This window comes from Henckelia pumila, chromosome 1 (genome assembly GCF_033568475.1).
Source record: "Henckelia pumila isolate YLH828 chromosome 1, ASM3356847v2, whole genome shotgun sequence".
NCBI lineage: Eukaryota > Viridiplantae > Streptophyta > Magnoliopsida > Lamiales > Gesneriaceae > Henckelia > Henckelia pumila.
Window position 1 is genome coordinate 82,026,094 of NC_133120.1, and position 72,089 is coordinate 82,098,182.

The 72,089-nt window shown below is 35.1% G+C and overlaps 4 protein-coding genes across 5 annotated transcripts; 3 read left to right on the top strand and 1 right to left on the bottom strand.

The window, feature by feature from the left end:
* The first annotated feature begins 14,912 nt into the window (after positions 1-14,912).
* LOC140875567 (probable alkaline/neutral invertase D) lies at positions 14,913-18,350 on the top strand. Its single transcript, XM_073279284.1, has 5 exons — positions 14,913-15,056; positions 16,014-16,450; positions 16,572-17,003; positions 17,106-17,664; positions 17,779-18,350. Exons 2-5 carry the CDS (start codon positions 16,025-16,027, stop codon positions 18,072-18,074), a joined length of 1,713 nt encoding a protein of 570 aa, XP_073135385.1. The 5' UTR covers positions 14,913-15,056; positions 16,014-16,024; the 3' UTR covers positions 18,075-18,350.
* A 1,335-nt stretch (positions 18,351-19,685) lies between these two features.
* Positions 19,686-21,499, top strand: LOC140875568 (transcription factor TCP23-like). Its single transcript, XM_073279285.1, has one exon. It carries the CDS (start codon positions 20,156-20,158, stop codon positions 21,377-21,379), a length of 1,224 nt encoding a protein of 407 aa, XP_073135386.1. The 5' UTR covers positions 19,686-20,155; the 3' UTR covers positions 21,380-21,499.
* A 3,531-nt stretch (positions 21,500-25,030) lies between these two features.
* Positions 25,031-35,867, top strand: LOC140885352 (DEAD-box ATP-dependent RNA helicase FANCM). 2 transcript variants are annotated; one of them, XM_073292321.1, is made up of 24 exons: positions 25,031-25,160; positions 25,281-25,668; positions 26,667-26,810; positions 27,381-27,463; positions 27,570-27,684; positions 28,336-28,427; positions 28,849-28,903; positions 28,992-29,113; positions 29,271-29,384; positions 29,704-29,897; positions 30,311-30,441; positions 30,744-30,804; positions 30,901-30,971; positions 31,605-31,654; positions 31,716-31,881; positions 32,030-32,157; positions 32,260-32,595; positions 32,673-32,739; positions 33,266-33,598; positions 33,685-33,855; positions 33,944-34,357; positions 34,573-34,624; positions 34,816-34,965; positions 35,142-35,867. In XM_073292321.1, exons 1-24 carry the CDS (start codon positions 25,116-25,118, stop codon positions 35,665-35,667), a joined length of 4,008 nt encoding a protein of 1,335 aa, XP_073148422.1. In that variant the 5' UTR covers positions 25,031-25,115; the 3' UTR covers positions 35,668-35,867. The 2 variants fall into 2 exon arrangements, with proteins under 2 accessions (XP_073148422.1, XP_073148428.1); XM_073292327.1 differs by lacking the exons at positions 25,031-25,160; positions 25,281-25,668 and adding an exon at positions 25,763-25,884.
* A 21,571-nt stretch (positions 35,868-57,438) lies between these two features.
* LOC140866340 (uncharacterized) lies at positions 57,439-61,463 on the bottom strand. Its single transcript, XM_073271318.1, has 5 exons — positions 61,144-61,463; positions 59,902-60,895; positions 59,331-59,812; positions 57,703-57,855; positions 57,439-57,517 (listed from the first exon to the last, which is right to left on the bottom strand). The coding sequence occupies exons 1-5, from the start codon at positions 61,461-61,463 to the stop codon at positions 57,439-57,441; spliced, it is 2,028 nt and encodes a 675-aa protein (XP_073127419.1).
* Positions 61,464-72,089: the final 10,626 nt, after the last annotated feature.

Here is a 72,089-nt window from a genome sequence, read left to right on the forward strand (position 1 = left end):
AGAAAAAAATCTCACATCCATGATGGCTACTTGAACTCTTGGATTTTGAAATGTCATGGCAACATCAGGAGTTGCCATTATTTTAGTAACGACTTCCTCCGGAGTAAGGCCTATCTGATCTGCAACAGTTAAAGAAGATGAGGAGTAAGGCCTATCTGATCTGCAACAGTTAAAGAAGATGAGGAACCATACAAGCATAAAATTTTAAAAATTTATGATTTAAGACAAACATTAGATTTTGATTTTGGTGCAAACACACTGAGAGCCGCGGTTGAGAAATAGGGAACAAAACAATCTATATGATACTCACCAAACTGCTGCTTGATCTCAGGACTGTTGAGGTCGAAATTTTTTACATGCGATTGTCCCATTTAGGGCTTCCCTCCATATTGTTTCAGGGGATTTTAAAGCACCATAAGTCATAAACAAAATGTCAGTTTCTATTTCAATGCAAAAAATTTAGAAGTGTCAACAAATGGAAATTATACAACAGAAGTGACACTCAAACCAGTGAGCTCGAGAGTTTTAATTCCAATAGTAGCTTCTAATAAACATAACTTGCTGTAGGAATAATCAACTTGCTAACACTATAAAGAAAATGAAGATAATACTCCTGATAGAAAACTAAAATGAGTGACGGCTAGTACACTTTACACAATTATTGATACAAGTAGTTGAATTCACATAAAGTATAACCGCCCAAAGGTGCAGCTAAAGGATGGCAATTCAAGTACCAAGTCCATCTAAATCTCAAACACAAACTCACAAGAAAAATTGAGGTTACAATTTTAAAATAAATAATGTCATAGAAGGCATAATAGAACACAAAGATAACTTGTGAAGTACTTAGTCCATCTAATTCTCAAATACAAGCTAGCAAGAAAAATTGATGATTGCGATTTTCAAATAAATGATTCCACAACAAGCATAATAGAGCCGACAGAGAACTTGTGAGAAAACTACGAAGAGAAGTTCGAAAATGTGCGCTTACAGCATATCTTGAAGTTGTTGGCGGTATTGTGGATTTTGTAGCATCCCTATGGCACATGAAATAGCCTTTATATATTTATATGGTGAGATGCATAATAAGGGTGTTGACATTACTTACTATAAAGCCTCGAAAGGTAAACAACTTGCGCATGATATCTTGAGAGGTGCTCTGGTAAAACGTTTTGCTCTTTTGCCATCTTATCTAAAGATGGTTGAAAAAATGAATCCAGGTAGCACAAAAAATTTCGTAGTAGATGAGCACAATAGCTTCAAGAACATGTTCTTAGCATATGGTGCATGTGTAAGGGGATATAGATGCATGAGAAAAGTCGTAACTGCCGATGGTACCTGGTTGAAAGGAGAGTATGATAGCACTTTACTCATTGCTTCGGCACAAGATTAAGATTTTCACCAATGTTCGTTGGCTTAGGGCGTTGTTGATGTAGAATCAATGGCTTCATGGAGTTGGTTTTGAAGAAGTTAGTGGAACAGACATCCGGGGGGGTTGAAGAAATAGGGAGTCCTTTGTATTCTAATTCGAAAAAAGGGAGTGATGATCATTTTACTATTATTCCCCAAAATACAAATGTAAGATTATACCAAACTCCCTGTTTAATCTATTGTTGACTAAAATTATAATTTTAAAAAATATTAACCATTTACTTGAATTTATTCTTTTCCATTTCCCACCATCGAACGGACACAAACAACCAAACCAAACCCCGAATTTTCTTCTTCTTTGACAGAAACTCCGGCCAGGCTCTAGGGACTTCAAGACGACAGTTCACCATCGTTGTCATTCTCAGAGCTCCACCACCAAATTCAATTTCCGGTCCGACCTCCATTATGGTGAAAAGAAAATTTATAAATCTTGATTTGCAAGAGGAGAAATTGAGAGAAAACCATGTACCGATAAGACCTCAAACTTTTAAACTTTTAAATTCTTTGTTATTGTTATCGTAGAATGCGTTAAAATTTCAATCTTAGTTAACCCAACCAGAGTTTTGAGAACTCGCCCCACACTTCCTGTTGTTTTGCTTACTTCTTAGTGTTTAATTTTGGGTTGAGTTATATAGGGTTGGGATGAGTATTGCAAAAACTCGACCAAGCACAATACAACTTGATCCATAACAAATTGATCGAAAACTATTATTGCACCAACAAACATAACATTGATGATTTGATTATCTTTGGATCGAGTTTATGTTGCTCTGGGTTGATTTTTAGAAGCTCAACCTATTCGTGTCCAATACAACTCGGCCCAAAACAGATTGATTGAAACACATTCTCGCACCTACGTTTTAATGGAATTTGTTTATGGTTTGATTATATTTAGGTCAAGTTTATGTTGCTTTGGGTCGATATTTAAAAGCTCGACCAAATCATGTCCAACCTTAACTCAACCAAAATTAGAAAAATTCACATTTATTCAGCCACATAATAATGTATTTTTTTCCCTTAGTTTTACTAAATATTTATTTGATTAATGATATGATATGAGAATATGTATTTTATAAATTCATTTTCCCACCCAACTTCAAAGAGATGATATATTTGATTGCAAACTGACATTGGGGTGCCACTACACGGACACGTATAAGAAAATACTTTCAGTTTTGAATGAAAATGAAGTGGAGCGGTTGTACAAAAAACACAATTTGGTGATTTGACTAGATACGCCAAAGATTACAACAATTCGAATCAGTTGATGTGATTTTTGATGAGTTGACAGGTGTATTATTGAGGTAGTAACGAATTTTGGATTGTGATTCGCACGAGGTCATTATGTATTTTTTTGTTGGATAATTGTTTGTTCACTGGTCTCAACTGCTCGAGAACATATCCCACCATACTTGAGTATGATGAATTTTGATTTAGATATTTGAGTGGGAGAAATATGATATGTTTGAGCTATTTGGAATCTAAGATTGATGAGCATGGAGATGGGGTAAGTGAAGAAGTTGATATTGAAAAATTAAAGCTGGCTAAACTTTATTTTGTTGTGGCAGTATTTGGTTCCCGACGTGAAGACAAATATGTTGAAGTGCACCAAGATTGAATCGGATTAGTTGATGACTTTGAGAGTTTTAATAAAAACCCATAGGGTAAAATAACCTTCGAGGAAGTAATTTTTTGTTTACGAAAAAACATTAATGACAAGTTTCAAGAATATAAAAAATTGATCGGATGACAAAAACATGATCCGAAATTCCAGAGGTGTAGTAGCCTTCTTGTTGTGGTTTCATTCATCTTTTGCAGATAAATAAATATAACATATTTTTAAAATATTTTTTTTCTAATTTTATTTTATACTAATATGTTGGTTTAATGTGTTTTTGCTAGATTCTTGCATATGAATGTTTTTCAGGCCTTGGTGACGTATTTGCTACTCGTAGAGAGGTTTCAGAGAGATTTTTCTGATTTGAAAACTGATGTAGTGTCAGTTCGTGTCGTGGAGTTGATGAGTCAGCGTGTCAATTAAAGTTGTGTGTAGCCAGCAACAACTCACCCTTTCAGCATCTACGTCAAACCTTCCGCAGCCATTTTCTACCCCACATGAGGCTGCACCGTCCGCAGGCAACTCCCCTATCTCACTCGGACCTTCGATCTCCATCGCCACTACTGATCCACCGTCAATTTAATCCAGATACTTATAGTTTTCGTATGACATGGTTGGAAGAAGAACTTAGCTTACTGCAAAGGGATGAGGTATAGATTTTCACATGTCCTGGATGTGTTGATGCAAATGCATACAAATCATGAAACATATATGTTGAGTGCTTAAAGCATATGATTGAATAGAGTTGAGAATGCCTTTTTTGGTAATTTTTACAAATATTTTTTTTATAATATATAATTTTGTAAAAATATCGTTTTTCAGGTGACAGGGAGACAGTAGTGCGAAAGCCCGGAGTGAATAATGTAGGTGTTCGAAAGATGGTGGTGATAAATACTGATGGTGCTAGCGAGAGAAATACACGATCGGAGAGTATTGTTAATCGTGTATTTCTATCAATAAGTGGTTTTGTATATTTATTTAACGATATTGTATATATTTCATAATATATAATTTTTGAAAAAATTGATGCAAACCCTCTGAAACCTCTCTACGAGTAGCAAATAGATCATCAAAGGCTATAAAACATTCATATGCTCTAGGGAAAAACACATTAAACCAACATATTATTATAAAATAAAATTAGAAAATTTTATTTTTTAAAAAAATTATATTATTTATTCACCTTCAAAGGAAGTATGAAACACTAAAAAAAAAAGCTACTACACCTCTGAAATTTCGGATCATGCTTACGTCATTTGACCAATTTTTTATATACTTGAAACTTGTCATTGAGGTCATTTCGTAAACCAAAAATTATTTCCTCTAAGGTTATTCTAGCTCATGGGTATTTATTAAAACTCTCAAAGTCATCATCTAATCTGATCCAATCTTGGTGCACTTCAACATTCTTGTCTTAATGTCGGGGACCCAATACCGCTACAACAAAATAAAGGCGCTCAACTTTAATTTTTTCAATATCAACTTCTTCACTCACCACATCTTTGTACTCATCAATCTTAACCTCCAAATTGCATGTCTTGGCCGAAATTCATTATCCTCGGGTATGGCGGATATGTTCTCGAGCAATTGAGGCCGGTGAGCAAGCAATACTCCAAAAAAGAGAAACGTACTCGCCTCTTGCAAAACACAATCCAAAATTCATCACTCCCACAATCATACACATGTCGACTCATCAAAAATCACAACAACTAGTTCGAATTGTTGTAATCTTCGGCACCGCTCCACCTCATTTTCATTCAAAAATAAAAAAAATTCTCAAACGTGCCCGTGTAGTGATACCCAATGTCATTTTGCAATCAAATATTTTTTTTATAAGTTGGGTGGGGATCTAAATATGTACAATACATATTATCGTATCATATCACTAATCAAATAAATATTTAGTAAAACTAAGGTAAAAAAAAAAGACATTATTCTGTGGCTGAAAAAATTATGAATTTTTCTACTTCTGGGTTGAGTTAAGGTTGGGCACGAATGGGTTATGGGTCGAGCCTTTAAATATAGACCCAATGAAACATAAACTCGCTCCAAATATAATCAAACCATCATCAACAAATTCGGTTAAAAACGTGAGTGCGGGAATGTGTTTCGATTAATTTGTTTTCGGTCGAGTTGTATTGCACATGAACGGGTCGAGCTTCTAAAATTCAACTCAAAGCAACATAAACTCGACCCGAAGATAGTCAAGCCATGAAGTTATGTTGAAAACATGGGTGCGATAATAGATCAATTTGTTTTGAGTCGAGTTGTATTGGGTTTGGTCGAGTTTTTGCAATATTCGACCCAACCCAATATAACTCGACCTAAACACTGACAAGTAAGCAAAACAACAGTAGCCTGGGGCGAGTTCTCAAAACTCTGAATCAGGTTAACTAAGATTGAAATTCTCAGACATTCTACGATAACAATAACAAAGAATTTAATTGTTTGAGATCTTACCGGTACATTTGCAAATCAATTTTTACAAATTTCATTTTCTAGCACAATGGGGGGTCGGGTCGGAAATTGGATTTGGTGGTGGATCTCTGATAATGGCAGTGGTTGTGAACTGTCGTCTTGAAGTCCCTAGAGCGTGGCCGGAGTTTCTGTTCTTTGGAGACGTAAGAAAGTTCGGATTTTGGTTTGGTTGTTGTGTCCATTTGTTCTGTGATGGGAAAGAATAAATTCAAGTGACTTGTCAATATTTTTTTACGTAAAATTTTTAGTCAATAGATTAAACGGGGAGTTTAATATAATCTTATATTCTTATCAGTGTTGTAATTTGTAAATGAAGGTAGACGGTGGTGGGCCAGTCAGTGATAGACTACCGCAGAGGATCGTGTGGACGGTTGAATTTTTATACTAGTTTTTATATATATTTATGTGTAGTTATACAATGTATGCATAAATTAAACTTTTATCACTTAGTGTTAGTGGATATTTATGTTGTTGAGCTGTCATACATACAACCGATGTATATATTAGACATGTAAAAATTCGTTTTCATCCTTCCGCTCTAACCTTCAATAATCTATCTCAAGAATGTAAAGCAAATATCTTTCATCCTCAACATAAATAAATCACCAACTACACAACTACAACAAAAAATGAGTACTAATAAACACAGATCGAATAACTGAGGGAGCTTAGAAGGGGTTACCTATAATTTTGGTGGCTTTGGTCCCCTCAAATAAAGAGACAACTGAAAATGAAGAACGGGATTTCGCTTGTCCGCCATTTTTTTCCAGTTTTCTGGGATGGGTTTGCAAGACCCTCTATGGATTTGTCAAAGAATATTGGTTTTCTTGGATTTGAGAGATCCCGAGTACAATTTTGGGGTATTAAACAAGGCTAAAAGTACCATTTTAAATGATAACTTGAATTGCTTTTGATGAAGTAAAAATTTGGGTTTATCAGAGCTCGAAAATGGAAGTGAGAGCTGCCGGTTGACTACTGTGGAACTCAAAGGTCAAATATCTTGAATGAAATGGACCTGGGCTTGTTAATTGTCGTTTATCTATGATTTTGGGCTAATTCTTGGGCCGTATAGTCATATATCATATGAGCTGTGATAATGGCCCACGAATTGGGAATTACATTCACAGCTAACAATGTATATGATCTTTTGAAATGTATTGTATTATCGTGTCGTATTGATTTTTTGTTCTGACCAATATTAGATATTCGGGCCAAGAGTATTAATAGCCCACTACATTGAAAAATGAAATTCAAAAGCTTTAGTAGGCTAGAAAAACTGGGCCTAATACTCATTAAAATTGGAGGGTCCGATTCAACGTCCGAGTTCAAACTAAGCCTTAAGCTTCAAGTTCGGAGTGAATCTGAAACCAATCAAAGAGTTTTAGAGGGAGTCGAGACTCAAGAGGGTGTCTCGGCATATCCTTTCCGACGCTCAAGTCAGATTCAGCAAATAAATAAGTGGATATGAGAGTTTGGGCGTCTCCTCAAAATGAAAGTAATAAGTTGTAAATGAAGTTAGCAAACCCGGTATTTATAGGCGAGAAGGTAGGCAACCACGCATATTCCGTATGAGACCACATGAGTGAGATTCACGCGCTTGTTCATCTGAGTCGAGGGGCGGTTCAAAGTGTTTACCTCTCCCTCGAGGCGAGGCTGAAGTTAAGGGGTCTCGCCCTTGAGAAGAAGCTTAGGCTAAGGGCTCACTCACCTCAGGTATTCTTTACCTTAGCTAATCCCTCCTCCAGCGTCATCCTCAAGACCTCAACTAAGCTTATCTTTGGCTTCCAAACTCTCAAAACATCCCTAACTCCTTATTCACTTTTTAGCTCACATTCACCCTTGTCACCTCACTTGGTTATGGCTCCAACTCCAACTCTAACATGTTTCGCCTCCAGCACTTATCCTTATGGGCTAATCTTACCATTTAGATCTGGACCCGAGCCTTATTTCTTGGCTATAGACTCTAATCGAGTCTAAATAGTGATGGACTCATTTGGAAGGTATCAAGGCCCAATCCACTTTATAGGTGGTTAACTACAATTTGGACTATGATGAAGAACCACGGAAAAGACAAATCACCCAACTAAATTTAGCTTTTTAACTAATCTTGTTTTTTATCTTTCGATTTTCATTGTTAAGAAAAGTTTTATTCATGTTGTCGGTAGTTTTTTGTTCAGTATCCTTATTACTTCTTACATAACACAGTTACCACCAACTTAAGAATTCATATCAATCATACATTTTTTTCCATGCATAAATTTGTTGATTACTAATTACTATCATCTTCCGCCATCATCTTCGGGACAAAAACAAATATATAAACGTTTCGAGGTAGAGACTTAGACATGAACCAAAAGCATAGATGGGGAGAATCATGCTTTTGAGATACGTGAACCCCACAAGTGGGACAACACGCTCGGTGCACGACACTCAAATCGACACGAGACTTTAAAAAAAAGTCTTGGTCCGAATTAAATTTGATTTGGCAATGGTGCCCACAAATTGTGACTCCTACTATTAAATGAAAAGTCTTGGGTCAATTTTCAATATTTTCCCCCTTCTATAGTCTTCCTCGAAGTCAAAACCTATATTCCCCCATTCTATGGTCTTCTTTCTATATGGATAAGATCTCCACATCATCTTTTCGTCGTGTAGAGAAAGTGTTAGAAATTAAATTTGAACCTAATTCATCACACCCTTCTTACTCCTAGGAATGAAATGACTGAAGCGTGAATATATTAATTGGTGGCCAACAATGGGATGGATGAGGCCAACTATGGGCCGTCCAGCACATAACGGGAACCCGGGCTTTGATACCATGTTAAAAATATGACTTGAACCTAACTCATCTCAAAAGCTAGCTCAAGAGGTGAGGTTTGCCCTTGTTCATATAAAGAGGTCCAGGTTATTTAGCCAACCTATGTGGGACATAAATCAATACACCAACATGAAGACACCAAAACAAAGTCTCACAATTCAAAGATTGCATTGCCATTATAGATTTTTCGTGATATAGTATCACAAACGTGTATTCATAAAATACATCGATTTAATTAATATTTACAATAAAAATCAATATTTTTGTCATAAAATTAAATATTAGGTTGAGTCGAAATGAGAAATATAGAATCGCCAAATATAAAATGTATTGCCAAAATCGAAAGGAAAGGTTGAAAACGACGCGAGCTTTACATGTTTTGTTATAGATGAGATATCATTCATTTATTTTGCCTTTGGGCCACTTGAAGAAGATGCCATGTAATCTCCAATATTATTAAATATCATGGTGATTGAGAACATGTGATGTATGAACACTGCTCGTGAAGCATGATGTCATATTCGTGGTCCATCTGGAATTAATAATACGGTGGGAACCAAGCATGGTCTAACTTTCAAGGACATTGTTATGGATATATTACAATGTGAAACCATAAATCGAGTGGTTTGATAATTAAGTACATTTATTGATTCTAGAAGCTTTTTTTAAAAAAAATTAAAAGAGAAAATCTGCAAATTTGATCATATTTGTATGTTTTTATGTAATTTTAATCCTCTATATTGTAAATTTAATTATTTATTCGATATTATGCTGATGTGTTTAGTGCAATAAATTAAATCATAAAAAAACAAACATATAGACTAAAACTACAAATTTTTTTGGTCATGAATATATGGTTAACATGATCAACATGTATAAAAAAAATCATAAAAAATTCTTCCTAAATGATGGTTGGGGCCTATCATAGCCAATCAAATTGATTTAGCCTCCCCAACGACATTGTTCGGGTAATACGTCGACTTCCATCGGAGAATCAAATTTCTTGAATTCGGAGTAATGCCTTTACATTTCTCAATCCCAAGGAAACTTAGGTAATTTCCGCCAGATGTAGGATGATGTTTGAGATAGTTTTTATAAATTACTTTTTTTTTTTTTTTCGTAAAATTTTGAAATTTGTAAATTTTATAAAAGAAAAGTTGTAACTACTTTCTAGAAATTCTGTCATATGCAAAAGAGTCAAGTTCATTGAACCCAGACAACTAAATCAAGAACATAATATTTGCATCGTCAATAATTTATTGTAAGATCAATATTTATATGGACATTTAAAATTACCGCATTCGTGAACCATTATTTTGTTTTTATTTCAAATTAAAATTCCAATTGTAGTATGCATTTTGTCGCAGCGCACAGACCAAAGCCGGCACGGTACAAAAAAATAAAAAAATATACATTCAAATGGATATCACGGAATTCTATTCCCGCAGCTGCACCCTTTTATAAAACATGGTTTACAACAAATCAACAATAAACAAATCACAACTCTAAAAAAAATTAAAAAAATAAACAATAAACAAATCACGATAGAGACTCACTGGATGAGTTATATTTTTAGTGACGTCTATTATATTTAATATATGTTTAACGAGTTTTTTTTCCTCTCATTATCAAATACCTACGTAAAATATTGAAAATATTACGTTATCTTGTAAAAATTTAATAAACATATTCACCCTTAACCTTTAATAAACCCTTTATAAAATTTGCATGTTTTTACCCTTCTAATTGATTTGGTTGACACACGTCTTCCCTCTAATTGGGTATGCATTTTCGATATACATTTTCTTTACAATATAAAACATTTGATACAAAATTGCTCTTATATGGTTATAATAATTTTTGGATTTGTTAAAATACAACACTTCTATCCTAATACAACCATTTTTCCTCACAAAAATGACAAAATATTTATTAAAAAAATTCACTTTATTCTTATTTTTAATTTTTCATATTATTAATTTATTTTGATATCATTTTTTTATTTCAAAGAGGCAAAAAATATCTAAAATAAATTATTTATCAGATGGATATAGAAAATATTTCAAATAAATATCTAAAAAAAATTAATTTCCAGTTGATGATAATCCTTTTGTTTTATTTTTCTATGATATTTAAAATTTACATAAAACTCAATATTAAATTTAAGAGCATAAAATAAATATACTCATCAAACATAATAATATTTTTATCATCATTTTAAATCTAAACAAGGTTAATTTAGTGAGTTGACAACTAATTTGATCATCGTTTGTTTTTGGGGTAATTAAGTGTGCAAAATTTATAAATGTTAAGGACGTGTATGTTTATTAAATTTTTATAAAGAAGAAATGTTTATTTTTAATATTTTTATCGGAGTGTTTGGTGCAAAAAAATACTAAATGTCTAAAAATTACTTTTGATTGTTGTGACGACCCGGTTTCTAATATCTCAAATCATAATATTAATTTCATGATTCATGAATATGGGAGCGGTGGCAGCAACAATTGGAGGAAAAAATTTTTGAAAGCTCGAGGGAAAAAGTTCAAGAAAGCAGGGAGTAGTTTCCCCAGTTCTAGTGGAAGATAGATGAGTTCCAATTATACCGGTGTGTATTGTAATCGATGCGGAGGAAGACATCAGACTGAGCAATGCCAAGGAGTCTCTGGTAGTTGCAACATATGTTCTGTAGTTGTAATCTCTTTACCTTTGGGGGAAGGTCTTATTTCTGTCAGATTTGTCAGGAAGTGTATACTACAGTTTGAAGGTAATGTGAGAGAGATAGACTGTATTGTGTTTGGTTTGTCAGATTTTGACTAAATTATCGGTTTAGATATGTTAACCAAGTACATGGATGTCGTGGATTGATTCAGAAAATTATGAGATTCAGAACTGAATTGATGGAAGGATGGGAATTCTACGGTAAGAGTTTGAAATTTCGAATTCCTTTGATATCTATTCTATCTATGATTCGATTATTGCAGAAAAGAGCGGGGGAATTCTTTATTATGCAACAGATATGATGAAAGCTAGTCCAAAATTGACTGATCTGTCAATTGTTAGGGAATTACTGATATTTTCCAGATGAAATTTCGGGATTACTTTCAGTCTGTGAGATGGATTTCATATTGAAATGATGCCAGGTATATTATTGATTTTTAAAGTACCGTATAGAATGACACCAACAGAATTGAAAGAATTGAAAGAAATACAGATCAGTGAGATTTTGTGCTAATTTTCAGAAATTGAATAAGGCCACAATGATGAATTGTTATATTTTTGCCTTGACTAGATGATGGATTTGAGCAGTTATAGAATTTGTCGATTCTAACAGATGAGATATGAATGCAGATCAGATAGAATTCTTTGTTCTACAGTCTAAACTGTCAATGAATTAGACTGAACGATATCAATTGAATGATTTATGAACAGTTTAGTAGTTTCGAATCGAAAGAAGATCAAATTCCGTTGAATTTTATTCTGAAACTATCTATATCGACATGAGATTGCAATATAAATTTTGATGGTTCTTATAGATGGAATAATATGTTGTATTGGAAGTTATACAATATGATGAAATAGCTAGTAGCTGTACGAGAAATGTTATTCCTTGTTATGAAAGATCACCAAAGGAGTTTGATTCTGGAATTGATATGACTCGATGATATGGTAGAGAGGTTGTGATTTATTATGTCAGAGTACTATTTTGAGTTTTATTGTACTGTTGTGATCCTGATCGTTATGAGTTTACGATTTGCTTGAAGTAGATTTTACCAAATGCAAGAATATGTTGTATTGGTTATGCTATAGATAGGACAAGATATCTGTAAAAGAAGTTAATGACATGATGAGATGACAGGAATTACTAAAATCTATTGTCGAGTTTAAGACTTTAGATTTATTTGATAGATTGTGGCATCGATTGTCAGATATTTTTGAGTAATTGGTTGTATGTGATTCCATTCTACCATTCTCTTATCGATGGATTGTCTGAATTGACTATCCAAAAGTTGAGAAGATGCTCAGAATTCTAATACCTGATTCGGTATTAGATGACTCATATTGCCACTTGAATATTGTAAGTTCTGTTACAGCTATCTGACGAACATAGTGCTACTGTTCTGAATTGTGAAATGATAAGAAAATCAGAAATTCTCTGAATTGAGATAGTATTTCAGAAGTATCAGATATTAGATCGTATATGCTTTTAAATGATGACAGAGAAAGAGAAGCTTATTCAGAAGAGAATGAAGATAGTTGATGATCGAGAAGCAAAACATACACAGATCAGACACCGACCTTTGTGTTGTGAACAGGGAGACCGAGTATGTTTGCAGATTCTTTTATTTCAGAAGCATTGTTTGATTTGGCAAGCGAAGAAATTACCTCCGCGAATAGTTGAATTTTATGAAACTTCTGAAGAATAGGCAACCTTGCCTAGTGAATTGTATTGTCTCCATTTCTTTCTGATATTCACAACGTATTAGAATGAGACTTCTGTACTTCAGTCAGATGAGATTAAGTTTGATGAGACATTGATCTATGTCGAACAACTGACACAGATATTTGATGAGGAGAAAAGATGATATGATACGAATATTTGATGAGGAAGAAAAGCAACTCAGAATTGAATCAGTGGAGTCGTCGTAGAACTGAAGAAGTTATTGAGAAGATGAATCTGATATGAGACAGTGTTATTCTGAGTTATTCTACTGATATGAGTTCTTATTCAGTATTTCTCTTATTCCTTATCTTATGTGCGTATCGATTGCAAGAGATTTCGAGGACGAAATCCGATCTTAGAGGGGGAGAATTGTAAGGCCCGGGATTATTTGATCTAATCCGAAATTAATTAATTTTAATCCGAGTATATTTAATTTGGAAATATTTAGAGTTTTGATTTAAATTCTAATATTCTTAAATTATTTAGGATTGAAATTAATTAATTTTGAATTAGATCAAATAATCTCGGGCCTTACAATTGTCGTTTAAAAAAAAGTAAATACGACAATTACGCAACAAGATTCTTTTTTCTTTTTTTTACTCTAAAAGAAACTAGATTGTTTTTATTGAGATCCTTATATGTTTATGAATATCATAAATTCAAATCAATTTTGGGCTTTCAAATTTAACATTAGGACATTACCATAATGATAACATGAACAACAAACAAATCGCGATTGAGACAAACTGGATGAGTTATTTTTTTTCGTTAACTTCTTTTGTATATAGATAGTATATTTTTTGTATGGAAACATAAATAATATTTTTAAACACTTAAATGAGTGTTTGCAATAAATTGTGCTTTTGTAAAAGTGATTACTTTATAAATTATAAAAAAGTTAAAAAAAATCAAAAGTTGTTAGTGTTTGGAAACAAATGTGAAAATCTAAAAATCAAATTTTGGTAGTGTTTGATAAATAAGTGATTTTAGTGATTTTAACAATGACTTTCTTATTGTATTTCGAAAAAAAACAATAACTTTCTTATTAAAATCACTTTTGGAGAATCATAATCACCACATGACTAGCTTTTGGATTTCAATTATGTTAAGCATAAGCTAACACATAATCTAGGTTTAAAAACACACAAAAATGATTTTTTTAAGCCAAAAGCTTACAATCATTTTTTTTAGTGATTGCAAATACTCCTTTAGTAAATTATGTTTGACTATTTGAGATCAATATATATTTTATGAACATCAAATATCCAAATCAATTTTAGATTTTTGGATACAACCATAAAATGCTTAGGATTTTTTGCTTCCATCATGTGATAAAACATCCTCATGGCGACAGTGATATAATTCTTTTCTTGCACTGTAAGAGAAAAATATTCTTATCTGATTCTCAGATTTTCATTTATATACATTTCATACACAAAGAAAGCGCCAAACAAACAACCAAAGCATATTATTATTATTATTATTATTATTATTATTATTATTATTATTATCCAGTTGGCAAGTTGAAAAGTCCCAACAAAAAAAAAATTAAAGGCCTGAAACGACATCGTTAGGCCCACACGGTTGTCGTTTAGTCCACGGCAATTTCCTCGTGCCTGTAATACTCAACAACCCACACCGCACCCTCCCCTTTGGTCCTTTCTCAACTATTAATTTTTCTTCGCTTCACGTTTCTTTTTTCCTCCGTCCAAATATATAACATAAATATTAATATATTTATATAATATGTATACGAAAATAGTTTTATTAGAAAAAATATAAAATAACGAGAATCTTATTTTTGTCACGCATTGATTGATAAAATTGATTTTATATAGTCTCTTTGGTTAATTGTTCTTGATTGACCGAGGTAGGTGAGGCAACCGGCTAATACACACAAAGTCTACTGTAATAATGAATATAGGCTGGTTAATACAAAAGTTGTCTTCAAAATTTTATGCACAAAAGTCTATTGTAATAATGAAATATGAGTGGGACAATTAAGGCAGTTTAATACAAAAGTTGTCTTTGAAATTAGTGTTATTAATTAAATATTTAATTGGATAATGACGGGTCCCTGCTTCTTCAGGCCTCGTTTATCACACGCTCTTTCTCACACACTATTTCATTCTTCCTTGGTGGTTGGTTGGTTGATTGGTCTATATATACAAGCTTCCGCCAACATGATCCTTTTTCCTCTCTTCTCCATTTTGACTCCCCTGAATCTCTTGTTTTCTCCTCCGTTAATCCCGCCGGCCGCCAGCCCCCAGGTATATCTCCTTCCACATTGTGTTTCTTACATTCTAATTTCTTGAAGCTTCTCTCTCCGTGTTTGTGTTTGTGTTTTCTTCATTTCTGGGGGAATTAGAAGGACAGATTTAGATCTGATGTATCTCCGGAAGTTTGGATGTTTTTATAGGACACCCTTTAGATTCTTAAATCTCTTTACACCCGCAGTATTTGCTTCTACCATTGCTCGAGATATACGGGTTCTGCTTTTTTTTTCCCACCCTTTCCCTGATGTTTTTTGGTGGATATTTTAAGGTTTAACATGTTTCTTCTTTGCCCTCTGGCTTTATGTGGTGAAGGATATGATCATGTAGACTATACCTGCTTGTAAAGATTCAGTCTTTGTGTACATTTTTTTATTTTGTTGGAGCTTTATTAGGAATTCCAGCTCTCTTTTATGATTATGCAGCATTATTGGAGGGGTGATTGAAGTTCCAATCTTTCGTACAGTGCTAGTTTTTTGAAAAGAGTTTGGAAGGTCGGTGGGATTTAAGTTTTATCCGTTTTAGGTGGACTATGGCTTGTGCATGTATGCTTCTTGTAAAACAGTTAACTTTGGAGCTAGATTAATATAACGGGGGAACAGCTATGTTTCTTTTTGTGTGCCACATGAATTAGTTTCTTTTTTAATAATAATTTTGTGCGAGATCTTTTAAATATGGTGGTATATTTGTTACCTTCCCTTTCTTGCCAATTACCTCTTCATTTCCATTTTGACTTGATACTTTTTAGGTATCATGAATCAAAATCCTAACTATCATATTTTATGTATGTACATTTTAACTTTCCTTTGTTGTTCCGTATTCCATGGTATTCTTGATCAAGAAAGGTTTCTTGTGTGAGGTGTTAGACGTTTTCCCCCCATCATTTTAGCTTGTGAGTGCCATTATGTGTTCTTCATCTTTATCTAACCGCAAATTCCTCTTTGTGATTGAAAGAGTAACGGAAGATGGATAGTCTTAAGGTTATTGTGGATGGTATGAGGAGTGGTATGGATGGGGCAAAAGAGACTACTGGCCTTAAGAATGTGAGTTCGTATTGCTCGATCCCTGATTTGACCGACTATGATCTCTCCAAGCTGCTTGATAAGCCTAGATTGAACATTGAGAGACAGAGATCTTTTGATGAGAGGTCTCTAAGTGAGTTATCCATAGGCTTGTCCAGAGCTATTGAGAATTATGAGAGTGCATATTCTCCGGGACGATCCGCATTGGACACCCCTACTTCATCTGCTCGGAATTCTTTCGAGCCACACCCGATGGTTGCTGATGCTTGGGAAGCGCTCAGACGCTCACTGGTTTCCTTTAGGGGCCAACCAGTTGGCACAATTGCTGCTTATGATCATGCTTCCGAGGAGGTCTTGAATTATGACCAGGTAATAATTTGTTAGAGAAAGCAAGAAACTGTTATTCTATCTATTTTTTCTAGTACTGTGAATCTGTGAGGAGAAAAGGTGTTCGACAAAGTGAAAATTTGCTTTTGTCTACTGATTTTAGGTTTTTGTTCGAGATTTTGTACCAAGTGCGCTGGCCTTTTTGATTAATGGTGAACCTGATATAGTTAAGAATTTCCTACTGAAGACACTTCAACTTCAAGGGTGGGAGAAAAAAGTAGATAGATTTAAACTTGGTGAGGGTGTTATGCCAGCTAGTTTCAAAGTTCTTCACGATCCAGTTCGCAAAACAGATACTATAGTTGCAGATTTTGGTGAAAGTGCAATTGGAAGAGTGGCTCCAGTTGATTCTGGTTTCTGGTGGATAATTCTTCTTCGTGCATATACCAAATCTACAGGAGACCTATCTCTGTCTGAGACACCAGAGTGTCAAAAGGGCATGAGACTTATTATGACTTTGTGTCTATCCGAAGGATTCGATACATTTCCTACCTTGCTATGTGCAGATGGATGTTCCATGATTGATCGTAGAATGGTGAGTTAACATAGAAACCTCTCTTTCATAACACCGTCTAATGTTTTTATTCCAGCTTGGATTTACGTTTTATATTCTTACAACATCATTTCATTTAAACAGGGAATATATGGTTACCCCATTGAGATTCAAGCACTCTTTTTTATGGCACTGAGATGTGCTCTGGCAATGCTGAAGCCTGATGCCGAAGGCAAAGAGTTCATCGAAAGAATAGTGAAGCGCTTGCATGCCTTGAGTTATCACATGAGAAGTTACTTTTGGCTTGACTTTCAACAATTAAACGACATATATCGGTATAAGACCGAAGAATATTCACATACGGCCGTGAATAAGTTTAATGTGATTCCGGATTCGATCCCTGAGTGGGTATTCGATTTTATGCCAAACCGGGGCGGCTATTTTATAGGCAACGTTAGTCCTGCAAGAATGGATTTTAGATGGTTTGCCTTAGGAAATTGTGTTGCCATCTTGTCTTCTCTTGCCACGCCTGAGCAAGCTTCTGCTATAATGGACCTTATAGAATCAAGATGGGAGGAGCTAGTCGGAGAAATGCCTCTAAAAATTAGTTATCCAGCAATTGAAAGTCATGAATGGCGAATTGTTACCGGATGTGATCCAAAGAATACAAGATGGAGCTATCATAATGGAGGATCTTGGCCAGGTTTTTCCAATCTCTCTTCATTTCATCTGATATATCATATTCACTGTGTATTTTCATCTGCTTGCATCAACTCGTGCATCTCTTCTAATGACATTGTATGCATCTGGAATGCAGTACTTCTATGGCTGCTAACAGCGGCCTGTATCAAAACGGGACGCCCACAAATCGCAAGACGAGCAATAGATCTTGCCGAGAGCCGTCTGCTCAAGGATAGCTGGCCTGAATATTATGATGGTAAGTTAGGAAGATACGTAGGCAAACAGGCAAGAAAGTACCAAACATGGTCTATTGCTGGATATCTTGTGGCAAAAATGATGTTGGAGGATCCTTCACACTTGGGAATGATCTCCCTTGAAGAAGACAAGCAAATGAAGCCTGTTATTAAGAGATCCTCCTCATGGACTTGCTGAAGTTTCTTTCTGCCGCACAGAGTAACATCAGAGAAGAACAAAACCTCTTTTGCGGGTTCGACGAAAAGCTTGTTACGTGTACTAATAGTGCCCTCCAAAGACAAGCATAATTCGAGGTTTCTTCTTAATAATATAGACATTTAATCATTTGTGCCTCATTTTCAAATGCATTTTGTAACATGGATTTGAGATTTGGAATGCATGCGTTTAACTAATGGCGATCTGGCAAAAAAATGAAAAAAAAAGTTCCGAATGCTGGATCAAAACATTTGGAAATCTTCTTCGATACATGATGACAATGGACAAGTTGCACTTAAAAAAATAGCATCAGCTACCAAGCTAACTTTAACTGAAGTGTGCTGTCAGATGGTGGTTGAATGCAAATATCAGAGTATTTATTTTTCCTCTTTGAACTCTTCTGTGTAGGGACATGCCTTTATTACGAACTTTAAAACGGAAAGAAAAAAGATGTTTTGGTCATTTGGGAGTTGGAACTTGGAACTCTACCCTGCGGTGCATGTTTACATTCCATGATCTCTTTATAGGATACAAATGTGACATAGTGTGTACATATGCCATCTTAAGATGAGCAACGTCGAGTTAACTCGTTTTCAACTGTGATACATCACGAATCATCGGTCGAGTTGGAACGATGGGTTCGGTTCGGTCCGGCCCTCGATAAGTCCAGAACCACGGGGATGGAAACCCCGGGGGTCGGTCGGAGAAATGAAGTGATTAGGTAGGGGGTTAGAGTGGGGCAAGTGTGGAGATGAGCTGGATTTTGTTGTTTTTAGATGCTGTGATATTATCATCTCTCTCACCTGAGCTGTCCAAACCTTAGCTTGTCCACTCCAATCCAAAGGCAGAGGCAGAGGTCCACAGCCATTAATCTATTGAAAAAAATATCCTTCCATCTCTTTTTGTGGCTCTAATTTCTTCATGTCACTTTCTCCAAATGGTCCCTGCTCTTTCTCTCCTCTACGTACTCTGTTTCCTGCTTAAAGGGGGTGTGTGCCTATTTACTTCCCGCTGCCTCTACTTTGACTGCATTCAATACTATGTTTATGAAAATTTTTTATATTGAAATTTGTGGCAAAACTTCAATCTTTACGATAATGATGGAAATGAAAATTTGTATTGAAATTCAAGTATTGAACTCGATGATTGTCATCTTAATGGTCATCATCAGCATTCACACACTACGCATTATTATTTAATCATTTGCACATCCCACAAGGAAAAAAGAGGCGTTGAGTAAAAAACAAAGAGTGAAAAGGACTACAAAAATACTTTAGCCACCATCACTATTGGCTGAGAAAATTTCTTTGTTTCTCAATCAAATTTTCCAGCTTTCACACTTGAAATATCTTCTTCCACATCAGTATTAAATCATCCAACAAGTTATTTGCATATTTTCGCGACTTTTTTTTTTCTTTCCACGAACTTATTCGATACACTGAATAGGAAAAACCCATATAATTAGCAACTTAGAATATAGTTTCAAAAAAAGTAACCACGTAACTGAAATTCCTTATTGGTGAAGTGTTTGGGTGGATGCTACAAGGCCAATATAATTCATCCCCATCATTACAGAAAACAAATAGTAGGAGCCTTGAGTGTGTGTGTGTGTGTGGGCAATAACATAATTGAAGAAAGAAGGCTGCTGAACTGTACTGTACTAATTCCCCTTTACTAATGTGTATATAAAAAAGAAGACCCCACGAGTGGGCTACAGCATCTGCAACCATTTACTCGTCTTTTTTTCTCTGCCAAAGTACCCACCACCACTTAGACATGGACCCCCACAATCGTCTCCCAGCTAACACACACTCATTCCACTTTTTTTTCCATAGCTTCACAGACACAAACTTTTCTCTCTTCCAGTCAACCACACCAATACATTCACTTGTTCAGTTGGCTCAACCAAAAACAAGTTGATCCATAAGGAGGCCTAATCTTTCATTCTCTCTGTCTCTTTCTACCTCTGAATCTTGATTATTGGATTTGGACCATGTTTTAGAGTGCCCAGAAAAAAAAAAAAAAGTTTATTGAACAATCCAGTAAAGAAACCAAATAGATATATGGAATTCATGGAGCCACATGCCAAAAACAAAGGCAGTAGTAGTAACTCAGACCACCATGAATCAGCTTCCTCCCTACAACTCGTCTCTCCCCATCATCGCCCCCAAAGTCAACCCGAACCCGGTTCTGGGTCAGGTCCAGCCCCATCCCTTGGCCCCTTCAGTATGGGCTCCATCTCCATGCAACAATCAAGAAACTTAGTCCCCTCGTCTTCCACCTCCACCCCCACCGCCACCACAAACCACCCTCCTGCCACCACCACCACCAATACAGACAGCAACAACAATAATTCTTTGGCCGTTAAGGCTGTCAAGAAACCGTCCAAAGACCGCCACACGAAGGTGGATGGCCGTGGGCGGCGCATACGAATGCCGGCCTTGTGTGCAGCTCGCGTTTTTCAGCTTACGAGGGAATTAGGTCACAAGTCTGATGGTGAAACGATAGAGTGGCTGTTACACCAAGCTGAACCAGCAATCATAGCCGCCACCGGCACAGGCACAATTCCGGCCAACTTCTCGACCCTCAACGTGTCGTTGCGAAGCAGCGGCACCACCATTTCAGCGCCACCGTCGAAATCCGCTCCACTTTTCCTCGGCGGAACAACTGGCATGCTGGGTTTCCACCCCCAGCTCACCTCATCAAGCACTAATTTTGGGCTAGACCCAGATGAGAATTACATGAAAAAACGATTCAGAGAAGACACGAGCGGTGCCTCGTCGCCTAAACCGGGGAGAAGCGGAGTTCAAGACCAAGAACCGGGATCAGACCCGAAACCCGGTTTGGCTCATTCCTCGAACTATATCTCCGCTCCCGCCATGTGGGCTGTGGCCCCTGCCGCTGCCAATATGGGGAACACTTTCTGGATGCTTCCAGTGACCGGCGGGGCCTCCACCACACCGGTAGGCCAACAAGAGTGGCAGTATAAGGCCTCCCACGTGCAGAGAATAGGTGGGTTCGAGTTTCCTGGCGCGGGCAGGTTCAATCCAGTCCAGATCGGCTCCATGGTGCTGCAGCAGGCACAACCCCAAGTCCAGCAGCTGGGTTTAGGCGTTACAGAAACTAACATGGGAATGTTGGCCTCCATGAATGCATATAACAGCAGCAACGATAGTAGAATCGACCTAGGAATGAATCTGGAACACCACCACCATCACCACCACCACCACCAAAGTCAGCAGCAAAACAGCGACAGCGGCGACGAAGATCCTAAAGATTCTCCATAGTGATATCGATGGATCTACCTCAATATTCTTACAACCCCTTCCATTTTCTTGATTACTATTCTTGTTTTCAATAAATTGTAGTGTTTTCGGATTGATTTAATATTCAAGACTGCGTGCATATATTATCTTGTCTGAGCTTTCAACCCGGCTCTGTTTCATGTTCCCTCGAATGCATCAACGACTTGAGGATGTTGGGTTTGAAATGGAAATAAAATTCCTTACAAGATACAATGATGTCCCTCCATGCGGTAAAGTCTGCAAGTGTAGACTGTAAAATCTTGATAACTGTGGCATGTTATTCCCCAACTCCATTATTATTTATGAGTACTGCACAAAAAGCTGCAGAATTAAAGCCTCCAATCTGATTGGTGGATATATTTGGGTGATGTTTGACTTTTTCCAAGTGTGGACTTTTGTTTTCATTCTTTGGAACCCACCTGTCAAATCATTTTTTTTGTTGATTATAATCTAAATTTTCTTCCCAAATTTCGGGTCATCTTAAATTTGAGTATTGGACACCATATTTCTGCCTGAAAATATGCAAACATGGATTTATCTTTGGCAAAATAATATTATTTTTACTTGTGTAGGCCAAACATGCCTAGAAGTCTAATCTTAAGTCATTTTTAGGATGATTCAGAGACAAACAAGAAATGCTTAATTAACTAGTACTCAATAATTGAAGAAGAGGTCATTTTTGAATCGCTTGGTGAGTGCTTCCACTTGCATGTGAATAGTTTGCATGATTAAAGCAAAGAGAGGATAAGATTTAAAGAGGAATAATAAGGGCACTTTATTTTGTCTGCCTTTTTTATTATCTCGTTTTAGTTAGTATTTGCGACAACTTTTGGAAAATACTTTTCGTTTTTTCTTTAACAAAATTTTGAAATTTTGTTAAAGTAACACTAAAAATTGATTTTTATAATCTTTCTCTAAACATTATCTTAGTGAAGCTTATAGTTGTTTTTTATTCGCTTTAACGCCATTTTTTACTTAAAATTTTATATGTTTTTTTTTATTTCTTATATGTACTGAAAAAGAGAATTTATTCCAAATTATTACACACTCAAATAGTCGCCTCATCAAAATTTCTCAAAAATAAATAAAAATCCCAATCCCTTGTCTCCTTTACCGGTTACTATGATCCCATATCTTTTTTTTTTTTTACCCCTTTCTGGTTAAGGATATAATGTATTCTCCACCTTATGTATATAATATATTACTATTATAATAGATTAGCACCCGATACTATGTTATGGTATAATTTTTGGTTTCCTAAAAATACCCTCCATTTTATCGAGAAAAAAAAAATGATTTTACTGCATTATCTTTTATTGATAAACCTCTTTCAATTTTATATATTATTTTCTATCATTTTAATTTTAAAAATTAATTCTATCATTTCAACTTCAAAAAATTATAAATGTTATTTTAAAAATAAAAAAAAATGCTTTTTTTTTTATATATTTTTTCACAGATAACTCGCATTGTGTGCCACAACTAGATAGAAATATATAATTATTGTATCATGTAATATAGGTGTTTGTCTCCCACATTAATATCAACCGAGTCCATGTATTATATGCCTCCCACATCAATATCAACTTAAACACATGTATAATAAACAATAATTTACACTATAGGTGGTGTATTTTATAAACTCGACTCAGGTAGTGTTTGGTAGAGCTTTTAGGAAGTATTTCTCAGCTTTTCCTTAACAAAAATTCAAAAAATTGAGAAAAAAACTGAGAAGTATTTTCTAAAAGCTCTACCAAACACCATCTCATTCTGAGTTATAATGAAATTTCATACTGGAGACAATATCAAATACTCACAATTATACCAAGCATCTATTATTAGGGACAACAATGAGGTCTAGAATCTTGAGTTCAAATCTCACTTATTGTTATGTAGGATGTTTAGTTTATTATTTATTATTTGTTTTTATATGAACTATTCAATTAAATAACTTTGGTTTGACCATGATTTTGAAAATATAAATTTATTAAATTTTTTACTTCCTTTAGTTTTTGTATTTTCTTTGCGTTTGAAGGTCATTTTCCAAATTTTTTTTGAAAAAAGGGTCATGAATCAAAAATTTTTTTGACCAAGGTTATTTTTCAAACTATCATGTTTATTATGTTAAGTTATACACACATATATTAAGAGCCCGTTTGGATTTTGTAGAGATTTTTTAAAATAAGTGCTTTTAAAAGCTACAATTTTTGGCTTTTGAAAAAGCTCTAATTTTGACTTTAAAAAGTGCTTATTTAAGCATTTTTGGATCAACCAAACACCTTGTTAACTGAAAAGCATTTAAAAAAGTGCTTTTTTGGCCTGGCTTTTGAAACCAAACGGGGTCTAAGAGTTTTGATATGGTAAGCAAATAATCGCGAGCACCTATGTGGTCACATAAAATGTACGGTGATTGCTCATCATATCATAAATCTATATATTAAAAAAAAAACGCACAATTATGATTTTGTTTTTGTTACTGCTGCCAATGTTCCAACAGTTTCACCAAAAATCTTCAATATCGCACTAGAGCATCCTTTACCAAATGCTACCCACCAAGAAAGATCTACTTCGTGAGCTATTACACATGCAAGGACCCTCGATAGGACCATGGGAAGAATTCGTACATAACAACTGGTGTTATCAGCAAAATTGGACAAGCTTGGCAACATAAACTGGGGAAGAAAAATAAACGAAGCTTGGAATTAGCCAAAGCTTCTCTTTTCTTATTCCCCTTTATTTTTTTTTTTTTGCCCCCATTATGCAGCTTCATAATAAGTATCGACACTTTAGGGTGAGGTGGTTCTGTCACTTAGCTTTAGAATCTAATAAAGTTTGACAGAATTACAATGACATGGTCGGCATCCCGAGGCATCGAGAAACTGATCAATCGTACGTACAAATAATTAACAACGAGAACATGATTAAATTAAAATCAATCACAAAAGGTGATTTTGCCCCAACATCGAGGAAGAGCTTTTGTACGTACGTACACGAACATTATGAATAATGCATCAAAGGATTATTTGGTCTATTGATAAGAGTGATATACACTAATATAATCTCATCTATGTCACGAGTTTAAGTAAATACAATTGTCCCACTCCCCATTATAAATATATACATATATAACATTACAAACGATGCATGTACACAACAAAATATAAGATAACGTGGTTTGTCGTTGCAGAGCATTACTATATTTCGTTGGCTTACTCAGTGCACACATGAGAAGTAGTTATTATCACAACACATCCACTAGCAAGTGACGAATAATGTTGTAACATGATTAATTTTCAAATTTGACCATATCTTCTTAAAACAATCAAATCTATCGATCTGAAATGTCTTGACTTGATAATAATTGGAATGAGTTTCAAATACAACATGGATGTCATTTGAAATCCAAAACTAGAATCAAATCAGTGCACACACTCAAACAAATCCAATCAGAAGGATCCGACTCTTTGAACCTGGGCTGGGCTCATAGTGTTTTTGGGCTTGGGTTACTCGAATGGGCTGCTCATTTGTCTCGATTTGGAGAGAAACCCAAAAAAGCATGGATCGGTTCGTCTTTCCCCAACTTCAAAAATGGCGCTGCCATGAATTTTGCCGCTCTTGCTTCTTGAAGAACTTCTGATAATTTATCCCATATTCCCGTATCACACCGAAACCCTAATTAAAATCGAATTATCAACTCTCCAACGCTTGCAAAACGATCATGGGTTCCAATTCCCACCCTCTCAACGTCACAGATAATGACGATGTGAGTTAGGAGTTCATCTCTTGATTTTTTTTTTCGTTTTTCGTTATTTTTTTTGCATTTGTTTTATGCTCAATATAAAATGTGTAGTCTTTCCTATTTTAATATCTTCTTTGTGCATAGGAGTTTGATTGGGAATCGGCCGTGAGAGAAATAGATGTGGCGTGCGAATCTACTGCTCCTGAAATGCTCACTTCAGTTAATAGTTCTAGTACTGCCCACAATTATTTTAAGTCGAACCCAGTTCAAGAAACATGTAGAAAAGGAAAGCGTATTGCCACAATTTCTTCTACTAGGCAAACTACATTAGATAAGTTTATTGGTGTTTCTGCTAGTAATTTGAAGCAATGCACGGAAAAGGTGGAATTTTCAAATGGTTCACGCGACGATGTGAGCTACGATGATGTAATTGGTGATAAGAACAGAGGTGTTTCTGAGTGTGAAGATATCGAAACGAGTAGCACATTTGTCAAGATTGATCCGGAGACCGCCAAGACATGGGTTTACCCAGGTTCTTTTCTTTCCAAAGAATTTAGTTTCTATGTGGCAATTTCTCAATGTTTCTTTGTTTTTTTTGTTTTTTTGTTTTTACTTTTTATTTGTTAATCTTTTTGGGGAGCTGTGGTGGCGGATAGGGACTTAGGGAGCCAGTGGCTGTTTTTGGGTTTGGAAAGTGACAATGCATGATGAAGGTGCTATCTTTCAGGCATATAGTCCTAATTTTCAGGTTGATAATATGCATGCTGCTGTAACCTTGCTTTCCCGTGTTATGATGACATATATTCAAGTGGCACTGCTGTAAATTCTGTTTTTCCTTGTTTTGGAACTTGAGCACCGGGTAATTATCATTTGATGATTTTGTTCATTTGGTCATTTCTGGACATATTTGAAGAACTTTGTTTTTTCCATGTAATCGGTTCTAGCATCTATTTGAATACTCTTTTCTATAAGTACGCGACGAGTGATAATTTTGAACATGTAGAGAAGTACTCAATTCCTTTCCGGGAAAGCGAATGCTCGGTTGAAATTTTCTAACCATTTTTTTTAATTATAATCTTCAGATTGAAGCACTTGTGGGGACATTAGAATTTACAAACTATAGACGCAGAGAAAAAACTGAGAAAGCAACAAATTAACTTGGGAATTGGGGCAAAGTTATTGATGAAAGCTTGAATCATTTGTGGTTGTTAAATGAAAATTCAATTTCAAATTAGAGATTCTTGTAGTTAGCTTCTACTCCTTTGAGACGAAAGCTGTGTTGTTGATTATCGTTCAGATATATTTACACTAACTGGTGACCAATGTCAACTTGGTTCATTAAGTGAGAGTTTACACGTTTATGAAATGACATCGTCATGCAAAACTTCATTTTCTTGTTACTTGATTTGTAATTTCTAATAAAGGACTACAAATAGTCATGTTTTATCCATAAATTACAGTTTCTTTCAGTGTTTACTACTATAGAAAATAACAGCTCATTTATTTGTTTGTTATTGTTATTCATGACAGTTAACGTCTCTCGTCGTGATTATCAGTTTGCTATCACCCAGACTGCACTGTTTTCCAATACGTTAGTTGTATTACCAACAGGACTTGGAAAAACTTTTATCGCTGCTGTTGTCATGTATAATTACTTCAGATGGTTTCCTGAAGGTAATGCAATTCCACACCATATAGCTCTTGGTATTTTCATGTTGATTTTCTTTTTTGTTTATTTACTTTGTAGTTATCCATGGCACACGTGTAATAGTATTATAAATTAAGATATATGAGGAAAATGATGTGACGTTTTGCCCCGACCGGTAATTCTGAAAACTGTGGGACGAGCCTGTTGTCGTGGCTAGTTAGGATCATTAGACTGTTATCTTACTTCAAGCTTAGTGTATTGAAATGATAAATTAACCATCGAGACTTAACAATGTATTCCCAATTTGTCATTAATAATCATGCTCATGTATAAATCGAATTCAGGTTAGCACAAAATGGAACTAAGCTTAAACAAATGTAAATGGAACTTCTGTACGAGATGACTAGATGAGTGGTGCAGGGAAACTGGATGGTCGTCACTCGGCTGGACCTGACCATGCCTTTGTCCTGCGTGCATGTGTTCTTGGATTTTAATAATCATGCTTTCGTTGATATTATTTCAAATGATTTTTGGTCTTTCTATTGGAAACCTTTATTGAGCAACAACGCTTTATACTTCTAGTGCATTGTTGGCAGGAAAAATTGTTTTTGCCGCTCCTACTCGACCTCTTGTCATGCAACAAATAGAAGCTTGTCATAAAATTGTTGGAATTCCACAAGTGAGGCGCTGGTTACATTACTCTAAGAGTTTATTTGCTCATGTTTTTAGTTGAAGTGTTTCCATTTGTATGATTAATTTGAGAAAGTTTTCACCACTTGCTACAGGAGTGGACAATTGACATGACAGGCCAGACAAGTCCTGCGATAAGAGCAGATTTATGGAAAGATAAACGTGTTTTCTTTGTCACTCCACAGGTGTTGGAGAAGGATATACAGTCTGGTGTGTTTCTCAACTTGTTAGAATATGTTGTCAAAACAGATGGACATGATTTGAAATGAAGATAACTTAGTAGTACATACAACCTTTGATGGAGTACTTCAGATGTTACTTAGTCTATGATCTATTTATGATTCAAAAGTCATTTTGCTTTTATTCGATGCAATAATCATCCGAAGATTCAGAAAACTATTCAAATAAGAAGAGATAATAACTTCCCAAGAGTGATGGGATTTAAATTACTTTGTTTTTTTTCCTCCCATTGTTAATCACTGTAGAGTTGGTTTTCCATTTTTTCAGATGACTAAGTTTAACATCCATTTATTTCATCTGATACTGTCTGTGGCTTCTTTATCAAGTTGATCAAATATATCCAAGCAAGGCTTATAGGAGATTGAATGATAAAGTTTGTTTAAACTTACCCTGTGATAATACTTACAAAGTCGGGATTGGAGAATATATGTTGGTTTAATAGATCTCTGACGATTCAATCATGCATATTTACTCGCTAGACGTACATATATCTCTACTCTCTGTTTTGTGGCTATGTTCAATGTCTTTGAAAATAATAAGAATTCAATATTGTTGTGAAGTTTGATCATACTCATAGATTAGTAGATTGCAGAGTTCCTCTCAACTGAATCAATGTTGCAGGTTCATGTTTGGTAAAGCATCTGGTTTGTTTGGTAATTGATGAGGCACATCGTGCAACAGGAAACTATTCCTACGCTGTTGCAGTGCGTGAGGTTGGTCATCTTAATTCTTTTCTTCCTGTACTGCACGAGGTTTATAGATAGGCCCACATATTTCATTCCACTAAAGCTCCTTTATATTAGTCATGTAAGTTTCGTGATTTTGGTTTTGTAAGTAGCATCGTTGAGATTTACCTTGATGCTGAATTTGCTTTCCGTTACCGAAAATCTCGGTAAATCATTAGTCCGGGCTTGTTTTGTTGGAGAGAATGAGGATGTGATGAACCATCAGATCAAAAGTCTGTCTATATTAAAACTATATATCATAGTTGTTTGAACCTACAAGCAAGGAAACATTGAGATGCATACATGAATGAGAATCACGTGACTTTGCAGTTTCAGGAGAAACTTGCTTTCATAATCGTTTATTCAATTGATTATTTTTATTTGATTCTACTCTCTGTCCACTTTGCAGTTGATGGATGTTCCAGTGCAACTAAGAATATTGGCTCTCACAGCAACACCAGGAAGTAAGTATAACGTTGGGCCACAACAGATAGTTGATTTGGTATTATGATTTCCTTAATGGTGCTGCTTTTCTGTTTATTCATGATGTAGGTAAGCAGCAAACAATTCAGTGTGTAATTGACAGCCTCCAAATATCTACTCTTGAATACCGAAACGAGAGTGATCATGATGTACTTCCATATGTGCATGAGAGAAAGATAGAAGTAATCGAGGTGCTTATATTTTCAGTTGTTGATTTCAATTTGCCTATTATATGTCAAGGCTGCACCTAGATGATGAAAATCCAGATGTCAAAAAGTATCACCAGCTTACAGCATGGTTTCTTTGAATATATGAATGAGAGGTGTTTTCATCTTATGCATATGTTAGGTGGCTATGGGAGATGAAGCTGTTGAAATAAGTAATCTGCTTTTGGAAGTAGTACGACCATTTGTTGCCCGGCTTTGTGCACTTGGGGTGCTTCAGAAGATAGATGTCCAGATGGTATGCCTTGTACCTTACTATTTGGAGTTTGTACTAACTCCTTTTTGTTTTATTTTTTTTTGCTTCGTTGATATCAGTTTATGAAATTTCCTGAACGTGTTATTCAAGATTTTTCTTGGTTCCTTGCTGCAGTCCATATGAGTATCGGAAATAAAGGTCAAATGGTGTATATTCATGAACTAATTCATAATTATTTATCTATCTGTTACATTTCACAATTCTGGCTAGGTGGATTCTCAATGTTTTTTTTTTAAAAAAATAAATAAATTTGCGATCACGTGCTCATTTTTGTCTTAAAAGCGTTATTGATCATTGGCAGTTAAGCCCCTTCAATCTACTCAATTCAAGGGATAAATTTCGGCAAGAGCCTCCAGTGGATCTTCCTCATATGAAATATGGTGAAATTGAAGGCTATTTTGGAGTTCTTATAACACTATACCACGTGAGAAAATTGCTCGCAAGCCATGGAATTAGGCCTGCGTTTGAGATGCTTGAGGAAAAATTGAAACAAGGGTAGGTCTCTATTTATCATTGAATAAAGTTTGTTTTTTTTCCTTTTTCAATCATGTATATTATGAATGTGAGTATACGTGATTGTTCTGGATTCAAGAGGATTATCGTATCTTTGCATTCCTCTTTAATGGTGATTAAGTCTTGCAGCTGCATTCTCACTCATGACTTGCCTTTTTTTTTTTTTTTTTGGTATTGGTGTTTCCCTAAGTAAGTTCATTGATTTGTGGGGTGGGGTTCCTTCAACTTTTTTATTGAAACATATATTCCAAATAATATAATTTGCTAATATATCTGCACTTGTGCGAACTCGAATTCTTTTATCTTGTTGGCCAGAGAGTGTTCGTGCAGGGTTAAAACTTATTTTTTTATAAAAGGTGAGGATCTTTCTGAGTATAGTTTGAATGGTTTTGCAGGTCCTTTGCCCGGTTCATGAGCAGAAATGAAGTTCTATTGAAAGCAAAACTTCTAATGCAGAAAACTGTCTCCAATGGTGCCCCGAGCCCAAAGTTGGCGAAAATGCTGGATGTGCTAACTGACCATTTCAGTATGTAGCATGAAAAGTATTTCGATTACATGACAAGTCTGTGTTTGTGAGGCATGTTGCTTCTGACTATGTTAATTTTGCTGTCAAACAACTTTAAAAAATGCAGCAGTTTGAAGTAGAAATAATGCATGAGATGACGGCTAACAGTATGTTTAACTCTTAAAATTGCATTATACAGTAAACCTGAAGGAAAGAGTTCAATGTTCACGGCTGCTTTTCTTTCATTTCAGTATTTTATATTTATATTCGCACAACATTTTAGCATTTATACAGAGCAACTGACTCTGCAATTTCGCGTGCAGAAGTGAAAGATCCAAAAAGCTCCAGAGTCATTATCTTCTCAAATTTTAGGGGCAGTGTCAGGTCAAATCGATCTTTGTTTCTTCAAATCTTTCTGCATCCTGTCCTGACATCAAATTAGAAGTATAATAAAATATCATTGCTCTTTCAATGGTTCAGGGACATAATGAGTGCGCTAGAAAACATTGGGGACTTTGTTAAAGCTATGGAATTCATTGGCCAAAGCTCAGGTTTGTCACTCAACTGTTCCTTTCTCTTGTCATTGGACATTCCCAACTGGCTGAGTGCAAACATTTTAATAATTTGTTTCAATCTGTTTTTCCTATGCTCTTCAAGATTTATTTATGAAGTTTTGAGTAAATGGGTTAGAAAATGATGTAAGTCATAATGGTTGTAGTTGTAGTTCTTACATTCATATCTGAAATGGCTTCCCCTCTAATGTAAGTTCAACTTTTCTTTGATGGAGCTATATCAGCTTTCCATTTGAATTGAATGCACCTTGCACTTTTCGCATTTGGGTCTGAACAAGATTTTCAAACTAGTTTCCAACTGTATTTTTTAATTGGTGGTGGTAGTTCCCCTCTGTCGGTTGCTTTGAAATGCTTTAATCGTTTTACTACAATGGGCCAGAGCTGTTTGTTTCCTCAATACTCAACTGGCTCATGTACATGAATGCTGCAGCTCTTGCCATTTGTGGTTCAACCAAGTGAACAGAGTTGGTGCCAAAAGTTCAAAAACATGAATACATATATGTTCCATGATACTCCTCTCATTTAGTGCGCATTCAGCCAACTCGGTATTATTTATTTGGTCTTACGAGCTACTGATAAACATCTCTGACTTTTTCTTATATTTCTATGAAGGAAAAACGTTGAAGGGACAGCCACAAAAAGTTCAACAGGCTGTTTTAAAGGTATTTATTTTTTGCTCTGTCTTGTTCTGTCCTCGGTGGTTTACTTAACTTGCCTCTGTAGAAATTTCGGACGGGTGGATACAACGTTCTTGTTGCAACATCAATTGGCGAAGAAGGTCTAGATATCATGGAAGTCGATCTTGTTGTATGCTTTGATGCAAACGTATCACCTTTGAGAATGATTCAGCGCATGGGGAGGACTGGAAGGAAGCATGAAGGACGTGTTGATATCCATCTCCTTGTTCTTTATCTTGAAGGGTTGATTTTTTTTAAATTGCTTATCGAATGTCTATCACATCCCATTGATAATATAAAAAGTTAAAAATGTTACTGTTGTTCAGTCACTCTTTCAGAAATTTTCTTAACAAGATTTACTAGTTTTAGCATGTGAAGGATATGAACTGAAAGGTTACATACGAAAAAAAGCAACCAGCAAGTCTATTGACAGACACATGCAAAACGGTGGACTGAGTAGCTTTAATTTCCATTCCAGTCCAAGGATGGTAAGCTTTTGTGTTGATATTTTTCTGTAACTTTCTGGTAATATAAATCTCTGTTGCTATGATTCAGCGAGCACCTGGGACTATGTCCATATGCACTTGCAGGTCCCCCATCGTTTTAGACCAGAAGTGCGATTTCTTAAAATATCAATTGAACAATTTGTTCAGCGTGGAAAGCAAACAAAAGACGACAGCCCTGTCTCAGTGCCAGCATACAAAACCAAATTAGCGGAGACTGAGATGGACTTGCTTGCCAAGTATTTTCCCTCTGCCTCTAAAGTTGCTTGGAAACCATCACTTGTCGCCTTTCCTCATTTCCAGGCATTTCCCTCTCCTGTGAATGAAGTGCTACATTCGTCTAGAACTTGTTTGCTAATAGATACAATGCAATGTTTGCAAGGCGGATCATTCTGTAGAGACAATAGAACTATTTTTACCAAGGTTTGTGCTCTAGCTCTTGTCGAACTTTAATCATGTGTGCTGTCCTTTATAATTATTCGAATAATTTTTTTGGTCAGGATGAAGATATTTCATATCCTTCCTTAAGTGTTGAAGCTGTGGAATCTCGCAAGGGGATTATTAAAGGTTAAGAGCGCCTTCCTATTAAATGTTTTTTGCTGCTTAATTGCGTGAGAGCTTTTCAAACATTATTCATGGTTCACCCATGCATTTATGAAGTTGGAATAGATTTTCGTACAATACACTTTGATTTGGAATGATGATTGACTCGTGGTTCATCCACTTAATAAAATTTGAACCAATGGGTGCCCTGTTGCTTTATTTATTTATTCAATTTTTTTAGCTGTAGGTTAATCATGCATACTAAAAGTTAGATTTATTGTATCTTATTGAAAATATTATATAACCTAGTAAATTTGGTTGCTACATGGTGATTGCTAACTAATTATTTTATCATTGGGCTCTACTTGGTTTGAGTTGCCCTCAGTCCTCAGTATGGAAACTAATGCTTTATTTTTCATTTTTCTACACAAAGGCCGAGTAAAGGAGCATACTTACTATTTCATGGGCTACCTGTCACTGGAAATACTCAGATTATGAATACTTACTTGCTTGATACATTATGAAACTTTGTTCTAACATTGTTATACAGAAAGGAATCCTGCTGAAGGGCATTTGAAGACAGTAGAAAATGATAAAGAGCTTGAGGAGACTACAAGAACGAGAGAGATGGACATTGAAGATTTAGACAAACAAAAACCATGCGGGCACACTCTCCTGTTTGGTGCAGAATTTATATCAGTAGATGATGATCTTGGAAATGTTTTGGTTTCATCATTACCTCAATTTCTTCCACAATCTCATCTGAAAAGCAGCAAAAGTATTGGTGTTTCGCCTGTACAAAAATTGATGGATAACTCTGAAAATTGTGAAGAGAATGTGCAAGCTAAAGGTAAACTGTCTCCAGGGCCAAGATCCCCCCGAGGTAAGGATATTTTTTTATTTGAATAAATTTTATGTAATCTGCAAAAAGTACATTTTTCCCAAAGCTGACAAATTATGTGAACTTAGGCACAAGCAGAAAGTCAAAAGAAATGGATATCTCTGGTGAGGCTCATAAAGTTGTGCATAGCATGATCCCAGTTGTTGAAACTGAGTCCAGCAATGAATTTCGAGATTCTGATCTCAGTCCTCGGCTGACTAATTTCATCAAAAGTGGGATAGTTCCAGAATCTCCCTTAAGTAATGCTCGTTTTCTGAATCGTCTTACCTGTTCTATGCTTGTATCTGTCTTGGCACTTAGGCTAATGTCTGCATTAAAGTGTAACAGGTAAATGGAATTGTGATGAAGATAGTTCATTGGTTCCTGCTCTTGTTTTGACCCCACAAGTACAAGCACAGATTTCAATTAACTCTAGGCAAGATGAAGAAAAGGAAACGGTTGTCCCATGTTTGAGTGAAGGTGTCATTCAAACTCCTGCTCTATATCTGGACAAAAATGCACCAAGTGCATGCAATTCACCAGTTCCGTGTGCTAAAGAAGCACAAATGCCTTATGATAAGTCCTCAAACTCAAGCAGCCGCGAAGAATGGCTTGTAGAATCTGTAGAAAAATCTGAAACAGTTGAGCAGCATCACAAGCTAAGAAGGTTGCGCAAGCATGGAGATCTCAGTTGGAAAGTTCCTCCAGAATCCAAGGATCAAATTGTTGCTGAAGTTCAAAGTAAAATTAAGCCAGTCAAAGGTTAACCAATATGAGTTTCTTATTTGCAAATATCTTTAATGGCACAACCATATGTCATGCTCGCATTTGGGTAATTGCAAATTTTTGGCATTTTTTGCCCTCGAAAAATATCAGTTTAGCTTAAACTTTCTTGTAGAACTAGGTAATTAAACTCCATATCAATGCAAATAAGCTCTCTTTGCTGAAACATGCTTATGTTACTCTTTTGCATCCAGGTAAGAGAAAGCAAGCAAAAAATGCTGTTGTCTATATTCATGACGAAGCAGAGTAAGTCACTATCGTGCTATAAAAATTGATGTCCTACTTTTTTTTTGGCTGGGCAGACGGATACCATACCCCCTTTCTTTCCGATTTTTTTTTAATCGTTTTAAATAATTGATAAAAACATACACTTGCTCCCTGTTTCTCTTATTTGGTTGCCGATCTTTATTTATAATTTACTTCTGCTTCTAATTCAGGGTATCTTCGGAAGTTTCTGTATCTGATGATGAGGAAGACGAGCAGGTTAACAGTTCATATGAAGACAGTTTCATAGATGATGGTGTGAATCCTACAGTAGCAGATTCACAGCCTGGAGTCAGTCGGACTGACATGATGGCGATTTACAGGTTTTGCTTGCAAACATTTCCCGTGAAAAGCGCTACGATTGATTTTTGGACAAATCACTTATTATTTTTTTTAAAAAAAAAACCGCCAGGGAGATTGTTTTCTGAATGTTTTGATTGACTCAAGGGAATATGCTCTATACTTAAATGCAATTGGAATTGGTACACATATTTTGCAGGCGATCGTTGCTCAGTCAATCCCCATTTCAGAGAATTCCCAACGGTTCCACGGATTTCAGTCCTGATTCTATGTTTCAAAGTAGTACGATGAATGAAAGTGGTAGTTCATCAGCAACAAACCATGATAAGACTACTCAAACTGGCTTAGAGTCTACAGCTAAGAACTCGCGGTTTGTTTCCACCAAGATTGATAACGAATGCAGGCCAGACATCCGGAAGAGAAAATTGAGCTTCTTTCAAGCTCAATCCGTACCAATGGTTAATTTAGACGACAAATTCAGTTTACTCTCTAAAGCTACTGCCAAGACCTCTTCCCCATTGTTAGAAATACGGAATATGGAAGAAAAAAGAGATGTATTTGAGGATGATGATCAATTTTATGAAGGTATTGACCTTGATGCTGTGGAGGAAGAAGCTTCAAAATTACTCAGAGATTGCTGTGTACGAAATACAGCTATGACAAATGAGGCTATACCTCTAAATCTGGGGATTCCAGGCTCTCCATCCTTTGATCTTGGAGTTTAACTTTTCAGGGTTAAAACTTTATACCTTCACATACTAAAATAGAACTTTGTTGTCATTGTGTAAATGTGCATGTATTTATGATATTTGAGCATTTCCCTTGTTACGCACACAGATCAAGAGAAGCTGATCTTATGTATAAACTAGGCCCAATTTTGGTTTGTGATTTTTTGTACGTAAATCTATGTACATTTTTTAGTTAGGTTCAGACTCCATTTTTGTTAAATAGATTCTATTTGCGATTCTTTTGCTATAAATTGACTTTTTTTATTTGAGGTCTTAATTTCTAATATAAGTAATCTAAAACAATTATTACTTAAAATTCTAGTTGAATAAATATGTAGAGATCCCATGAGCTGAGTTTATAGGGTGTATATTGCGAAAATATTGTATTTTTCTTGTTTTGTAGTATTTAAAAGTTTCGAGTTTATTTCAAGGAAAGCATTTTGACTCAATCGAGTAACCAAAAAATGGTCTTGTCCTTAGAGTACTTTAAATTCGCATAAAATTGAGTTTTAAGCATTAATTTAAGAGTACAAGGCTTTTAGCTTATTTATTTTTTTGCTTAAATTTGTAACAAACATAAAATAACACAAGTTTGAGTCTTTTTACGAATTTAACCATTAGTTATAAATAAGGAAAAAGAATCTAATCTAATCTAACATATGGAAGGGAGATAATGTTTTTGACGTTACTTTTTAATACACATATTTTTATAAATTTCTATCATATCTTTCATCTATTATGTCCTTGTTTTACTAATCCAAGTTGTTATAAAAGTCCATTCTAGCCCATTATAAACTAATTTTAAATCTTTTATTTTTTTTCATGTGGATAGGGGTATCACACATTAAATATTAAATATTATTTTAAAAAAAATTCTAAATAACATAATTTTTTTTCTAAACTAAAATATTAGAATATTATTTTTTTAATATATTTTTACTAAAACTATTTTCGTATATGTATAACTCATTACATTATCTTCGTAACATTATACATTTTTTTGGTAATTTTGACAACAAAAGATCTTATAATACCAAACATGTCGACATCTTTAAATTTTTTAATTAAAATAAGTTTACCAAACATTTTAACAACTTTTAAGCTCTAAAAACTTATAAACTCTTTGCTTAACCAAGATATAAATGGTACCAATACCATTATGGGGCAGGGGCTAAGCCGGAAGTTTTTATTAGGTGGGACGGGAATAAATTTCCTAAAAACAATTGATTCCAAAAATATAGTAGTAACTTTTTTTTAATACTAAATTTGACATATATTATTACAAAATTGATTCTAAAAAACATAATTTTATAACATAATAAAAATTTAAAAATATTAATTCAAATTAAATTATCTAAATATTAGACGTAATTAAAATATCAAAATTTCCAGTACTTCATCTATAACAAATTATATAGCAATCAGTTATATTCTAAAAAAATCCAGCAAATATTTAAATTTTATAGTTTCATGAAACAAAGAACATTATTAATTCATGAAGAGAGATTTATTTTAGAGGAATCCAAATATTATATTTGATTCGATAAATAAGATTTATAGCACGTTTCCGATAAGTTTATGGGATTCTGGGAAAAAAATGGTCCCAGCGAAAATCATCTGGAAACAGCTTCAATTATTGCCTGCAACTAATTAGTAATTTATTAGAAGTCAATTACGTGGATGAGGCATATTTGGCTAACAACTTAATTAATTCTAATTAAACATTATTAATCTTGCTACGACTTTTCTAGTGACGTCCTTCATTGACTTTTAGATTTAATATAATATACTCAAAATTAATTAACAATTGGATCGATCAAGTGTCACGATTTGATTAATACAAAACATACAAATACACATATAACAACAACAAATCATGCATGACTCATGGTCTCAAATACATAAACTTATTTGCTTATTCACATAGATTAACAAAAAAATTTTTTTACAATTTACCTTATTTAATTTATAGAAAATGTTTGCACATTTTCCAAAATTAGTTAATAAAGATATATTAGTAAAAAAAAAATGAATCCAAAATATAGAAATTGAACCATAGATTTGGAGCTATCGGAAAAGAAAATGAAACCTATATAATTGGTCAGAATAGTACATGAATTTATATAAAAAAACTTTTAAAATTATATCTTCTTAAGTTATTAAATTACAAATATATTTCTTGAACGCATATTTAGATCGAGAAGTTATAATGTGAGAGATTATTAATTTATTGAGAGATATTTATTTTCATTTATTTTAAACTAGAGAATCCCAATTTTCTTCCAAATCAACTAGTTTACATATGCCAGCTTATAAGAGAAAATCAAATGATTTTTTGTCTAACAAATTTCATATTTTTCTCATGTGTTTTCGACATGAGCCACTAATGTGTACTTTTGTTTCAATTTTAATTGTTTTTAACTGATTGATGCGTGACATCGACAACGATCGAGTCAAAGAAAATTGTTGACGTTGTATTGGATATTGTTGATGCATTCAATATCACGTCAATTCCGATAAAAATATTAAAATCATAAAAAATAATAAATTTATGGACTAAAATTGTGAATTGATCGATAACAAAACCAAAAATAAAAATTATGAAAGTTATAAAACCAAATATATAATTTCCCTTAGCTTAGAAAATTGTAAACTATAAATTTATTTATTTAGCATCACATATGTTGAAATTAATTTTTATGATCAACTCTTAGTACTATTTCAATGGCGGCGCCAAAGTTCTTTGAATGAAGGATCATCGGCAACCATTTTACATATTGTTTGATATTTATATTATATTATATTTGATTCAACAAATTATATTTAAAACACTTTAAGAACGAAAATAACCTGAAAACGGCTTCTAATTGACTGAAACTAATTTATTAGAAGTCAAATACGTAAATGAGGCTATATATTTGGCTAACAACTAATTTTTAATCAAGCATGTTCTTGCTTTCAACGACTTTTCTGATGACATTCTCCATTGACTTTCAATTTTAATATAAAATTAATTTATTTGGATCAAGAGTCACGATTTGATTAATACAACATCATAATAATAATAATAATAATAATAATAATAATAATAATAATAATAATAATAATAATAATAATAATAATAATAATAATAATAATAATTTTGGTGTCGTGTCTAAAAAATTTAGATGTATCAAATTAAAAACTGAAAGATGACTTTAACAGATTTTTTTTAATAATCTATGAAATAATTATTCAAATAGAATAATATTTTTTCTTAGAATTATATTGTCTTAATTATAGTATATATTTTAGTTTTAGATTGAAATGGTATAATTAATATTGTGACCATCCCATGATCATACAAATACGATACTTTTATATTTCAAGAGGTGTTTGAGTGGGTGGTGAAAGGAATTTTATTCCTTGATATTTTCGGCCCTTGTATTAATTGATATTATTAGATTTTGCTTTCGAGACAAGATAAAATATATGGTAAATATCCTGTATATATCGATTATGTTAAAGATATATTTGTCAAGTTTAAATCATGTTTTGATAAGGTGATTATTTAATATAATATAATTCGATATTATCAAGATTTGATTTGCAAGATTTGATAGAGTTTATTTCCTACTAAAACATGTTTCCTTATTCATGTAGGACTCTATCTAAGAAAATCTTCATGATTTGAATGCTAATCTATAAAAGGGAATTTCACGCACAAGATGAAGAGAGACTTCAGGCGATAATACATTGCGCATACTCTGAAGAATTCTGTTGAAGAATTTGAAGAACTCTGAAGCAAGGTTTGCAACCATCGTTGTTGCATGTCCCCGTGTTGTCGTTCGTGTTGAAGACATCAAAGACAACACTGTGGAAACTGTGTTGTTGAAGATCTTTTCTGTCTCTTCAATTTAGGCTACGGGAGTTGCATCCAATTTCTTTTATATTCTGTTTATTTAGGATGCAAGTTTGATTTCTCAACTTATTGAGAAATTTAGGATTTAATGACTTTTCGTAAAATTACTAGGATTGCTTTGTAAGACTGATCTTACGTTTACTAGTAATATTTATCCCTAAGGCACCCGCACGAGTTTTTATACTCGTGCAAAATTATTTACTTGTTTTTTATTTACGCTTTAAATTTCCGCTGCACTGTGTTGTCTGTGGTGTTACCACACAAAGGACAACACTGCTTATTTTACATAACCAACCACGTACACCGTCTCTTTCACGTGGAATCAGAGCCACCACTTGACTTTACTAGGTGAGTTCCTTGTTTGTGTTACAGGTTAGTTATGTACACTCCGTACACAAGTGCAATTCGTCCACCTATTTTGGATGGAACAAATTACGACCCTTGGAAATTGAAGATGAGCATGTACATTCAATCCATTGAGTCCAGGGCTTAGCAACGTGTTCTTGATGGTTGGTCACCACCTATGAGAGATGATGATGTACCAGGACCAAAGCCAAGATCACAATGGACAACCGAGGAGAATACTACGGCTATTTATAATGCTAAAGCTCTTAATGCTATGTTTGTTTCTATTGATATGAATATGTTTAATATAATTGGTACTTGTACTTGTACTAGGGATGCTTGAGAGAAACTGCAAACCCACTGTGAAGGCTCGACAAGTGTTAAGAAGACAAGGATGCGTCTCATAACTTCAAAATTTGAGAAAACGAGAATGGAGGAAACAGAGACCATCATGGAATATAATGGTAGGTTGAAGAGCCTTGCAAATGAAGCATCTGTTCTTGGTGATCCTATTTCGAACGAGAGACTTGTATCCAAAGTGCTTCGTTTTGTTCCCAAAAGATTTCACACCAAGGTTTGTGTGATAGATGAATCCAAAGATATATCTATAATGGGTTTGGATGAGTTAATAAGTTCTCTTCGCACATATGAGATGGAGTTGGAAGCCGAAAATGACTCCAAAGGTAAGTCTATTGCTTTTCAGGTTTCTAATGATGTTTACAATGATTTTTCTGAAGTTCAACAGGAAGTAAAGGAATCCGATCTTGAAGAGAATTCGATTGCTTTGATCTCGAAGAAGTTCACTGATTATCTCAAGGTAATGAAAGAAAAGAAGGATGTGAAAGGTGCACAACCTTCAAAATTTCCTAAATTGCCTACTTCAGCGAAACCTCAAAAACCTGCTGCTACTCGAGGACCTCGTCAAAGGTATGAAGGTAAGGTTCAGTCCTCAAGTAAAAGTTTTGATAATGTTCAATGCAGGAAATGTAAGGGATATGGCCACTAAGCTTATGAATGCGCAAATCGCCTTCGAAAAGGTATGTATGTTTCTCTGAGTAATGATGATTCTGAAGAAGAACAAGAAAAGGTTGAACAGGCAGATCTCATATCTTTTACTGCTTTACTGAAAAGTAAGAAAAATTTTCAGATCAATCCACTCGGTGTTGGCTCCGGTGTTGCAACACCTGGACGCAACACAGTTCAAAAATCTATTTGTTTTGTTGCTTCTAACCTTGATAATTCCAGTAATCATGAAGAACAAGTAGCTGATCCTTATACTCTGAAAGGTATTCAAAAACTCTATGAAGAGTTGTACTGTGATTGGAACATGAGGAATCAGTCGAACACAACCCTTACAAAAGAGAATACTGAATTGAAAGCTGCTGTGGCTAGATTGGAAGTTCTCATGAGTAAGAAAGATCTGGAATTAGGGTTGCTGAATTCTGAACTTGAAAGAGCAAAAACAACACTTGATAAATTTAATTCTAGTTCAAGCAAACTTGATTCCATTTTGACTATGGGTAAGAATGATAAGTTTGGTCTTGGTTTTAAAGAAAGTGTTTTTGAAACTGGTGAATCTTCCAAATCACCAGTGTTTGTGAAGGAAGTTAATGATTCCTTGAACCATCCTTCAACTACTTCAAAAGGTAAGAAACCCATTGTTGAAAAGAATGTTTATGTCCCTAAGCCAAAACAATGGAAGCGTCCTTTTGTGTGTCATTATTGTCTCAAACCTAGTCATATCAGGCTTTTTTGTCGAAAGCTGAAGAATGACTATGTTTTGTGGGAATCTAAGCAGGTGTTGCCCCCCGTGTTGCCCAACACCAAGAACAACACTGGCAGAAAGAGGCCCACTGTGAAGAAAGTTTGGATACAAAAGCATGATGTTAGATGTTTTGTTATTTATACTTCCTTGAAAGCTAACACTGCAGGAAATTGGTATTTTGATAGTGGAAGCTCTCGGCACATGACAGGTTTGAAAGATCACCTCACGGACTACATTGAACAAAATGGTAGTAGAGTGACCTATGGAGGTGGTGCAAAATAAAGAATTGTTGGCAAAGGAACACTCAATGTGGAAGGGTTTCCAAAGCTTCATAACGTCTTACACGTTGAAGGACTTAATGCAAATTTAATTTCAATTAGTCAACTGTGTGATGATGACTTGCATGTGATGTTTGATAAAAATACTTGTGAAGTTTTTGATAATACTAACTGTTGTGTTATGACAGGTACAAGATCAGTTGATAATTGCTAACAACTCGGTGAAGAATTGGCATGTAGACACTCAAAGGTTGATGAGTTTAGTGTATGGCACCAAAAGCTTGGACATGTGAATTTCAAGACCTTAAAGAATCTGAGTAAGTTTGAAGCTGTCAGAGGTCTTCCCAATCTAAAGTCTGGTGTTCCGTATGTTTGTGGTGCATGCCAAAAAGGTAAGCAAACCCGTGTTGCGCACCCCGTGTTACAATACTGTGGGACAATACGGTGTCTTGAACTTTTGCACATGGATTTGATGGGTCCCATGGAAGTCGAAAGCTATGGAGGTAAAAAGTATTCTTTGGTATGTGTTGATGATTTTTCTCGTTTTACATGGGTCAGATTTCTTAGAGAAAAATCAGACACTTTTGATGTTTTTAAGAAGTTGTTTACCAAGATTACTAACCTACATACTTTGACTGTAGCAAGAATCAGAACTGATTATGGAAAGGAATTTGAGAACTCATCTTTTTCTTCTTTGTGTGATAAGAAGGGCATCACACAGGAGTTCTCTGCCCCAAAAACTCCTCAACAAAATGGAATTGCCGAAAGGAAGAATAGGACGTTGCAGGAGATGGCTAGGGTGATGATGAGCTCAAAAAATATCTCCAAGAGATTTTGGGCAGAAGCATTAAACACATCATGTCATATTTCCAATCGTGTGTATTTGAGAAGTGGTTCTTCGATGACTTCCTATGAAATTCTCATGGAAAAGAAGCCAAATATCACTTATTTTCATATCTTTGGCTGTGTATGCTATGTTTTGAATGATAGAAATAACCTAGCAAAATTTGATTCCAAAAGTGATAAGTGTTTGTTACTTGGTTATTCTACTAATAGTCGTGCATATAGGATGTATAACCTTAGGACCAGGACAATTATGGAATCTATTAATGTTATTTTTGATGATGGTGCAGATCTCAAAGGAAAAATTGCTGAAGATGATATTAAAGGCTTGCTGGAAATTCCTCCCGAAGAACACAGTGTTGTCCCGGATGTTACAACACCAAACACAACACTGGTTCCTCCAGAAACTGTCCATAAGGAAAATTCCAAAAATATTGAGGAAGCTGAGATGATTACTGAAAAGGACATTCCAAGCAAGATACAGAAGAATCATCCATCATCACAGATTATTGGAGATGTTCATGGAACAAGGCAAACCCGAGCTAAGGACAAAGTTGACTACCGCAAGATGGTTGGGTTAGTATGCATGAGTTCCGTGTACTCACAGGTAATGCATTCCTGTTTTGTTTCTAATATTGAACCCAAGAATGTCAATGATGCTTTGAATGATGAATATTTGGTAAATGCCATGCATGAAGAACTTAAGCAATTTGTTCGAAATGATGTTTGGTTTTTGGTTCCACCTCCTGATCATGTTAATGTCATTGGTACAAAATGTATTTTCAAAAATAAAACCGATGAATCAGGAAACATCATTAGGAACAAAGCAAGGTTGGTTGCTCAAGGGTATACGCAGGTTGAGGGGGTTGATTTTGATGAGACCTTCGCTCCTGTTGCCCGCATTGAGTCAGTCTGACTTTTTCTAGCTATTGCTTGTCATATGGGTATAAAACTTTACCAAATGGATGTGAAGAGTGCGTTTTTGAATGATATTTTAAATGAGGAAGTGTATGTGAAGCAACCCAAAGGCTTTGAGGATCCACACCACTTGGATCATGTTTACAAGTTGAAGAAGACACTCTATGACTTGAAGCAAGTTCCACGGGCATGGTATGGTAGGTTGACCGAGTATTTACTCGAAATTGGCTTCAAACGAGGTGAGGTTGACAAAACCCTTTTTATTCAAAAGGCCAAAGGTGAAATCCTTATTTGTCAAGTTTATATGGATGCCATTATCTTTGGTGCTTCTTCTCAAAATCATGTTGATAGTTTTGTTGAATGCATGTCTTCTACGTTTGAAATGAGCATGGTAGGAGAATTAACATTTTCCTTGGACTACAAGTTAAGCAATCAAATGATGGGATTTTTCTTTGTCAAAGTAAGTATGCAAAGAATTTGGTGAAAAAGTTTTGCAAAGAGAATGTTAAGAACATGAAAACTCCTATGGGCTCGAGTGAAAAATTAGGAAAAGACAGTGTTGCGGCTGGTGTTGACAACACCATGTATCGCAGCATGATAGGGAGTCTTTTGTATTTGACTGCTAATCGTCTTGATATCATGTTCAGTGTGTGTTTATGTGCTAGGTACCAATCTGATCCAAAGGTAACCCATTTAAAAGCTGTTATGAGAATTTTGAAATATGTTTCGGGTACATTGGATTTGAGATTGTGGTATACGAGGGAAACCAACACAAAACTTGTAGGTTTTAGTGATGCTGATTGGGCTGGTGATGTGAACGATAGAAAGAGCACTACGGGTGGGTGTTTTTACCTTGACAATAATTTGGTTTCATGGTATAGTTGTAAGCAAAATTGTGTGTCACTTTCGACTGCTGAATCAGAATATGTGGCAGCCGGAAGTTGTTGTTCACAACTTCTTTGGATGAACCAAATGATTGAAGATTATGGTTTTAAGAGTGAACCCCCCATTGTTTATTGTGATAACTCGAGTGCTATTGATATATCAAAGAATCCAGTTCAACACTCACGCACAAAACACATTGTCATTCGTCATCACTTTATTCGAGATTTGGTAGAAAAAGGTATGATTCGAATGGAGTTTGTTGGAACCAATAACCAATTGGCAGACAGTTTTACTAAAGCATTAGATCATGAGAGATTCTCAACTCTTCGAAGGTCTCTCAGCATGTGTGCATTATAATCCTTTGCATGTGTTGTCTGCGGTATTATAACACTACCGACAACACTGTTGTTTTTCTTGTCATGCATTTTTAGGATTTTTAGGCATTCTACACTCACTCTGTTATGTGTAGTGTTTAAATCTCTGTTTCATTGATTCAATCAATGCCAAGTTTTTCTGCAAAATTTTTATTGAAACACACTGGCCCTTGCAAATCGAACACTGACTAAATCACTAAGTAGTTGAGGGATGTACGTGTATTCCATGTTCTTGTCCCATGTGAAAGGTGGTTTCGCAAATTCAGTGTTCAGATTTTTAAAGTTTAATGACCAATGTCATATATACAAGCTTTATAAATAATCGGAAGAAAATGGAAAAAGCTACCTAATTGAGTCCAATGAAGACTGTTCTTTTAGTGTGCAGGCTACCACTTCTGGAATTTTTCTGAAAACAAGGGTAATCAAGTGTGTAAGTCTCAAATGCTTTTTGAAAAACTATGGTGTTGTTGATGATGTTGGCAACATGAGAGGCAACGCTACACTTGTAAACATATCTTGTGCCTGTGATTGCATTCTTATTTTATGTTACATTATGTTTAGGCATAAAATAGGTCATGCATATGCATTTTTGTTAATAGGGTTCTGTTTTTGGTTAAGGTTCTAAATAGACGAATTTTGATGATTTACCCTATTTACTAAAAATTAAATTTTTGTGATTGCCTTTTGTTTCAATGGAGTTAGGCAGATGTGGAGGTAATTCTGGAAGATTTGGGCTGAAATATTTATCTCGGATTATTGCCTTATTTATGGGATTTTATCTCTTAAATCTCGGCTTTTAAAATTTTGGCCGTTTAGGAAAGTTACCATTGTAACTTGAGGGAGATCAGGGATCAGGGTAATTATGGGTTTGTTAGGAGAATATTACCGTTTGTGATAATGGTTCTATACAAATTTCTTTATTCCCGATCAAGTCTTCTGTAAACCCTAAATCCTTCTTTCTCTAAAATTTTTATTTGCCATGGCAGACTTTGATCCACAGGATATTAGAAGCGAGATGGGCCATAAAGAACCCGATGTTGCTGCCAGTGTTGCAACACCGGAGAACCAAACTTCCTCCCCTTCTCTGCCGATCGTTCCAGTACCCATGGAACTCGTTCCTCTCGCTGTTCTCATGCCTGGAGAACCAGGGAACGCGATTGATTTGGAGAATCCTCCTGATTTCTCCGTCTTGAATAGGGTTAATCCTCCTCCACCGATGGCTCGCCGATCAAAGAGGCAAGCTGGGTATAACCCCGATTTTACCCAGTCTAAAAGGTTTTACAAGGGTCCTCGCATCTCCATGGCTGAAGAAGATCGCAGCTCCGGTGACGATTCTGATGATGCCAACTACGAATTTGTGGTGAGGAAGAAACCCTCTGGTTCTGCTGCTGCCTCTGCCTCAGCTCCTATTGTTGAATCTGCGTCTGAGAGTGATGATTCAAGCACCTCTAGTGATGCTCTGCCTAAGGATGCTCCTGAAAAAATTGTACCTTAGGAACCTGCTGGTTCCGATGAAGATGCCACCTTGGCACAAATTTTGGAAAGCCTTAAGCAAGGCAAGGCTTCTTCTTCTGTTCCTCCCTCTGCTCATCTCTCCGATGATGAGCCTGATGCTGAGATGATGAAAGAATTTGCACAGAGCAAAGCACATCAAGCTTATGTCCCTTCCTCATCTTCCTCCTCTGCCGATTCTGCTGCTGATTCTTTTGATAAGAGTGCAGATATTGGAGATGAAGAAGACTCAGAAGATATTTCTAGCATGGATGCTGATGAAGACACTCTGGACCAAGATGTTGTGTCTACTGCTGATGCCCGTGTTGCTGTTGGTGCTGACAACACCACGGACAACACTGTTGATGAGGACTATGACATGGAAGCTGCTCATTCCCTCATGTTTTATTCCGGTGATGCTGCTGCCCTTTGGCCTCTTTTCACTCACAGAAGTCTACTGGATGAGAGGAACTTTGATGTACTCTCATATGATAGGTACAATTTGATTGATTTTTTGAAGCTTAGACAACTCTATTCTACTGTGGTTGCCGTGATACCCTATTGTAAGAGGGTGATTCTGTAATTCTATGCCAACCTGACTGCTAGCATTGAAGATCCAGAATCTGAAAAATATGGCTTGGTGTATCTACGGGGTCGGCTGTTCGAATTCACTCCAGCCGTGATCAACTCTCTCTATTTCACCCCAGACGTTGATGAAGGCAATCCTCCAGAGATCAATGAAGTGATTACTGTTCTCACTGGTGGTATGGTCAAACAATTCTCTGACCATTTTTCTGCAGCTAAGCTCACCTCTTTTTATTCTGTGCTGCATAAGATAGCTGTGAGGGTTTGGACTCCTTCATCCAACTCAACAGTTATCACAAGACCACAGGCGGTCATTTTGTATGCCATTGGGACTGGGAGTCCCTTCAATTTTAAGAAGATGGTATTCAAGACAGTGCTTCAGTTTGATGATGGAGGACTCAAATCTACAAAGCTGTCATTCCCATCTTTGATATATGGCATTTTGGAATCTCAGGCTTTCATCCGTAATATTACAGAAGATCTCACTGATCAACCTGAGATTTTGAAGTTAGCAGCTGGACTTCTCAAGGGAAATCGAGTTCTGGATTTGCCCTGGTCTGCTACTCCTACTCCTACTGCTGAAGATGCTGGTGTTGCACCCGGTGTTTCCAACACGGGTGACAACACTGAAGAAATAGTGCCTACTCCTACTACCCTGGAATTCACCACTGCCACTATTCAGCTGCTGATGACTCGTGCTGAAGAGAAAATTGCGCAAGAACAGGAAGATATTGCGTTCAACAGCATGATCTTGGCTGATTGTCGGAGACAACTTGACATTTCTGGCCAAACAGGGGGAGATAGTGCACAAGATGAAGCTGGTCCATCTGGGACTAAAGATGATGAGGATGAAGCCTCTGATCAAGATGGATCTGATAGTGATCAAATTTAGATTTTGCTTATTCTCTCATCTTTACTTTATTTGCTTCATTCCGATTTCAATATAATTGCTTTTTTTTGCTCTAGTTACGTGCCTTAATTGCTCAGATATGTGTTAACTAGACTAACATCTTCTACCCCACTTATGCTCTGATATATGAATTAAAGAATCTCATGTGTTACTGTCTATGTTATCCACCGTGTTATGACACGGGGGACAACACTTCAGGGGGAGACTTTAAAATTCAGGGGGAGAAGATTTTTAAACTCAGGGAGAGTTTGTGATTATTTCATACTTGTGAAATGTTTTGTCCAGAAAGCAAAAACGGGGAGATTGAAAGAAATTTTATTCCTTGATATTTTTGGCCCTTGTATTAATTGATATTATTAGATTTTGATTTCTAGACAAGATAAAATATATGGTAAATATCCTGTATATATATCGATTATGTTAAACATATATTTGCCAAGTTTAAATCATGTCTTGATAAGGTGATTATTTGATATTATATAATTCGATATTATCAATATTTGATTTGCAAGATTTGATAGAGTTTATTTCCTACTAAAACATGTTTTCTTATTCATGTAGGACTCTATCTAAGGAAATCTTCAAGATTTGAATGCTAATCAATAAAAGGGGATTTCACGCACAAGATGAAGAGAGACTTCAGACGATAATACACTGTTCATACTCTGAAGAATTCTGTTGAAGAATTTGAAGAACTCTGAAGCAAGGTTTGCAACCATCGTTGTTGCATGTCCCCGTGTTGCCGTTCGTGTTGAAGACATCAGAGACAACACTGTGGAAACTGTGTTGTTGAAGATCTTTTCTGTCTCTTCAATTTAGGCTATGGGAGTTGCATCCAATTTCTTTTATATTCTGTTTATTTAGGATGCAAGTTTGATTTCTCAACTTATTGAGAAATTTAGGATTTAATGACTTTTCGTAAAATTACTAGGATTGCTTTGTAAGACTGATCTTACGTTTACTAGTAATATTTAGCCCTAAGGCACCCTCACGAGTTTTTATACTCGTGCAAAATTATTTACTTGTGTTTTATTTACGCTTTAAATTTCCGCTGCACTGTGTTGTCTGTGGTGTTACCACACAAAGGACAACACTACCTATTTTACATAACCAACCACGTACACCGTCTCTTTCAGGTGGAGTAGGTAAATACCGGGTCAAATTGTCAAGAGTTCAATTTTCTTTACCAATACTTTTTCGTTCGATCTGACTTGTCGCTCATGACTTGCCTACTGTAATTTATTTGGTTGACGTGATTTTTCGATTACCTCAATATTAAACTCGAGTGTTTAGCCAATATTTTTTTATTATTATTTATAGATAACAGGTACAAATTCTCTTTTTTTTAAGGGATAATTTTACTCTCCCGCGACTATCATAATACAGTATATACATATTCTAAAAAAAATAAAATAAATAAATACAGTATATACATAAGAATTGATCATGAGATTCATGACCGACCTTGAGACAACACAAAACATAAGCCATGTGATTAATTAGACAAATAATATGCTCCGGATAAAATTTAGGATAAATTTGAGTAAAATCCCCATTCACAAAATAAACTTAGTGTTCAGTACCTAAGCTAATAAATCTTTAAATTTAGTACCTGACAAACCTTTTCTCTTATTTTTTACTCCCTATTGCACATTTCTTAAAATAATTTACCATTTTATTTACCATTTGTTATTCTCTCACCTTCATCCCCTCCTTCACACGCGACTCGGCAGAATTCTTCACCCCAGAAATCCCTAAGCCCCAAATCATCCACCGGCCGACTTGGCTCATCACCGGAAAACTTGCCCAACAACCGGCGAAGTCGGGTTTATGTAGTCGCCTTTGCATCGCTTCAAACTCAGGATTGCTTCGCCCCGTCTCCTCTCCTCCCTCCACTTGTCTGCGATGCGATCGTTGATGCCACCATAGCTCGCCAACGCCGTAGTTACTCGCCATTAATACGGGAATACGCAAGTTTCTCCACGTTATTGTCTCCATTCCCATTCAATTTTTCAGAATCTCCTTCCTGTTCGAAATTGTAATTCTCGCAGGGGCCTTCCGCAGATCCGAGAAGCTTGAACCCGGTTTGCGCTCTTTTGTAATTCTTATGTTGTTATGTGCTTGTGTGCTTATTAATTTGTAAAATAGGATTTTGGATTGAAATTTGGTGTAGAAAATGGGATCTAGGGTTACGAGATTGGTATTTGAGCACCTACGCTGTGGTTTTTTTTTTAATTGTAATTCTTGATCGGCTCATTTGAATGTTTCAATAACTCATTTGCGCACCTTATATCTATATGGATTCTATGTTTAAGCAACATGATTAGGCTGTGGGCATTTTTAATTATAAATATTAATTGGTTCATTGCAATCTTCATTGACTCATTGAAGTTTTGTGAATACTCGTTAATATAAATAATTAGATATTATAAACAATTATTGTAAATATTATTTTTAGTACCCACGCTCTCAGGTTCTTGTTCATGGAGTTGTAAAAGCAAACATGTTCGGCTTGCTACATGAATCGAACGAACGAAAATAATTACATGATTTTTTTTCCATTACACTTGATTTCTACATGTATAGATTTTTTTACGTTATGCTATCATATATGTTTGATGTATTATATTAAATAAAATATGTGAATTAATATGGTGTGCTTTGAATGAATTTTTCTTCAATTTTTGTCGGTTTGGTTGATTTATTTATCTTGTTCGTTTAGTTTTGATGCATAATTTTTGGTTTGTTGGATTTTTTGGTGTGATTTGCATTGTTTTTATTTGTGGTATTTTATGTCATTAAACTTGATGCTATGTGTTGTTTGTACTAAATTCAGAGGTTTATGTTGTATTAAAATTGATTATAATGAAATTATTATTTTCCTGTTATGCAGAAATGGGGAAAAAAAATTGTTGATGAAAACGAGGCTCAAATGAAAAGTAAAAGAGATATCATGTCAAGATGTTCTTCTACTTATTTTAGAAAAATAATGAACAAGGTTGAACCAAAAATCAATGAGAGGCAACGAGTAAGGATTATAGGTACGCCTTTTGGTAAATGGTTGAAGATGCCTAAACTTTTCATCTACAGTACCAGAGTTGATGCGGTATTAAAGAGTTTCCACATCCAATCCTCCTCCTTTATATTTGGAAATGACATTGTCGTTCCTTTCACATCCTTCGAGTTCTCTATCGTCCTCGGTTTGCCGCATGGAGGCCAACCGGTTAACCAAGACCTTGAAATGAAGTCAAACTTTTTGTCACGTTATTTTTCAGGGAAGCTTAGCAAAGCCACGAGAAAATCGATTTCTGAAAATCTCCTTTTATTAGCCGAATCAAATGATGAATCAGATTTAGATGATTTTCTCAGGATGTATATTTTGTTTGCCTTGAATTGCATAGTATTTCCTCTGAGTACCTATTTGACACCTCGCTTTGTATTTTATTATATTGATGATTTGACGAACTTTTTTGGATATTCATGGGGAGATGCTGCACATAGATTTTTATGTGATCAAATTTATTCATATATTGGCTATTCGGAAGGAAAAGTTGGAAGAAAAACATACTTGGATGGTTGTGTTGTCGGGTTGATGGTGAGTTTTTTTTTTAATATTATTTTTATTTTTTGTATCATAACGTTTTAATTCTTATTTATCTAGGCTTGGGTATATGAAAAAGTCCCTTCATTGGGAAAATTATCCTGCTCTCCACGTACATTTCCAAGATTGTTTAAGTGGGGCGATAGCAAGATACCACTAAAAGTAGAAGATGCGGAGGCTTTACTTAAAAAAATAAATCGCACTAAGGTATTTTGTTTTCAGATTCATTTTTAGTCCTACAGAGGTGACTGTTTATTTTTATTTGTGAAAGGTATTTGACATAATTCCATTCGGTGAGGAACTTGAGCTATTTGGTGATAGGGCTGGAAATGAAAAGGTAAACAAATAATTCATGAAATGTATTTTAGAATGCAATTGAGAATTGATGTCAAGTTTTTAGGTGGTAAATTTACAGGTGTCATCTAAAATGAAGGAGGAGGAAATAACATGCAAATTTAGGAGGTTGGAAAAACTTGCAGAGGATCGACGCCTTGAGAATCAAACACTTAGACAAATGTTTTGTGAAACTAATGGAATGATGACAAAAAATATTGGTGTTCGGGTAGATGGAGAGCTGGACAAGGAGAGAAATGATGGCCAAAATGTTAAGTTGTCATATGAGGAGGCAAAATATTTTGATGAAAATTTAGGAGGATATGATAAATATAAAGATGTTGATGTTGTAACAGATTTTAGTAAAGGTGATGGTGTTGGTTTGACAAAGTTGGATGTTGAAGTAAATAAGGTTCTCCCCCAGAATTCTTCTAGAGGTGTAGATGAAAGTGATAAATCTAATGATGTCGCTGGCTCACAAGTAGATGCAATCGATAGTGTGATATCTTCAATTGTGAAGAATGTAATGACAAGGACTGATCGTGTGAAAAAAAGAAAACCAAATATGTTTGTCACTCCTCCAAGTTCCACCCCAAGGCGAAAAAAAAAAATCAATCAAGAAAAACAAAGATTTGAATGTAATTAGTGATGAGGTATCATGCATTTTGAATTTTTGCGTATAATTTTGTTGTTTGAAGATTAAGTTATGGATGTCATTTAATATTTTATTTCCTTATTTTTTTTGGTAAATATTTTTTCGCAGGGCGACACAAGTTCGGATGAACAGAAACTATTGGATGAAAAAATTGAGTTGGAGCTTAAAAAATACAAAGGTAGGGAAGATTTTTGTGGTTGTGAAGAAGTCTCAGAAAAGGATCGCAAGATCATAATTGATTATCTCACAGGGAAAAAATTAAGGTATAATTTTTACCAATTTTCTAATTAAGGGGAAAAATTAAGGTATAATTTTTACCATTTTTATAATTGATTTCTTGCTTTTCCTTTATTTAACTGGAGTTGTCAACAATATTATTATTCTTGTAGTGGCATCGTGTGGGAAGATGAAAAATTTCAAATTTGTGGATCCGAACTGTGTGATTTGTTGTTTGGGAATTCGTTGAAAGATAATATCATCAATTGTTATATGCAAATTATAAGTGGATATGGTTGGAAAAATGGTTTCGAAATCTTTTGCATGGATACAACAGTCCAGGTTCGTATATTTTGCAATATTTAATAGTATGTTTTGTATATGAAATACGAGAAGATAATAATTACCAATTTTTATTGCTTAGTTTGAGGTGTTGGGTGCGCTATCGAGGCTAAACACAAGGCGGATATTGAAAGATAATGGCTACCGTGATTTTTTATCAAGTTTGACAAACGATTCGAGGGGAAAATTAGAAGCACTAAATAGAAATTTGATGGACAAGTGCAGGTTTTTGTTCTTCCCAATTTTCAGCCAAAGTCACTAGTTTTTGCTTCTTTACAAAGTAGAGAAAAAGGAGTTTGAATTGTGGAACTCGATAGATACCGCCAAGGCACTTGGATCCGCAAGAGCTTACGTAAGTTAAATATTAATTATTCATTATATCACAAGTATATTTTTATAATATTAAATGATGTTTGGTTGTGATTTTTTCATAGGCAAGATTCTTAGTTGGGTATATGAGGATTATGTGCGGTTATACATGGGGGAAGATGTGAATCGAGTTATGTGTCGACAACAAGGTGCAGATATGGATTGTGGTGTTTACACATGTTTGTGGGTGGAGTGCTATTCTCGTGATGACGATGTAGCGTGGACGCACGAAAAAGATTGCACAATGAATAGTGTTAGAGCACGTATCGCTGCAAGCATTTTAATTGATAGTAATGGGGTCTTCGGTAGAAATGTATGAAGATTTCCTTATATGGATGAAACCATTTTGCTGGAATTATTTGATATATTAGCTTGACTAACAAATGTTTGCACTACATATAATGTCAAGTTGGATTCGTAAACTCTTGATTTTTTTATCACAACTGTCATGCCATGTTATCACAATATGGACCCAATTTAGTATAAAACATCGAAAACATGGCATATAATTTGGAAAAAATATTTAATCTTCTCTTGGACACTTGATTCTAATTAATAGTCTACGTTGATGCTAAAATACTCCTTAATGTGTTATTTGGATATTTCAAGAAAAAAGAACCATATGTTGAATATGAGCATAAAACACCTTTTATCTGGCACAAAAAATCCAATTATTGGCACAATATGGACCCAATTTAGTATAAAACATCGAGAACCCGGCATATAATTTGGAAAAAATATATAATCTTCTCTTGGACACATAATTCTAATTAATACTCTAGGTGATGCTAAAATACTCCTTAATGTGTTATTTGGATATTTCAAGGAAAAAAAACATATGTAGAATATGAGCATAAAAAACATTCTATCCGGCACAAATACTTCAAGTATTGGCACAATAAGGATCTAATTTAGTATAAAACATCGAGAACTCAGCATATAATTTGGAAAAAATATTTAATCTTCTCTTGGACACTTGATTCTAATTAATACTCTACGGTGATGCTAAAATACTCCTTAATGTGTTATTTGGATATTTCAAGAAAAAAGAACCATATGTTGAATATGAGCATAAAACACCTTTTATCTGGCACAAAAAATCCAATTATTGGCACAATATGGACCCAATTTAGTATAAAATATCGAGAACCCGACATATAATTTGGAAAAAATATATAATCTTCTCTTGGACACATAATTCTAATTCATACTCTAGGTGATGCTAAAATACTCCTTAATGTGTTATTTGGATATTTCAAGGAAAAAAAACATATGTAGAATATGAGCATAAAAAACATTCTATCCGGCACAAATACTCCAAGTATTGGCACAATAAGGATCTAATTTAGTATAAAACATCGAGAACTCAGCATATAATTTGGAAAAAAATATTTAATCTTCTCTTGGACACTTGATTCTAATTAATACTCTACGGTGATGCTAAAATACTCCTTAATGTGTTATTTGGATATTTCAAGAAAAAAGAACCATATGTTGAATATGAGCATAAAACACCTTTTATCTGGCACAAAAAATCCAATTATTGGCACAATATGGACCCAATTTAGTATAAAATATCGAGAACCCGGCATATAATTTGGAAAAAATATATAATCTTCTCTTGGACACATAATTCTAATTCATACTCTAGGTGATGCTAAAATACTCCTTAATGTGTTATTTGGATATTTCAAGGAAAAAAATATATGTAAAATATGAGCATAAAAAACATTCTATCCGGCACAAATACTCCAAGTATTGGCACAATAAGGATCTAATTTAGTATAAAACATCGAGAACTCAGCATATAATTTGGAAAAAATATTTAATCTTCTTTTGGACACTTGATTCTAATTAATACTCTACGGTGATGCTAAAATACTCCTTAATGTGTTATTTGGATATTTCAAGAAAAAAGAACCATATGTTGAATATGAGCATAAAACACCTTTTATCTGGCACAAAAAATCCAATTATTGGCACAATATGGACCCAATTTAGTATAAAACATCGAGAACCCGACATATAATTTGGAAAACATATATAATCTTCTCTTGGACACATAATTCTAATTAATACTCTAGGTGATGCTAAAATACTCCTTAATGTGTTATTTGGATATTTCAAGGAAAAAAAAACATATGTAGAATATGAGCATAAAAAACATTCTATCCGGCACAAATACTCCAAGTATTGACACAATAAGGATCTAATTTAGTATAAAACATCGAGAACTCAGCATATAATTTGGAAAAAATATTTAATCTTCTCTTGGACACTTGATTCTAATTAATACTCTACGGTGATGCTAAAATACTCCTTAATGTGTTATTTGGATATTTCAAGAAAAAAAAACCATATGTTGAATATGAGCATAAAACACTTTTTATCTGGCACAAAAAATCCAATTATTGGCACAATATGGACCCAATTTAGTATAAAACATCGAGAACCCGACATATAATTTGGAAAAAATATATAATCTTCTCTTGGACACATAATTCTAATTAATACTCTAGGTGATGCTAAAATACTCCTTAATGTGTTATTTGGATATTTCAAGGAAAAAAACATATGTAGAATATGAGCATAAAAAACATTCTATCCGGCACAAATACTCCAAGTATTGGCACAATAAGGATCTAATTTAGTATAAAACATCGAGAACTCAGCATATAATTTGGAAAAAATATTTAATCTTCTCTTGGACACTTGATTCTAATTAATACTCTACGGTGATGCTAAAATACTCCTTAATGTGTTATTTGGATATTTCAAGAAAAAAGAACCATATGTTGAATATGAGCATAAAACACCTTTTATCTGGCACAAAAAATCCAATTATTGGCACAATATGGACCCAATTTAGTATAAAATATCGAGAACCCGGCATATAATTTGGAAAAAATATATAATCTTCTCTTGGACACATAATTCTAATTCATACTCTAGGTGATGCTAAAATACTCCTTAATGTGTTATTTGGATATTTCAAGAAAAAAATACATATGTAGAATATGAGCATAAAACACATTGTATCCGGCACAAACACTCCAAGTATTGGCACAATAAGGATCTAATTTAGTATAAAACATCGAGAACTCAGCATATAATTTGGAAAAAAATATTTAATCTTCTCTTGGACACTTGATTCTAATTAATACTCTACGGTGATGCTAAAATACTCCTTAATGTGTTATTTGGATATTTCAAGAAAAAAGAACCATATGTTGAATATGAGCATAAAACACCTTTTATCTGGCACAAAAAATCCAATTATTGGCACAATATGGACCCAATTTAGTATAAAATATCGAGAACCCGACATATAATTTGGAAAAAATATATAATCTTCTCTTGGACACATAATTCTAATTCATACTCTAGATGATGCTAAAATACTCCTTAATGTATTATTTGGATATTTCAAGGAAAAAATACATATGTAGAATATGAGCATAAAAAACATTTTATCCGGCACAAACACTCCAAATATTGGCACAATATGGATCCAATTTAGTATAAAACATCGAAAACACGGCATATAATTTGGAAAAAATATTTAATCTTCTCTTGGACACTTGATTCTAATTAATAGTCTACGGTGATGGAAAAATAATCCTTAATATGTTATTTGGATATTTCAAGGAAAAAAAAACATATGTCGAATATGAGCATAAAACACCTTTTATCCGGAACAAATACTCCAAGTATTGGCACAATATGGACCCAATTTAGTATAAAACATCGAAAACACGGCATATAATTTGAAATCAGCACTTAACATAAGAGTTTAATCATCAATACACCGACCATTTCATAATGCATGTCTCAAAAACAATTACGCAAACAACATCCACCGTTTTGTTCAACCGCTTAAAGATTTTAAAGTCTAACACAACCAACAACGTCTTATACCAACACAGTATTCTTGTTGATTTCAAACCAAAAATTAAATCACAAAATGCCACCAGATCTTGTAGCTCTTTTTCCACAACATTCACTGCTACTTTCTTGGTTTAGTAAACTCTTGTGCCTGCAAGAAATGAAAACAATAAATGAGAGATTGATATAGAATTTTAAAAATTAATAACATCACAAAACAATTAGTATAATCAAATGAAAATATATGGTATTATTGTTTGTGTCAATCAAACCAATTATGACACTGGTTCTTTGCATGTTCGTCTATTATGCCCTTGTCCATGACATCTCACACACTTTTTCACACGTTGTTCAACTTGAGAAGGTATTCGCTTAGTCCTTCTACGTCCTGGCTGGCTACGGGTTGTAGGAGCGTAAATGGTAAGTCCGTCATCGAGATATCCCTCATTCATGTCAGATGTTGGAATGGGATTTGTAGTAGCCCGTACCCTAATTGAGTAATTAAAGGATTAATGCTAATTAAATAAATTGGGGATTGGACGGATCGGAAGCTCCGAAGGGACGATCGGAAGCTCCGATCGGGATCGGAAGCTCCGATGAGGATCGGAGGCACCGATGATATTACGTCATCCATGACGTGTGGCTGGATCGGAAGCTCCGATCAGGATCGGACGTTCCGATCACCCCTATCCGGAGTCATCAAGTGATATTTTGACACGTGGCAGATCAGGATCTTCGGAAGCTCCGATGGCAGGATCGGACGTTCCGATCGAGGTTCGGACGTTCCGATCAGGGATCGGAAGTTCCGATCATTGTCTATAAATAGAAGGCCGATGCTTCATTTCTCTTTGCCAATTCCGAGTTCTCCTTTCCTTTCTAGTCCTTTTGGAGCTGTTCTAGTCTTCTTAGGCTTGGTCCGGAGGTCGGAGAGGCGTTTGGTAGTCGTAGCGGAGTTGTGCCCAAGTTCTGGAGGCATCGACATCAAAGGGCTAACGACGGACGAAGGTATAGCTTTTGCTTCCTATAAATATTTAGGAGTATGCAATAGCTTAGTTAAGGCTTTTAGAGCACTTTAATGATAGTGGTATCATTTGGCAGTGTAGAGCAGACTATAGGCGTGGACCTAGAGTTGGTAGAGCTTTCACTGTTTTGAGGTACGAAAGTACTGTTCGAGATATCCTGACTGAGTATGCATGTATTATATGACTGCATGATTTATATGCCATGATATTATGCTGCATTCATTTGCATCTTGCTGTATCTCCTTCGAGATGTCTGTAGTAGGGTTGTACCCTATCCTGTTAGTGGATGGACTTCCATCGATTTGGGTCCGGCGTATCCACGATTATCTCGGTATGGGAGCCACCTCCTGAAGCGACGGCACAGCGTGCTACATACCAGGGCCCGGTCTGTCTCTGTTATCTGATCTTTGACCTCGAGTCTATAGGGAGTTCACTTTGCATGCATGTATACTCATACTCTCGCACTGAGCGTTTTATGCTCACGTCTCGTACTCTGTATTTTCTGGACACCCTATTCCATGGGGCAGGTTTGCGATTGGACGAGGAGGGTGGATCCAGGAGGGGCTAGTCAGTGGTTGGCCAGCTGGAGCTTCGTCTAGGTTTTATTACTGTTGTTTGGGTTTATACAGCTATTCGATTTGGTTGTATAATATTGGATAATTACAGATTCCTTTACTTGGGATTGTATAATGTTATTGGTTTCCGCAGTTTTATTCTGATATCTGTTTTATTAAGTTAATTGCATGCCTAAGTTCTGTTTAGTAGGTGATCTGGGTAAGGGTCACTACAGGATTAATGATTCCTTTGTAAGCTTGGCGGTACATGCCCACCTTAAAATATCCATCACAGAATTGATAGACAGATAGATACTTAGATTCTATACATGCGCAAGAATGCTTGCACGGGAGCCTATATATCTGCCAAGCTCGACATGAACAATGCCATGAATTTAAATCCACTGCAAAAGTTTTGTCCCCATCTACAATCTCAAACTGAGATCCACAAGACTTGAGAACCTTTAAGGTTCGAGATTTACCATATGCAATCGACACATCCTTCTGCTTTCTTGGACTTAGTTCTCGTGTCATCTCCAATGTTTTTTCTCGTCTTTGCTGCATCATGGTCATTATTTGAATGCGTATATTATCTACCATAGCCACAATAGGTAGATGGCGCGCAGGTTTTACCCAATTGTTCCAGCTTTCAACAATATTATTGTTGATGACACCCCATCGCTCACCCAAAAACAAAGAATTGGCCCAATTTTCTGGGGATGAGCTCACAAGAAAATCTTGGGCGAGCGGCATTGAATCAGTTATACTTTTTATATGTTGAGTAAACTCATGTCTTAATGGGGTGTAAGCTGCTTTTTTCAAGACAGAAGACCAATGTTTTTTGTTATGGAGAGGATACCTACGCAACACCTTCAAAAATAAAATTTAAAAATAAAAACCTATTGATAGAAAATAATAAAAATATGACTGAAATATTGTTAAATCAATACACGAAAAACCTGTTTGACGAAGTTATCGACCAGATGTCTCAGACAATAAGAATGATAACTACCAGGGAACACAGATTGAATTGCCTTGATCAATCCAGGATGTCGATCAGAGAAAAAAGTATACCTATGGAATACCATGATGTATTGGGATGCCAAGACATTTTTTAAATGGTAGCAAAACCATTCCCAGTTAGAATCATTTTCTGCATCCACAACTGCATATGCCAGTGTAAAAATATCATCGTTTGCATCCTTGGCCACAGTGACTAATAAACATCCTTTGTACTTGTTCTTAATGTGAGTTCCATCCAAAAATATTAATGGCCGACAACCACTAATAAAACCAACAAGACATGCGTGAAAACATATGAACAATCGTCTAAATTTTTGTGTCATCGGATCAATTTCACATTCAACAAAACTCCCGGGATTTGTTTCTTTAACATTTTGACAATACCATCGCAACTTATCATACGATCCCTCATCAGTCCCATGAATATCATGCATTGCCATTTCTTTGCCTGCCCAAACTCTATGATACTCAAGTTCTACACCATAATCTCTTTGAAGGTCCTTCATCATTGTACATGGACGATATGATGGCTCTCCCCTTAACTTCTCCTTCACCAAGTTAGCTACCCAAGATGCATTAGCTTTAGGATGATCTCTAGTTCGCAAATTATCGTCCCCACAACTATGGCTTAAGTTGCATTTTCTTATGCCGAATGAATTGTCAGATTTATGTTTTGAGACATAAATTTTCCACTGATATTTTTCTTCGCTGCAAACAACTAAGATCTTTTCACTTTCATTTTTCCTATAAGAAAATGACTTTCTTGTGGCAATAGCATAGTTTTTAAGACAAATCCTGAATTCTGCAGCATCTTTAAATGTTTGGCCGTCACCACGTATGCAATTAACCCAAGAATCGACAGAATTGCTTAAAGTGCAAACTTCAAGCTCGTGACCTCCGTCCGTAGAAACGTCATCATCGAAATCAAACCTTATCATTTCAAATACAAATCAATTGAATACATGAGCAAACAACTCAATATTCGTTTATAAAAAATTTAACTTGCATTAAAAACTATAACACGTTTTAAATATCATTAATTAACTAATATACAAAATAAACAATGAAAAAAAAATTCATGTTCTGTACAAAATTAAATAACCAGCAAAAAAATATCATGAAGTTTGTAAATTCTGAAACCTTGCACTTAGACCAAAATAACAATGCAAAAATATTACCTTTTAGCATTTATGTTACCCTGACTCTGATCATCTTTTGCAACTGCTCTCAAACTGATCATATTCAATTTCAAACAAATATGAAGGTTTATCATGTTTCGGACGTCATCATCTTCATTCAGAGTCACTGCAATCTTCTCATGAGGTGCTATGTATTGCAATACCGTTAATTCAGGATTAATAGCATTACATTTTCGTCCTAGACTCTGGAATATCTCCAATAGAGTTGCACCATTAGAAATTGAAATCAAATAAAGACCTTTGGCATAGCGGCAACTTCCAAGAAATGAAAAATTACCGCTCCCAGATCCGGCTTCCATGATCTGGAATATCTGGAAAATTTAAAATACCACAAAGAAAAATAATGCAAATCACACCAAAAAATCCAACTAACCAAAAATTATGCATCAAAACTAAACGAACAAGATAAATAAATCAACCAAACCGACAAATATTGAAGAAAAATTCAATCAAAGCACACCATAGTAATTCACATACTTTATTTAATATAATATATCAAACATATATGATAGCATAACGTAAAAAAATCTATACGTGTAGAAATCAAGTGTAATGTAAAAAAATCATGTAATTATTTTCGTTCGTTCGTTCGATTCATGAAGCAAGCCGAGCATGTTCGCTTTTACAACTTCATGAACAAGAACCTGAGAGCGTGGGTACTAAAAATAATAATTACAATAATTGTTTATAATACGATATCTAATTATTTATAATAACGAGTATTCACAAAAATTCAATGAGTCAATGAAGATTGCAATGAACCAGTGAAGATTTATAATTAGAAATACCCACAGCCTAATCATGTTGCTTAAACATAGCATGCATATAGATGAGTTATTGAAACATTGAAATGAGCCGATGAAGAATTACAATTAAAAGAAAACCACAGCCTAATCGCTCAAATACCGATCTCGTAACACTAGATCCCATTTTCTACACCAAATTTCAATCCAAAATCCTATTTTACAAATTAATAACCACACAAGCACATAACAACATAAGAATTAAAAAAGAGCGCAAACCGGGTTGAAGCTTCTCGGATCTGCGGAAGGCCTCTGCGAGAATTTCAATTAATCGAACAGGAAGGAGACTCTGAAAAATTGAATGGGAATGGATACAATAACGTTGAGAAGCGTCCGTATGCCCGTATTAATGGCGATTGACTACGGCGGCGGCAAGCTATGGTGGAATCAACGATCGCATCGCAGACAAGTGGAGGGAGGAGAGGAGACGGGGCGAAGCGATCCTGAGTTTGAAGCGATGCAAAGGCGACTACATAGACCCGACTTCGCCGGTCGTTGGGCAAGTTTTCCGGTGATGGGCCAAGTCGGCCGGTGGATGATTTGGGGCTTAGGGATTTATGTGGTGAAGAATTCTGCCGAGTCGCACGTGAAGGAGGGGATGAAGGTGAGAGAATAATAAATGGGAAATAAAATGGTAAATTATTTTAAGAAATGTGCAATAGGGAGTAAAAAATAAGAGAAAAGCTTTGTCAGGTACTAAATTTAAAGATTTATTAGCTTGGGTACTGAACACTAAGTTTATTTTGTGAATGGGGATTTTACTCAAATTTACCGTAAAATTTATTCTCCTTACGTGTAAGAATATTGGCTTTAAGATTTTTTGTCGTAAATAATACCCCATTTGCATCAATCAATTAACAACGATCACAATTATTAGTGATAAAGTGCGAATTCGGAATTTTAAAAACTATGCCAGTGATTAGGCGATACTTCAACAATCCGCGTTGTCGAATGAGTCAAATGATAAATAACAAAATAAATAAGAGTGATTGTGCAATTAAGAAAAATACCATACCAACATACTATTTTGTCTCTTCTCTACTCACATTCTTAATATAATATAGTATATAGATATAGATAATAGTATAGATTTATATTAAAATAGTATTAAAATAGGGATAACTTCATAATTATCTTTTTTTTTAAAAAAAAATTCATAATTATAAAAAATAATTAGGCAATTAAAAAAAATGTCACCCCAACATACTATTTTGTAGGGGTGGCTAATTTTATATAATTCTCGACCCGTCCCGATTCCCAACCCGATCCCGTTCCGAAAGTTTTTCGACCCGAAATTTTCCCGACCCGAGTGGTCGGGATTTTTTCCGACCCGATTAATTTCGGGATCGGGATCGGGATCGGGATAGGCTACTCTTCCCGACGGGATTCCCGATCCGACCCGAATATAAAAATAATATTTTTTAATAATATTTTTTAATTAATTTTTTTTAAAAATTTTATGTTTTAATATTAATGTTTTTATAATTATATACCATATGATTTTTTTATATTTATCTTTTTTAATATTAACATTGAGTTATAAATTTTTATTTTATTTTTTTATTATTATGAATAATTATATGTTTTTTTTTATTAATTAAGTAGTTGTTTTAGTTTATTTGTAATGTACTAAAAAATGTTTTAGTTTTTTAATGGTTATATATAAAGAAATTTTAATTTATTTGCAATGTATTAAAAAAAATTGTTTGATTTTTTTCATAATTTTTTTTAAAAAATATTTTCATAGAATTTTTTTTTAAAAAAAATATTATTCGGGATTACCCTCTCCCGACCCGACGGAATCCTGAACATTCGGGTCCCGACACTTCTCGTGTGCGGGATCGGGAGAAAAAAATATTTCAATTCCTATCGGGACGGGAATCGGGTAAGGGGGTTACGGGACGGGTCCCGACCCGATTCCATCCCTACTATTTTGTCTCTATTCACCATATATATTCTTAATACTAGTACCCAGACGCACGCGTTGCGTGCCTTGTACGGTCCATTTTTTTTAACTGAAAATAAAAATAAAAATAATAAATGATTAAATAAAAAATGACATTTTCGTAAATAAATATCCACAAAGAGAAAAAAAAATTTATAGTGAAAATGATATTTTCGTAATTACATAGCCATCAAAGAGCAAAAAACATGAGGAAGACCATACCAACATACCAAAACCTACCTCATGTTTAATATTGTATTTGTACTCCGACGCACACATTGCGTGCTTTTACATTTTTTTAATTAATTTAGTTTATAATAAAATAGAGATAATTTCATAATTATAAAAAATAATTAGGGGTCAAACTGCAATTCAAATTGAAGGGTCAACTGATAAATATCAAAATAAATAGGGTTGATTGTGTAGTTAAGAAACATGTCACACCAACATACTATTTTGTCTCGATTTACCACATTCTTAATATAATTGTATAGAAATAAATAGGGTTGATTGTGCAGTTATGAAAAATGGCACACCAACATACTGTTTTATCTCTATTCACCATATTTTTAATATAATAGTATAGATCATAGTGTGTATATATATATATATATGTATATATATATATATATATATATATATATATATATATATATAAGTTTTGCTATCCTGCCCACCCACCATGCCCACCTAATGTGCTCACCATGAGGTGGCACTCAACTATTGGACGCACAATTCATAACATCCAATAGTTGAGTGCCACCTCATGGTGGGCATATTAGGTGGGCACGGTGAGTGGGCAGGATAACAAAATTGATATATATATATTAAACAGGGACGTAACTATGTGGGAGGCTAGGCTGGGCCCATATAGTTAATATATATATATATATATATATATATATATATATATATATATATTAAACAGGGACGTAACTATGTGGGAGGCTAGGCTGGGCCCATATAGTTAATATACATATATATATATATATATATATATATATATTGAGTTAATTATATGTATTAATTATTATTTGTAATTAATTGAATTTTTTAATTTATTGATATATATGAGTTTTATTTCAAGTTATTTAGGATTCTAAATTTTGTGTATATATATATCATTTCATAGAACATTCAATATATTGAACATTATATGCTATTGAGTAGAAAATAATATCATAACAAAATAAATATATAATTATGTACGTTATGAAATTCAAAAATTTATACTTATAAAATATAAAACAATTATTCAACTTATTTTAAAGAGAAATTTTTTGATTCATTAACCCATCAAATTTTCATGAAATTTTTTATAAAATATAATTTAATTATTTAAATACATTCACTATTGAATATAGAACATATTTATAAGGATATTGATATATTAAAACTTTGTGTCATTACTAGCAAGATATTGATATATTAAGTATATTTACTATGTATATTGATCCTATGATTTTTATTCATATTTTTTTCATGTAAAATCAGCCCCCTATGGCAAAATTCTGGGTCCGCCCCTGTATATATATGAAATAAACTCTGCTTAATATCTGTTATTTAACCTTGATGATATTAGTTATTTTTATTCCATTTTTTCCACCTAATTTATCCAGATTTTATATCGAAACTCACTCGTATTTTTTTTTTTTCTCTCTTAAAGTTTTGTTTACACAAATTTTCTTAATTTTCTTCACATATAACGGTTCACTAAATATTTACACACTAAAATAACCAAAGTATCAAAACCTTAAAAAATGCAACTTAATCTTATTTACAGATTACTGTAACAATTATCCCTTCTATAGGTACCATAACAATTATTCTATTTTTTTCCTCGTTGGAATAGGTTTATTTAAAGGTAACTCAAACTTTAAAATTGATGTAGCAAAAAATTGATATTACTCGATTGGAGAAAATTTGGGTAATCTGTGGAGATCCGGATAGCCGGATTAATACTCGAACGGTTCTGGAGAACGAATTCGTGGGTTGTCACCTGCATCACAAAGCAAAGTGAGTGGCGCCGTGGGTTGCTCAGTGAAGACACTCCGACGCTCAAGTCAGTGTTTGCACAATAAAAGTTCTAGAGAACTAGAGCATGTGACTATAGAGTGCGTACCTTAATAATAAAATAACTTGAGCTATTTATAGATAGTCAGAGAGTTTCATGGGCTTGAGCCTCTTATGGGCTTTCAGGTATTTATGGACCTTGATAAAGTGTTCAAATAAATATCGGAGTAATATGGGACCCATATGTATTGAGTCATTGGGCTTGGGCCCGGGAGAAAGTCAAATTGGGCAATAACCCATCATAAGCCCCCCACTCTCGGGCATGTCGTTTTAGCGAGATGACCGAGAGTAGAAAATTTAGATATCGTTACAGAGTAATTGTAGTAGGAATGTGTTGCAATTGAATTACAGATAATAGGAAACAAAGTCCTAGTTGAATTGAAAATTGTTAGATTCACACTCCTGTCTGAATAATGATCATAGAATTGCAGTAGGATTGTGGTGTAATAGGATAAGAATCAAAGTCCCGACAGAATAATAATTGTAGAAACTCAGTAGAACTCTGTGTGGATTACCATTATGAATTCAACACCGTAGTGTTTTCATCACAACTTACTAACGTAATATTGTGTCTGATTTTTTTTATTGCAGTATTCGTGTGTTGAAAAATTAATAGAGCAAATATAGTAGGAGTAATCCACATGGCAGGTAAAAAAAAAAATTTCCTTCACACTTAGCTTTAATTTTGATAGTAGATGAATAATATTCACTCTCCTCTCTCTTGGAACATGTCCCAACATTTTGTATACTATGTGTATCTATGTGTGTAAATCTCAATCTACCATCTCTCCACCATCACCAAGGATCATCGACGGACGGCTAAATCGACGGCGGCGACGTTGACGAGCTATGGATGTGATAGGAGAAAGGAGATGTGGCAGCTCTCGGAGATCGACTTCCAGCCATGGAGCATCCACTGTCAGTGGATGCGTCCAAATCTGGCTCGATCGATGCTGGTTTAGGATGAAAGAGTGGGTGCCCGGTGAGCCAACTTGTGGCTAAGGGCTTTTATGACTCTATGTATAAACAATCTTTTGTTTAATATAATTTACACTTTTATAATGGCATTTACTTTATCTTTTATCATATTATTATGTTGTGACATACTATAAGATGTTTAGATGAAGACCTTGAATATACTATAGTGTATATAAGATGTGGTAGCACATGGGGATGGCTGTCATGAAACACATCTTATAGTCACTGTATATTCTAAACAGTTCCTAGTCGATTGAGCCGTCCGTTAATAAGGATAAGGATCGCTCGAGATTGAGACTAGCATTTGCGATGCCGAGTACCACGTTTCATTGGTATGGAACATAGAGATGTTCAAAGCATGCAAATGGATATTCATGTGATGAATGATCGAACTACCCTATCCGGACTTTCCAAGTGGTTATCACTTATCGAGTGGATAAAGTCCGCGGTTTTGGTTGTACACCATTAGTCCTTATTACTTGAAATATCATTGAGACTCTATATGCTAATACTGTGCTTTGAATCGTTTACCGACTCTATTAGGGTCATCAGGTGTCGGGATTGGATACAGTTACGACATATATAGGAGTCGATGCTTTGTTGTCAAGGATTCACCACATACTTGCGAGTGTGGATATCCTATGCAATCTGAGGAGATATTAGTGTGACGAATCTCTGGCCAGAGTACATGATGTGTTTTAAGAAATGGTTTCTTAGTAGCACATGCGATGTCACTATTTGATCTTTAAGATGCATTGCATAGTTATCGAATCTCGAACGACTCTCGATTTACCAATGGTTGTTGATTCGATCGGGATATATGGATGAAGAGACCGTACTGTGCTAACCAAAATCTATTGGTTCTTGCAGGCACTATCAGTGATACCTAGGGAATCATGGGGCGATGTTGCTAGGCGCTCTTACCATGATTCGATGGGCAAGTCGAAAATTGTTGTTCCGAGTCACAAGGAGTTGTGAGCCCACGGCTAGCTGTATCCCTGAACCATTGAGGGTCACACAAGTAATGAATTTTTAATCCCCGTTGAGATAATTAAATTTAAAGAGTTAAATTTAGTGAATAAAGAAGTGGGACTTCTTATTTAAAAGTAGAGGGAGTAAGATTTCCTAAAATGACATAGTGATGGACATTTTTGGAAACCACTGAATTCGGATTCAGAAAATTTATCTTGACTTTAAAAGATGCAGAAATGGTTTCTGTGTACATTGGTGAAATTGGTTTATCAATCTGAGTCACGATGAATTTTATATTAATTTCTGAACATGCGGGCTTTGTTTGTCAGGCTTGAACTTATAACTAATGGGCCCTAAGCTGTTAGCAGCCCACATTATAAATAAGTTATTGCAGTACAGAAATTACACAACACAGGTCATAATTTCGAAAACCTAGAGAGCTCTCTCTTAGGGTTTTCGGCCGACCCCTCCCTCTCCCTCTCACAGTGTTCGAAAATTCAGTCTGTAAATTTTTGAATTTGCAGACTGATTTAACAGATCATATCTTGTTACGCCTTAAACGCATACAAATCTCGTGTTATGAGATTAATGTTTTTAATGCATTAACAAGTCTCATAATATTATGTTTTGATGATTACAAATGAAACGGCCCTAACTCTATAATAAATAAATATGCGGAATTTTTTTTTTTTTTTTTATTACTACTAAATAAAATATGTACATATATGCCCATACATATATGCACAGAATAAAATATTTAAAATAAATACATGACTAAATAAATAAACAATTAAATACTAAGTAAAATGCATTCTTTAAAATAAATAAATATCTGAGTCAAACCTATAATTAAAATATACTGCATAAGTAAAATAAATAAAAAGTGTGCATGCACTAAAAATATTTAATAAAATATTCAAACAACCTCAACCCTTAAAAATATTAAAATGTATCATAACATAACATATATGGTGACTCAGAAGCTGTCACGGTCACGGGGTTACTGCAACACTACTCATACGTCCTCACCACCGGTAGGAGTAACCTGCTCCTCTACGTACTCACCTGCACCATATCAGTGTAGTGAGCCTAGAGGCCCAACATGCATACTAACAAGGGTTTAAAATAATTTAAATCAATTTAATACTAATACATACATATACATGAATGGGCATGCTTAAAAATTACATAACATAACTTACATAAATAAACATACATAACATACATAATATCATACATACTAGAGTTGTTGAGCATTTATTTTCTTAACATCGAATGGTCCTATCCGTAAGTGTGACCCATAGTGCGACTGATCAGTCTAAGAAACCATCGTACGAGGCTGGTGGCGAACCACCCATACATAAATGGCAGAAAACTGCCCATACATAAATGGCAGAAACTGCCCATACATAAATGGCCACACTACTTCAATTTCCACCTAAAATATTTTATTTGCTCAACCATAGAACTTCAATCATAGCATAAAAATTGATTTTATGAATGCATGTACTTAAATAAATTGTGTGTCATTCATATATATTTAATTTAATTTTCTTACTAACATATAAATATTAAAATAACTTAAATGCATAAAAATAATTAAATATATAATCAGGACACATGCAATTTTCTCATGGATGGTTCTGGACTGCTGGCCCTACACTCAAGCCCATTAACTTAAATCTGGCCCATTAACGTACTTAAGCCCAATATCTTAAACTTTAAGCCCAATTAAATTAATTAAGCCCATTAAAATTACACTAAGCCCAATAACACTTAAACTAGCCCATTGGGCCCAAAAACCCAAAGATTGGCCCATTAACTTTTATGGGCCCAAAAGCCCATAAAAATTATGGACTAACTTAATTAAAATTTTAAAAATCCAAATAAAATTATTTGGGAGTCCAAATAAATTTTATTTTAATTTAATTGACTCAAAAACCCAATAATTCTTAAAATGTTTTAAAAATAAAAAGACTCGAGCCCGGCCCACCAAACCCGAACCCGAACCCACTTAACCCGACCCACTTACTTACTGACCCGACCCGGACCCCTGACCCGACCCGGAAGCCACCTGAAACCCTAAACCCGTGCCCCTTAATCCACCTCGGCTGCGGCCGTGAGCAGCAGCCATTCCATGGCTGCTGCCGGCCGGCTCCGGCCGCCCCTGGCCGGAGCGCCGCCGCCCGGACGTGGGCTAAACCTGACCCAGCCTCGGTCCCCATGCACCCTAGCCGTAGGACCCGAAGCCCTCTTCTCCCGAACCCTAATCTGCGCCGTCTGCACCATTCTAGCCTAAATCCATTCGGCCGAGCCCTTCTCAGACCCAAGCTCTGCCATGGCTCGATCCTTAGGCACCCTAGGACCTTACCTGACCGAACCCTCAGCCCCGAACCAAGCCATGCCAACAAACAAATTCGTGAATCATGAATCATGCATGCAAACAACATCTTTCAACAAGTTTTCTGAAAAATAATTAAATAATTTCGATGCCTACCATAGCCTACATATTATACACTGATATAATGTTAAAATGAGAAAAAAAAACATGCCTTTCACCGTAGACGACGAGAAAATACGAGCGTGGGACGGTTCCGGGACGACGGGACGAAAATACGGGACTTTTGGAGCTTCAAGATCCTTGGCTATGGGGTCTTTCTTTGGATGGGGGCTCGAAGAAGAAGAAGATGGTGGAGGTGGGTGTCGGCTGATGGAAGGAAGAAAATAATCGGCTAGTAGGGTTTTAGGTTTTAATTTTGGTGTTAATTAAATATAGATTTAGTAATTAAATATAAAAGGTTTTAAATATTAACTACACAACTTAAATTTCTAATTAAACTTTAAAAATCTGATAACAACATAAAAATCTCGAATTATTAATTTAGGGGAATTTTAAAAATACTAAAAAGTCAATATTTTGACTAATTTTGGATAAAAATGACCCCTAAAATTAAATAAAATTAAATACTTAAAATTTTGAGATAATAAAACTCAAAATAATATTTTAAGGCTCCAAAAAGGTTCATAAAATAATTTGGCTAGAAAGTTGTCATCTCGTCCGTCCACGGGCCCGTCTACGCGATCAAATAATAAAAATACTAAAAATCATAAAAATTACTAATTATGGGTTAAATGCTTAAAAATAAATTAAATCATGCATAAATAATTCACATAATTATTTAACCCATAAATCATAAATTTAAATAATTAAATATCCTAATTATGCAGGCGGATTTATGTAATTAAAAATACCGGGTGTTACAATTCTCCCCCCCTTAAATTGAATTTCGTCCTCGAAATTAAAGTACTTACCCGAACAACTCCGGGTAGCGAGTCCTCATATCCTCCTCGGTCTCCCAAGTAGCTTCCTCCTCCGAGTGATTCAGCCACTGGACTCTGACCATCGGTATGACCCGCGTCCTAAGCCTCCGCTCCTCTCTAGCCAAGATCCGCACTGGTATCTCCTCGTACACAAGATCTGGTGGCAACTGTAAGGGCTCGAAATCCAACACATGCGACGGGTTGGAGACATATCTCCGAAGCATGGATACATGGAAAACGTTGTGCACTGCCGCTAGCCCTGGAGGTAGAGCTAAACGATAGGCCAACGTGCCAACTCGCTCCAAGATCTCGAATGGCCCTATATATCTTGGATTAAGCTTGCCTCTCCGCCCAAAACGCGCTACTCCCTTCATAGGTGACACCTTCAAGAATACGTGATCACCTACTGCGAACTCCAAATCGCGTCGTCTGGCATCTGCATAACTCTTCTGCCGACTCTGCGCAGTCCTCATCCTCTCTCGAATCTGCGTCACGATGTCAGCGGTCTGCTGCACAATCTCTGGACCCAACAATATCCGCTCACCAACCTCATCCCAATGCACCGGAGATCTGCATCTCCTCCCATAAAGTGCTGCATAAGGAGCCATACCTATAGACGACTGAAAGCTGTTGTTATAGGTAAACTCCACTAATGGCAGTCTAGTCTCCCAAGATCCTCGAAAATCGATGACACAAGCTCTCAAAAGATCCTCGAGAACCTGGATCACTCTCTCGGACTGACCATCTGTCTGGGGATGAAATGCTGTACTGAACAAAAGTCTAGTCCCCAAAGCTGTGTGCAGACTCTTCCAAAACGCTGAGGTGAACCTCGG

Bases quoted from the DNA above. Each gene is read 5' to 3' on its own strand.
- LOC140875567 (XM_073279284.1), top strand. From the start codon at position 16,025: ATGGATAGTCTTAAGGTTATTGTGGATGGTATGAGGAGTGGTATGGAT. The intron at 16,451-16,571 runs GTAATAATTTGT...TACTGATTTTAG, and splicing joins AGGTCTTGAATTATGACCAG to GTTTTTGTTCGAGATTTTGT. The intron at 17,665-17,778 runs GTTTTTCCAATC...TCTGGAATGCAG, and splicing joins TAATGGAGGATCTTGGCCAG to TACTTCTATGGCTGCTAACA.
- LOC140875568 (XM_073279285.1), top strand. From the start codon at position 20,156: ATGGAATTCATGGAGCCACATGCCAAAAACAAAGGCAGTAGTAGTAAC.
- LOC140885352 (XM_073292321.1), top strand. From the start codon at position 25,116: ATGGGTTCCAATTCCCACCCTCTCAACGTCACAGATAATGACGAT. The intron at 30,442-30,743 runs GTATGTAGCATG...TTTCGCGTGCAG, and splicing joins TGTGCTAACTGACCATTTCA to AAGTGAAAGATCCAAAAAGC. The intron at 30,972-31,604 runs GTTTGTCACTCA...ATTTCTATGAAG, and splicing joins ATTCATTGGCCAAAGCTCAG to GAAAAACGTTGAAGGGACAG.
- LOC140866340 (XM_073271318.1), bottom strand. From the start codon at position 61,463: ATGGAAGCCGGATCTGGGAGCGGTAATTTTTCATTTCTTGGAAGTTGC. The intron at 60,896-61,143 runs GTAATATTTTTG...TGAAATGATAAG, and splicing joins GGTAACATAAATGCTAAAAG to GTTTGATTTCGATGATGACG. The intron at 57,518-57,702 runs GTGTGTGAGATG...CATTTCTTGCAG, and splicing joins GTTGAACAACGTGTGAAAAA to GCACAAGAGTTTACTAAACC.